The sequence below is a fragment of the Cydia pomonella genome, chromosome 2, assembly GCF_033807575.1.
Source record: "Cydia pomonella isolate Wapato2018A chromosome 2, ilCydPomo1, whole genome shotgun sequence".
NCBI lineage: Eukaryota > Metazoa > Arthropoda > Insecta > Lepidoptera > Tortricidae > Cydia > Cydia pomonella.
Window position 1 is genome coordinate 30,416,323 of NC_084704.1, and position 72,089 is coordinate 30,488,411.

Sequence of the window (72,089 nt, forward strand, 5' to 3'; positions counted from 1 at the left end):
CAAATACAAATCTGTCCAATTTCGAACATATTGTCTCTACGTGGTTTTTCCAATGCAAGTGACTATCAATATTTAAACCTAAAAATTTTATACAGTCAGTCTCTTCCACATGTTTGTCATTATATTTAATATTTAATGTCTTAGGATTAGTTTTGTGGGATCGAAATTGCATAAATTTAGTTTTTGTCAAATTAATATTAAGATAATTACTATTGGTCCATGTAAAAATGTCAGACAAAGCATTATTAATTATTAATTCATAGTCATCATTGGAGTCCCCCTTTACTAGTAGCGTAGTATCGTCTGCGAAAAGAATGCACTTTTGTGACGTTGCTTGCGGGAGGTCATTTATGTATAACAGGAATAGCAATGGCCCTAAATTACTACCCTGAGGTACACCTGAGTTATTTATGCGAAATTGTGACCTATACATTACTTTTACAGGGGATTTTTTAACTGAAACTATTCGAGCAATTTCGGTACATTGCTGCCTTTCAGACAAATAACTTCGGAACCAATCTGATGCTTTACCTCTGATACCATAACATTCCAATTTAGAAAGAAGTAAAGAATGATTTACAAAGTCGAATGCCTTGCTCATGTCTAGGAAGATGGACATGATCGGCACTTTGTCATTAATAGCTTCTGTGATGTACTTTACAAAATTAAAACATGCTAGTTCAGTGGAATGGGCCTTCCTAAAGCCGTACTGTTCAGGTTGTAATATATTGTGTTTTGTCAAATAGGCATTCAATCTAGTGTACATGGCTTTTTCAATTATTTTGGAAATTATAGGAACTATGGTAATAGGCCTATAACAGTTTGGGTCTTCACGGTCACCCGATTTAAATAAAGGTTTAATAATCGAAATTTTGAGCTGTTTTGGAAACACTCCTTGACTAAGCGATAAATTAATTATATGCGTTAGAGGGCGACTTAAATGTTTAGCATTTTTCTTCAACATTGTAGTCGTTATATTATCATAGCCACATGTATTAGTATTATTAAGCGTCATGATTAATCTATAAACTTCATTCTCATTTACAGGTTTCAAGAAGATTGTATGAGGCCAATTTTTTAAAGTTATATTACAGTTATTATTCTTTGAAATATCAGTATTAATGACATCAATAAAAAAATTATTTAAGATATTACATATATCCTGTGGGTTGTGATGTATTCTGTCATTTGATTTAATGCAAGCAATATCGCTACTGTAAGCGTCTTTATTAGTCGCTGAAGATATTACATTCCACGTAGCTTTACATTTATTATTATTAGCTAGTATATATTTACTGTTTCTTAATTTTTGTGAAGTAGCTATACATCTTCTTAAAATTTTATTATAACATTTTAGCTTATCCCTATTTCTCTTTTTATTCGTAGCATCACTCTGAATTTGCATGCACATTTTGCGTTTCACATGGCATGATTTCCGAATACCTTTAGTTAACCACTTAATACTCTTACATCTATTACTAACCTTAACTAAGATTAACGGAAAGCACAAGTTGAATAACAAACATATTAGGTCATAGAAAATGGTAAATGCTCCATTAAGGTCATCATTTTCTAAAACATCAGAGAATGATAGAGCTTCTATATACTCACTAAACTTTCTAACATTGTCACCACTAAAATCTCTCTTATATTCAAACCAAGTTGTTACAATTGGTTTTTTATTTTTCGTTTCAATGGTTAGTATTTGAGCCATGTCGTGGTCAGATAAATATAATTTATGAGTCATCGAGTCAACTTGTTTAATGTTACTGGCCATTTGGTCTAAGCATGCGTTGATCCTTGTTGGCGATCTTATATGCATAGTAAAATTGTGATTTTTTAAAGTGCTAGCAAGTTCGTTAGAGAATTGAGTCTCTTTAAGAATATCAATATTCCAATCTCCACATATTATAATTTTTTTATTCCTATATCTGTTATTTAAGCGAAAAAGGAGTTTATTCATTTTATCTATAAAAACTCCAACATGAGATTGGGTCTGTTCAGGAACTCTATAAATAACAATTATAATCAAGTTGATACCAATTATTTCGACTCCACAACATTCAAAATAATTATTGGCGGATAAATCAGACAGAAAGTAAACAGGTTTCACCTCTAATGTTTTTTGAACAAAAATAGAAGTCCCCCCTCGACTTTTCTCTCTACAGAAAGAAGCTACTTGTTTGTAATTGTGAAGTTTCATGTTTTTTTCTGAGCCGCGCTTCACGAAAGTTTCACTAAGACACAACACATGAATTTCCTGTTGATTATTGCGAAAATTCTGAAGCGCTATTTCTATAAAATCTGTTTTGTTTAATAATCCTCCTATATTCTGGTGCATAACCCTAAATTTGCTTGAATGTGTATAACGAGTATCGACATAGTCCTTAACGAAAAAAATTTCTTGGAAAATAGTCCGTTATGTATTTTTGTTTTAATGGCTTTTCCAGCTTTTTGTTACAATAGTAGTGCGGCATAGTATGCTCACGTCCTGTATTTATTTTAAGATTATTATAACCGAGATAATTATCGCTATAGTACTTACAATCTATGAGGAAATTGATTTTTGTACACATTTTTTTCATAAAGTTTACGTCAAGATAATTCAAGTCATGCAAAGGCAAAAATATACAATTTTTGAAATTTTTACAGTATAGTTGCAAGGTGTCGTTCAGTTTTTCCTCTCTTAAGTGAACACTGTTTTTTACACCTGTTACGATGATATAAGGCTTATAGTGTAATTTTAAGAAATAACTAAGTTCTATTTCCAGTTTTGTTGGATTATTATCACAATTTCCCACGTTGATAATGATTATATCCTCAGAGGTCACATTGACTGTTTCCATTGATTTTAGTATGTCTTCGCAACGTGCACCTGATTTTATAAATGAAGTAATTTTGTATTTTCCGTATGAGGTGTTCTCTCTTGAGCGAAGTAATCTAAAAGCTAATCCTTTGCATTAGGTTAAATTTGAATCACTTGGCTGAGTCAACCAGTAATTTTCTATTGTATTTGCTGACTTTCAATATGCATGGGTTGTTAAACGTTGAGTTATTCCATTTCAATTAACTATCGGCCTAGGCATCAAACTGGAATACGGCTTTTAATGAACGGCCAGACGTCTAATTAGCTAGCTAATTCAACAAAATGGCTGCAAATATATCTTCATATTTGTAAATAAGTAAAAGAAAACACATATAAGCGTTTGATAAAACCAGATTCCGCACGGATGCAAACACTTCTTTCGTAGTTGTGAATACGAGTGTAAACGATTTGTCTAGGGCCTAATCCATTTTTGAGAGGACTCTTCACAGTCATTGTGATTCAACATTATAAGGCTGAGATTGTAGGGTCATATATCGTTAGTTTTTTTTTTTCAATCTCTACCTACCTACCTATTCACAAAAGGCCACAATATTTCGCGCAACATGCATACAAAAAAAATAATGTATGTTGACGACCGGTCTGGCCTCGTGGGTAGTGACCCTGCCTATGGAGCCGATGGTCCCGGGTTCAAATCCCGGTAACGGCATTTATTCGTGTGATTAGCATGGATATTTGATCCCGAGTCATGTGTGTTTTCTATGTATTTAAGTATTAATAAATATTTATATATTATATATATCGTTGTCTAAGTGCCCTCAACACAAGCCTTATTGAGCTTACTGTGGGACTAAGTCAATTTGTGTAATAATGTACTATAATATTTATTATTTATTTATTTATTTATTTATCTTTCCATAATAAAAGAAATATGATATATACCTACACGTCTGATCGTTTATTCATTACGTAAAAGAGATCCTACAGCCTACACAATACACGTGGATAGACTAAAGATTCGTGAAAAAATAAGATTGAATACATTTCGCTGAATTTATAAATTGTATGGTTTACCCACCCACGCCCCTCCTGATGATAACACAACTTCTGATGAAGTTCAGAACAAATAAGTTTTCGAGATCAGGCTTCATTTAATATTCATAGTACGTGCCCAGATTTTGCGCCTATTAATAGAAGTTGCGGGTTCATACGGTGATGTGCGATCTACTTTAGCAAATATTCGTAGTAATTTGATTAGTATGTAAGCCGGTTCCAGACGGGTGTAACGTGTAATGGAAGATTACGTGTCATATAGCATCAACGTGTGGACGGCACTGCTAGCACCTTTGTATTCGCGCTAATAACCGACAGATACCGATGACGTATAGATAACACTTGCATTACGTGTACCATCAAAATCGTTACAGATTTATCTTGGTTGAACTGTAAATTAAAAGTTTTCGCATGTACCTTACCTCAGAATACCTCAGTTACACTCCGACGTGCCCACTAACAGTGCGAAGAAAGAAAAGCTTTTGTCCAGCAGATAAAGGAAAAATTAAGGGATTAAGTTGCAAGTGTTTGAAACATTAATAAAGTGTGTGTTATCCACTAAGTACGTTGTATTGTCGTTACGGTATTAAGTAATTACGTATAGTTGTAGCGCGAGTTACGAATAGTATAATAGGAGTCTGAAGAGTTCACGCTAAAATCGCGTCTCAAGCGAGAAAACGTATTAACCGTAAAAAATAATTGAAAATTAGTCCTTGAGACTAATGTAAAATGGCGTATTGTAAGAAAATTGCACTACGCGGCTTTTACTGTATATCAAAAACTAATTAAGCGAAAATTAATATATGCCAATATGCCCCACGTTGGGCGCCAATAAAGGAAATTGCTCATATCTCTACCGAAAAAGCAAAAGGAGTTTTTGTTTGACTTTTTACACATTTCTAAATACAGTTGATTGCATTGTGAAGGTACTGCGTTTCCAAATTTAACAAAAAAACCTACAACTACGATGAAGATGACAAATTACATATATTTTAAGCAGTTTTTAAGTTCTGGAAGCTGATTGTAATAAAAGGTTATGAATTTGATCTAGATTTTTTATGGATATGATCTGTCAGTATCAAAAGTGACATTTATTCAACCAGAAACGTCACTTTCGACACTGATATATTTTATCCATAACTAGATTAATCTAGATTTTTAGACCACACCAGAGCCCAGACCAGACAGGTTATGACCTGTTATTACAATCAGAATAAGATTCATGCTATACGTGGCGTCATTATCCTCAATCCTTATGTACGGATGCGAAGCTTGGACACTAACACAAAAGAAAGAGCACGCGCTACTGGTAGCTGAGCGGAAGATCTACCGAAAAATCCTAGGACCCACACGTAGAGAAGATAGAACCTGGAGACTCCGCAAGAACCAGGAGATTAAAGATATGGTGTCCAAGCCAAACATCATTGGAGAAACGAAAGCCGCCAGACTCCCATGGCTCGGATACGTAGTCCGGATGGGTGAAGATGTGAAGATCGTTTAGTCTGGAGGGCGTACTTTGGAGTTCCAAATGGCCGAAGATCGTCTGGACGCCCTAGGTAGGTATCGCTAGAGAGACGAAGTGCAAAAAGACCTTAGCGAACTTGGCGCCGTCGACTGGACAGAAACGGCTTTTAGACAGAGAACCATAGCGGGTTTTGGTGTCGGAGGCCAAGATCCCCTTGGGGTCACTGCGCCAAAGCAGCAGTAGTAATATTTAGTCGTATAGATGCCGTACAATGACGGTTCATTGCACGCAAGAAGTATACCTAACGTAGTTAACTTTTCCTACGGCCAATCGTGTCCAGCAGTGAATGCGTCCAAAATCATCCATTTATCGGCGACATCGATGGAGCCACATAAAAAACACAATCAGTACGTGGGTGAGGAATGCCTATTTCAATTTATCGCGACACATTATATGGGCAATAGAGCGGACTGCGTCGTAACTCCCACATTTATGTCGTATTTTACGTCCTACGTGGTAATGGGTTCACGTACTTGCGAGTATATAAAGATACATCTCCTTTATATACAAGTCCCGGGTTTAATAGATACATATCGCCACAACAACTGTATGAATATCCTCTCATGTTTCAGGGAGATTTCATTTCGTTGTTTTATGCAGGACGCGAAGGGTATTTGATATCTTGGAGTGTCGCTGGGGTTGTTCCGTAGATAGCTAGAGAGATAAGGTCGCTTGTTTGTCTAGATTTATTTGTGATGTTTATGAGAGTTCTTGTAAATGTTTGTTTTACTTGAAAATGACACAAACGCCTCCGTAAAATATAACTTAAAGTTTTAGTAGGTAAGAGTCGTTTAACGGCTTAATTTCTAAAAAATGTGTATAGTCGCCAATTTTCATAATTTTCGTTTTACAGTCAATGTTAATTACTCGTGATACCAAAATATTCGGTTACATCTCGTCCAATAGCATATCGTGCAAGAGAGGTGCATTGTGTGTCATGTTAAAATGGGGTACATTTGAAAAAGTTCCAATGCTGCACCAGATAATTGGTTTGTGATTTTTTGCATCTAACTCTAATCAGGCATTTCAAATAAACGGATTACGCAATTTACACATTACGCATATCTTGCGGGCATAAAGTGGTAAGACACGTATTTTTTACATGTTCATATCATCAACTAACGGTGTTTACACCGCGATACAATCGGCTGACTATTTATTTAATTGTTGTTCATGACGATAATTTTACTTGCACCGTCACAATAAATAAAATAAAATGTGAATGTTCACTGACATAGATGTCAAACTTAATTATATTGAACTACATATCCTACAGTATTATCCAAATAGCTTGGATACGGTAACAGCTATCATCTCATCTCCATACAATGTATACAAAATCTCGAAAAATTGTATTGAAATAACAGTACCCAAGCTATTAAAAAATACTATAGTCAGTCATCTTTCATATATGAACATCCTACAACGTGGCACTGAAATTGTGTAACAAATTAACAGTTTCATGGCACTATTCGATCCATCGAACATGTTTTTCTCTAAAAGTATAGTAAATTGGTGTGTCGTTTTGTTCCCTGCTTCGTTAGTCGGTGACCGCTCCGTCCGGGCGTTCGGCAAACCTTAATAAATTACTGCTATTCTGATCACTTGCCCAGCGCGTCTCCTTAGACGACATGATATATTCGTAAAGTCCAGTAGCAAATTTCCAGATTTAAGAAAGAAAACTAAAACATATTAACCAACACTATGATTTTTAAGAAAAAAAATGCAGATTTTTTTTTTTTTGAAAATCACTTTTTATAAATGTTGACTAGTTGACCTTTGCATATACTGAAATTAATGCAAAATTTACGCGTTGCGGTACTAAGTGAAAAACTGACCAGCGATCAACATCTGCAACACTCACAAAAATCCTTACCCCAACGCACTGGTCATTTGGTTAAAGTGACAGAGTGTTTGTTTTATGTCAATAATTTTAGTTCTTAATTTACATTTCTAATTCCCACCTTAGGCTTAGAACATACTGAGATTAATTTATTGCGGTTTCAGAACAGCAAAAAGTGTCCGGCATGCTTCATAAGCGCATGCACTTACAAGACTGAGACCGCAAGAAATTCATCGCAGTACGTGCAAAGCCGGCAGGAATAAGAAATATAAATTAAGCACTAATAAATATTCACATAAAACACCACTCTTTCATTTTCACGAAATTACCACTCTGTTGTCCGTAGTTAATATATAAGACTTTTTATTTTGACTTCTAGTGACTGTGTACTACTTGTGGTTTGTACGCAATCCGTCTCATATTATATACTTATAGAATTTATTAACGACAATTGCACTGTATGATAACATGTGATTCCTCGGCAAGCTAAGGTATTAAAACCTAGTGCACCTTGCTGGAACTAGGTCAGCTGTCGTTAACACTTGCTCTGCTTTCTTATTTATCGCCAGCACAATCGTTATGGACGAATACACGTATGGAGCCGAAAGCATCTGCAAATATACCGTTTTACGAGAACTACTTATTCCGGATATTGGAAGAAAAATTTATATAATATGTCAAGCACAGCACGTGTTGCAACATCAAATAGAACCAATGAAATATGTCTAGGACGGGCATTACATTAGTTCAGTGGTGTCACTCACAAATTAGACCCAATCGTGCAGTCTAACGCAACTAGTTGCGGCCAATCGCGCGCCCAATGCGAGCTCATCAACCAGTCGCATTGTGTCGTTAGACTAAACGATTGGCTCGAACTTGTGAGTGACACCACTGAACTAGCACCATTCTTAGTGCCCGTACGGCCCGTCCTTAGATATATGTCAATGGTTAGACCCAATTCATTTCTTGAACGATTCTGATTGTCTTATTATTATAAAAAAACCAGTCTTAATTTATATAATAACCAGTTACCTATGATCACTGTATTGAATCAATTTGAAGCGCGTTTGTATTGTGGTATAAGCATAGACGAAGGATAATTATTATTGTATCAGTAGTTGTAAAAACTGTTAAGGCCGTTCACTCTCTTCGATAGAACAAAGAATTTTATTTATAACAGGCCACTGTCAAGGCCTTGAATTACTGAGTTTGTATACCTGTATTGTATGTGTGTATGGTCATTTACACAATTGGACGTCGCGTGACCGAGCAACAGGGCGTTGCCAGAATATAATACAGCAGTTGTACTTCACCATACACGCTACCGCATTTTGGCTTGTTTTGTGATATGGCTGCTATACTGTGAAACGGAAATGTTAATGTTGTCACACTGTCAAAAGCAGCTTTTAAAAATATGCTAATTTATAGAATATGAAAAGTGGCGATCTCATCCGATTTTAGAACCTAAGTACTAAGATAAGATAAGATTTAGATTAGAATAGGTTTCGTGTATAAATGTTGCAGAAGTTCTAACTTTACTTAGTTAAGATAAACTATCTTTTAAATTCATTTAATTCACAGGTCGTTTTCTCGTGAATGCAAGAATAATGTGCAAACAAGTTTTGATTAATATATATTATAAGTATTAAATAATTATTACATACGAAGTATGAAATAATTCGATCACAGCAACAGGTCCGATGCCAATGCAGTCCTTTCCGCTTCATACAATGTTTTATTTATATAACTAACATCCCTAAAAAAATTAACTAACTAAAAAAAACTTTACTAGGGTCGGCCCGTTTAATATGCCTAAGATACTCTGTCATATTGACCTTATCAGTAGAAAACGCTACAAATTTAAAAAATGTAGGCGCAAAAAATATGTCTTTCTATAAAAAAAAAATGGAATCTAGCCGCTTTTCTACTCACAAGTTGGGTGTGTTTCACTTTATTCGCGAGTACGTTAACACGAGACCAATCAAAAAGTCATTAGTGTAAAACATGCCCCTAATGATTTCATGGCAAGTGATCAACTACAACAAGTTTTACTTGAAAACATTCAGTTACTTAAGTACTTTTTAATGATTTCTTCTTAGTTTTTCATTCGTGTTTCTCTTAAGATTAAGGATTTTTTTTCTAATTTTAAGCGCTTTTATACAAAAGCTTAGTTTTTTGCAAAAAAAGAATGATAAGATGGCAACAAAGGTCCTTCGACTTTTCTTCTTCTTCTGTGTCGTTTCGCTCTTGGCAGAGCAGTCGTGGACACGTTGAGGTTCCCGCATCGGTAGTAGAGGCGGATATAACTCTTCGCACGATCTCCCGCCATCTCTCCCTGTTGGTAGACTGTCTGGCACAATCAGATACGCGGTTTCCAACTGTTATTATTTAGTCAGTCCAGCGCATAGATGACCTGCCGCGCGAACTGGTTCCCTCCAATCTTCCCTGTACGACCAGCCGCTCTATGGAGTCGTTATATTATACTCACGTCACATATTGACCGCTGGTTGTACTAACCGAAAACATTGAAATTAAAAGTAAAAGCTGTCTTTACTACTACTGAAAGTAGTGAAGCGAGCTTAGTAGAAAAGTAGTTTAATGCATTTTTAGTTGTTTTCTCACGTTGGCTAGATGGATGGACTTTAAAGTTATAATTTTGAATAAAAAATATTCGTTATTTGGATTGTATTCTTCATGTTTGCTTCTTTTTCTTCCTCGTTTCCTCACCAATGTTTTCCATTCTGCACGAAATTAATGATTTACCGCTAAATTTTTCCTCGCTTTCCTGTTATGATTTTTTTATTTCACTCGGTATTAAACTTTGTTTAACCCCCGTACCTTGTAACCCTCGCAATGTTCAAGATTCCACGTCTTTAACTTGCTCTGTTCATGGTCCAATCTTGTTATCTTTCGCTTGCTCGGGTATCAATATTAGCACGATGGGTTAAACAAAAACTTTACCTCATTCTTCTTCTTCTTCTCCCGAGCCTATTTCCCATGTCTCTTGGGGTCGGCCCTCCTAGTCCTAAGGCGCCATTCTGGGCGTTTTTGTGCAATTTCGGGTTTTAAATCCGTCGTCTTCATGTCCTTGGAAATGGTTCCCATCCAGGTCGTCGGACGGCGACCTGGACCTCTTTTTGGTTCTTCGATTTCCATGACGACCCTTGTCATGTGCTCTTTATTTCGCCTCATGACATGACCGTACCATCGTAGGCGATTTTCCTGGAGTTTGTCAGTGATACACGCTACTTTAAAAGTTCCCCTTATGTGCTCGTTCCCGACTCTATCTTTGAGCGTTACACCGCCAGACCACCTTAGCATCTTCATTTCTGTGACATGGAGTTTTTGTTCGTCAGATTTTCGCGTGGCCCAGCATTCGGATCCATACATTAAAGCTGGTCTTACTGCTCTCTTATATATGTTTCCTTTGACTTCTATAGGCATCTTTACGTCACACAGAACTCCTGTTAAAGATCTCCACTTTAACCAAGCAGACGCTTTGCGGTTTTCGATATCTTTGTCAATGGAGGCTGTAGATGTTAGGACAGATCCTAGATATTTAAAGTGATCAACTTGCTTTAATGGAGTGTGGTCAAGGTATGGTTGCTGCATCGCATTGGTAGGTGATACTTTTCCGGAATAGTTGCAGTACATATATTCAGTTTTGCTTCGACTTACTCGTAACCCTCTGCGCTCCAGTGCTGTGCACCATACCGTTAAGTCGGTTTGGATTTCTGGCAATGTTTCTGCTATGAGAACTATGTCATCAGCATATAAAAGAGACCAGGGAGCAGGTTTTTGAAGGTCTTCAGTGACATAGTTCATGACTATGTTAAAGAGCAGCGGGCTAAGAGTAGAGCCCTGATGGACCCCGACATTCAACTCAAATTCTGGGCCAATACCAGCCGGACAGAGAGTTCTGGTCTTGATACTGTAGTACATGTCCTTAAGAATTTTGATGTAGTGTTCAGGAACTAGTTGTACTCGTAACGCTTGCCATATTAGCTCTCTTGGGACACGATCGAACGCCTTTTCGAGATCTATAAAGACTAGATGGAGGTCCTTTTTCAGCCCCTTGTATTTCTCAAGAAGGATTCGAACAGTATGGATAGCGTCTATCGTGCCTACTCCACTAGTGAAGCCGCATTGATTTGATGTAACTGTAGTTAGTTTTAATAATCGTTTAGCAATTACGCTGTCCCAGATCTTTAACACGTGTGAGGTTAGCTTGATGGCACGATAATTTCCACATTCAGCTACATCCCCCTTACCTTTATAGAATGGAACTAGATTACTTTGTCTCCAGCCATCAGGCATTTTCCCGTGAGTAAGCACAAGATTGAAAAGATTAGTTAACCATGACAAACCTGCGTTACCAGTCATTTTTAGGAGGTCTGATGGTATTTCGTCCGGGCCCGTTGCTTTGCCATTTTTCATTTTAGTGAGCGCAGCTTTCACTTCTTCTTGTGTTATCGATTCTATTGCGCCATGTACTGAAGGCACGCTTGGCATAGGTTCTTGTGGGAACTCTTCGTTTAATAAGTTGTTGTAGTATTCGTGCCATCGGTCGTTTATATCTTTATCGGAAGTCAGCAGTGATCCTGTGGAGTCTCTTATGTATTTGTTATGTTTGATATCTTTAGTTTGTTTGTTCCTAAATTTTGCAATTTTAAATATTTCTTTATCTGAGCCTGCTTTTTCCAATTTGCTGTACTCGTTCTCTTTGGCTGCAGCTCGTGAGCATGCCACCATCCTTTTGGCAAGTTTCTTAGCTTCAATGTATCTTTGGTGGTCACACTCGTCTTTTGAAGCTTGCCAGATCTTAAAACACAACTTTTTCTTCCGTAAGAATGACTTTACATCCTCGTTCCACCAGTTAGGATCTTTATTTGGTTTCAGTTTACCCATGCTAATACAAAAACTTTACCTCATTGAAACACAAATAACTAGTTTTACCCGACTGCGGCAGATCCAATTTAGAGGAAGGTCTATATTTATTGTATACTTATGTTTGTGTCGTGTGTTCCACTGTAGTGTCATTTCTCTAAGACGATAAATAAGGTGTCGTGACGACGGGTGACGGGTGAGGGGGTTCTATACGGAAAAATTCAATTACTATTACCATTGGCTTGTGTATCCAGTTCCGACCAGTAGTGATTAATTACATCCAGATTTTTCACAAAAATGTACATAGTACATTACATATTTGCCCAAGGGTAGAACAATACAACTTTCGTTTAATTTATTATTTCATACATTTAAAAATTCCTAGTCTCCAAGTCTCAATGAAGAAATTGATCTTATGTTGCGTTTTAAGAGGTTAGGCCCCGGACGGTCTTTCATACAAACGTAGACCCCATTTCCCTCTCTGTGTCTAAATTTTACGTTAATATACATATTTTGATGTATATTAACCACAGCTATGCCCATATGCTTGATTTTTTAAGATTTTTTTATTAAATATAATTTAAAATTTTTACAATTTGGACGAAAAACCGAATTCATACAAATTCTTAAATGCTCTTACAATAATTAATGATTCAAAAAAATCAAACATAGGGGCATGGCTGTGGTTGATATACCACAAACTGTGTCAAAATATTTTTAATAATATGAATACACAAAGAGGAAAATAAGGACAACGTTTGTATAGAAGCGGCCGTGGTCTATCCTCTTAATATCAAACTCAAGTACAAATAGCTCTTATATGCTTGCTCGAATACCGGAATGCATGAAACTCGTAGTAAACAATCGTAGCTGCTACGAGGGTCTGCGAAATACATTCACCGTAGAGCTATTGCTACGAATATGGCAAATATGGAGATTGGAGCAACAATTTATATAAAGCTACTCAATATAAAAAGGCCTATTTTTGTGCGCTGTATAATTTTGAAGGCCCTTTCGTTAGGCAGAAAAGTTGTTCCTTTTCCACCGGAACAATAACTTTAAAATTTAATTTCGAGGGTACTCCGCAAAAAAAACGGTATCAGTCCGCTTAGCTGTCCGAGAGATACAAAGTTGTGGGAAACAATTTTTATTTCTAATCTTGGTGTACATTTTTTGAATTAAATCTCAGGATGTACGAGTTGCTCTTTTGAGAACCGTCTCTGCCCGCGACTCCGTCTGGGTAGAAAAGGTCAACCCCATTTACTCGGCCCGATTAGAAGAATGATTAAGACACGTTTAAGATCTTGGAAAGATCTTTAAAAGATTGAAAACATATCAAAATTGACGTTTATTTCGATTCCGCTGTGATCCCAATAAGATCTATCTACGATATTTCTAACGTCAAAATGACATTGGTTGCCCGAATCGAGCTGCTTCTGTCAATTATACGACATACAAACGATATCTAAATGAGAATTTATCTAAACCAGAACTTATCGTACACTATCCGCAGTTAGTTCTAATTTTTACCACCTTATGCGCTGGAATCACTTTACTTACCAACAAAATGTTTGTTAATACATATACAAAAAATGGGACATGTTAACTATCTGTTACATGTTACAAAATCGGTTAAGTTAAGTTCCGTTATTTTTTTAATCACTCAATGAATTCGGCTAATATTTTTTTAGTGCAAGGGTTTAATTTGTGCCTTTGCCTATCTATTTAAAGGAACTGTTATACATAAGGGTATGTACATCGTTTTTGCTAGACACGGAGGTCCATTCCGATTTTTTGAGTGATATTTCTTTTACACATTCACCGTTGAGCTACGGTTGTAGCCAATAACATAGGTTTTCCGGTATGTAGAGGAAATGCTTCGTAGTGGCAAAACGAAAACGTATCGTAATAAGCGCTGAATGGGTTAACCAGAAATGACCTCGCGGTAAATAAAATAAAAAGATTTATCTGTTAATACATTATTTTTATTAACTTTGTTTATACACCGTAAGTATTAATAAAAGAAAATGTATATATCGTTTTGTATTCCCATAAAATAAATCTTTTACAGGGTTATTTTTCGTGTAATCGTAGATCTAAAGTATCTTCAGGAAGTGTAAAAAAACAATTGTCCAGAGTGCTGTAACGGACGCAATAAAGAGCATGAGCGATCTCTGCTTTACGACCGACTGCAGAACTGAAACTGTTTCCTATTTTCAACTACTATGCTTGTGAAGTAGTTAAATGGCTATAACTTTTTTTTATCTCTAATGAAGTCATTCATAACCGTAGACCGCTTTCAATCCAGAGGCGGCTCGTTTTGATATTTACCAGTCGCGTTTTGATGAAGGAAAACAGCGATCATCCTATTCAACTTACGCATTTTTAGGGTTCCGTAGCCAAATGGCAAAAAACGGAACCCTTATAGATTCGTCATGTCCGTCTGTCTGTCCGATTCTGTCACAGCCACTTTTTTCCGAAACTATAAAAGCTATACTGTTCAAACTTGGTAAGTAGATGTATTCTTTGAACCGCATTATGATGTTTACACAAAAATACAAAAAAAAAAACAATAAATTTTGGGGGTTCCCCATACTTAGAACTGAAACTCAAAAAATCTTTTTTCATCAAACCCATACGTGTGGGGTATCTATGGATAGGTCTTTAAAAATGATATTGAGGTTTCTAATATAATTTTTTTCTAAACTGAATAGTTTGCGCGAGAGACACTTCCAAAGTGGTAAAAAGTGTGTCCCCCCCCCCCACCCCGTAACTTCTAAAATAACAGAATGAAAAATCTAAAAAAAATATATTATATACATTGCCATGCAAACTTCCACCGAAAATTGGTTCGAACGAGATCTAGTAAGTAGTTTTCTTTTAATACGTCATAAAAATTAAAAAAAAAAAAAAATTCCATCAAACCCATACGTGTGGGGTATCTAGGGATAGGTCTTCAAAAATGATATTTAGGTTTCTAATATCATTTTTTTCTAAACTGAATAGTTTGCGCGAGAGACACTTCCAAAGTGAAAAAATGTGTCCCCCCCCCTGTAACTTCTAAAATAACAGAATGAAAAATCTAAAAAAAAAATATGATATACATTACCATGCAAACTTCCACTGAAAATTGGTTTGAACCAGATCTAGTAATTAGTTTTTTTTAATACGTCATAAATGGTACGGAACCCTTCATGGGCGAGTCAGACTCGCACTTGGCCGCTTTTTTATATAATAATTATACGAGGGAATTACATCAACTCTCAATTGTCTGGCGGGTGTTGCCTCTGCGTACGTCCCATGACACGGGCAAGAATAGCATCCGCTCGGTGTACCCCTAACATTTCATTAAAGTGTCAAACGGGAATCTACGTGTTGGCTTCGGTTCCGCGCAAGCCTCCCAAAGGTCCGGAACACCATTATTCCGTGATGGGAAAAACATACGAGGGAATTTTAAATATTAAAATTCGTTAAAAATCACGAATACTTCAATTTAGTTGTTTATTTATTTATTTATTTAATCTTTATTGCACAATACATGAAGGTACAAATGGCGGACTTAAGTTGTTGTAAGTTAAGTATAGTTAAAAACATAAAACCAATCTAAATCCAATCCAAATAAAGTAATTCCTTGCGAAAACCACCATTATGATAATGCAAAACAATAAAATACTCATATGCAACCAACAATGTGTATAATAATATCAGATGCTTTATTATCACATGTGAAAAGCAGCCCGTAAATTTTCATTACAAGTACTAATATCCATTTTTTGGATCGAGCAATAAAAGACCTTCTACCGTTGTGATAAGAGTCATCATCTCTTCTTATAAATTTGTGAACTTGGTGCTTCAGATTTGCTGTGCTATAAGTCATTGCCGCAAGTAGAAACACATGAATAATGGCAACCAGAACCAAATAACGACTTCTAAATACATCCAATGCTTTTATTTTAGACTTTATAATGAAGGCGCTACAGTTGATACTTCTTTAAACCTTTTTTTGGTGTAAAGTGCAAGAATTGCTAATAAATATTGGAAGCTATAAACTATCTATAGCTATATACTTATCATTTCGCTGCCTTATTTCGACAGCCAAAGGTTGGCAGGGAACTTTTATTGGTCATAAAAAGAGTGTAAATTGACTTTTGTTCTTATAAACGGTTCTCTCTCTCTCTCTCTCACTAGCAAGAACTCAATTGCAATTTTGGATTATTTAAGAATATTGGATTATTTAGGTTGACAGAGCTCAAAGAGGGTGCGGAGTGTTAGGGTCGGCAACGCGCATGTAACTCCTCTGGAGTTACAGGCGTACATAGGCTATGGATACTGCTTACCATCAGGCGGGCCTTGTTTGCCACCGACATAGTATAAAAAAATCTGCATCTAAAAAACATATAAGCTATCTAAGTAATGCGAATACATTTCATGAATACATTATTTTCTTTATAAGCAACGACGTTAAACGAATGCAAAGCTAATTAAATTATATCCGACTTCATTCAATAAAATTCATTCACAGAAGAATAATCTTATTTGTGTCTAGCCTTTTGTTTGGGATGACTCACTTTTATTAAACCAGTTTATATTCTGTTTTCATTAGAACTCTTTTGTTTCCACAGTTAACATAGTAAAAGAGAACGTGCGCGAAAATAAACTAAAGTGTCGTCGACATGACTTTGAGTGTCATTCTAGAATGACATTGAGTATCGTTCAAGAATGAGTGTGAATTGAGTGCAGTGGAGTGTAGTGATTATGGTTGACACGAGGTGACAAGCCGCTGCAAGATGGTCGTGCGTGAGAGACGGCGGGTGCTCTCTATCCTCTTCAGCACGTTGCTGCTGGGCCGGGTTATTGCAGGTGAGATGTATTTTTAATTATTTTATATCTATTACTCGTATTTACTGATTCTATGCTGTTCAGTATTGAAGAAAATTGCTACAGAAATCATGATTTATTTTATAATGTTCCATTGACACGCTCACTAATAGCAGTAGGTACTTGCTATTATCATTCATTGTGTTATTTCAAATAATTTTGCTAATTACGTAATTATGTAAGTAATGATATCTTTACGCTAGTGATTTGTAGCGACTCGAGATTCAACGATATCTCAAAGATAATAATACCTCTACATAGAGTGTATTTGTTCAGATATTAAAATATACTTTTACTAAAAATTTACAATAAAAAACATATTTATAATATTTTAAGAAGCTTCCTTCTTCTTCTTCCTCGTGTTGTCCCGGCATTTTTGGAACGGCTCTTGAGAGCCTGGGGTCCGCTTGATAATTAAACCCCAGAATTAGCGTAGGGACTAGTTTTTACGAAAGCGACTGCCATCTAACCTTCGAACCCAGGTAATCTAGGCCTTATTGGGATTAGTCCGGTTTCCTCACGATGTTTTCCTTCACCGAAAAGTGACTGGTAAATATCAAATGATATTTCGTACATAAGTTGGTTCCTAAAACCTCATTGGTACGAGCCGGGGTTTGAACCCGCGACCTCCGGATTGAAAGTCGCACGCTCTTACCGCTAGGCTACCAGCGCTTCTATAATATTTAAAAAATACTTACAGCCGCCTGTTTACATTTTTTTATTTGCAAGAAGTAAACTTCGTGTCACCAAAACAAAAAACATAGAAATTCTACAACTATCACGTTTTAATTTTCATACTTGTAATAACATCAAGTAGAAAAATTACCTTAATTTCTACAGACCAAGGTGCTATTTTGTGTTCCGCTGGCCAAGATTCGAGGTTCTAGAATTAATCAGTTACTTTAATTAAAAAGTCCAAGGGAGCACGCAAGGGTGTTCGCAACATGTTGGTTTTGTATTTCCGCTTAGCAATTTGCATAGTTATCCATGAAAAAGGCAACTAAAAACGGTAAATTTGCCGCGAGCAGCACGCAACAGTGCGCGAATTGTTTCGTGACACTTTGCTACCTGTCATGACGTGTCTTAATTAGAGCGACAAATGTAATGCGACATGGCGACACGACGTCAAGGACACGTTTCTGTCACCTCCGAATTGCTGTCTCACTGATTATTGATAAATTTAATGATTTGATGCCAAAAGTGGAAATATGATCGAACATGTATTGTGATGTAATGTAAAAATAATAAAGAGCATTGAAAAGTGGAAAGGGAATAAATAAATTAATAGATGTAAAGTCGTACAAGGAGACAGAGCTCGGAACCGGTAATGTTAAATACCTGTTAATACCGTTCCGAAACCGTTGATTGGACGTGAAAAAAAAAACGGTAAAAAGAGGAAACGGAATTTTATGGTTCGCGAGAAACGATATAATACCGGTTACTATCTTATCTCTCTGAGACTTCCAGTTAAACTCATTGTCATACGCGAAGGAAATCGGGCACTTTTATTTTGTTATAGGTGGGTAAAAAATGATTTCACAAATGAAGAAGAAGAAGACAATTGAAGAACTAACGAAGATTCTAAAAATGATGAAATGATGAAATGATGTTATAATTTTTACTTTTACCATTCGGATTATTGATGAAAATCATCCTTGAAATTGAAAATCGTGTCTTTTCACCGCGGTTTACGGTAGTTGACGATAATGTTACTTAATACCTGGCATGAATGCATTTTTCCAAAGTGTTTTCTAAATTTCAATTTCAAATAGCGAGAATGTCGATTGAGTTTTGCAACACCAAAGTCCAACTCAAAATATTCGCTTCACTAGGAACAGAATCGGAATTGGTTTACAGCGTTATGATTAAAATCTGATGTCTGAAGTAACTCCATCAGGAATTCCCGAAAGTTGGGCAAATGTCTCAATTTAACGGCCTAATCTCTCTATTTGAGGCGAAGTCATTAAAGTTTGTTTGGGTTTTGACCCGGTAGGCACGAAAGGTGAACTTGATTACGAAATATGAATGCTTTGTATTAAAATTAGGCACACTATTGACTATTTAGGTGCTTAAGGTGACGCATCGTTAAACAATAAAAATCCAAAACTGGCCGCGTAGCCAACGTGCATATCGTTCACGCTCCATGGCGAACGAAACGCAACTGTCACAGTCGCACTAATATGGAATAGTGATAGAGAGAGATAGCTACGATACGCTACGGAGCGTAAACGATTGTAACGTTGGCTACGCAGCCAGCGGCGCTTGCTTACTGTTACTCGAAACCCGCGTGCTCGTGCCGATAATTCGCGCGTAGTGAATTTGCTTTTACGTTAGCTTATTCTATAAGGTACGAGTAGTGTCCGGTACCTATATGTAAAATTTAGAAGCTTGAATCCGTCCCATTTGCCTGTACAATGCAAATGTTTGTTTAAAAAGAGGCATCTTTGATACGAACTTCTCGTGTAACGGCAAATACAAAAATGAAGTCTATACGAGTATCATGAGTTCACTAAACAATATTTTCAAGAGTTTTGTAATTGCTGAGATAAATCAAGATACCTGACACCAAAATTTACAATACGTCGTCTTAATAGATGTTGGAGGCAAAGAGTCCAGTACCCCTAGTGTAAATAAATTTGATTTTGAAACGTGACGTACGCGTTTGCGTTTAGTCTCATTTTGTATTGGATTTAGAAAGAGCGCGCCAAGCGGGACGTTTTGGAAACTCAAAATCCTATACAAAATGAGACTTAACGCAAACGCGTTCGTCACGTTATGATGTCGATAAAATGTACACTAGGGGTACAGGTCGGTCGACCCATACTCCGTATCAAGGACTCCTGTAATCCCGACAGGAATGGTTTCAACGTTTCAGTTAACTATTGGGAGGAACGCGCGGAGATGAGATCAGATTGGCGTCGTAACTTGTGGGATACCATGGCAAAGCAGGACTAAGTCTGGTTGGCAGGGATCGGAACCGGTTTTTTGCAAAAACATCGAAATAACCATATATTTCGGTTTATTTTATACTCTAAATGTAGGACTCAGTTGTGTTTTCTGATAACGACTTCGTATTATTAGATTGCCTAATTAGAAATGTAGTAATTAACAAAGAACGAAAAAATACCGTTTTCGTTCCCATACAAAAAATACCGGTGTCCGATTCCTGCTGGTTGGATCATCTCAAGCAAAAATGACTTCGCAGAGCTGCTGGATAACTCTAAGACAATAGTCGGCTATCGGAATATACAGCCAACGAATACGCTGTAGACTGATGTACAGTCGCCATCAGATATATCAGGGCGGCCAAGGTGCTCACAAATATCTGAACACGCCTCTAATTTCAAGACGCTAAAGTGCATGTCCAGATATTTTTGAGCACCTCGGCCGCTCCGATATAACTGATGACGACTCAAATACCCCTTTAATTAGGAATGACATTAAACGTAAAAAAAAAAACAGAACAATCAATATCAAAAATAATGGTTTTTATACAGAATGCCTCCTCAAAAATATTGGAACATGCACTTTAACGCCTCGACAACCGAGTCATGACTAGGTATTTGTTAGTACCTAGCTCGCTCCGATACATATCTATCAACCTCTAGTCGCGACTATACCTTCTTCTTCTTTTAAAATATGACCTCCATCAAATCTATGATGATTTTGCCAATGTCAAGTCGTTTTACGGTAGTTACTTTTAAGTGTGCACGTAGAGCATGATGTTGTTCGGTAGTTGCTTTTAGTAAAGAGACAGCTGGACTGTACTAAAAGCCACGATGGATTGCTGGGTGTTGATTAAAACATGGTTAAACGCGTTTCAAGATTAGTTTTTCATTAACTGCACACGTTTACGTTAGTTCACACTTACACTTTAAACTACGTTAATGAGCAAAATACAGAAAAAGACAACCGCGACTATACCTATACTCTTTGAAATAACTGTCCTTTGCAACTTCTCTAAATTTCATATTTTCATTATTTTAAAAACATGAGTCCATTTATTTAAAAGTGTCATACGCAATCATTGTTTGCAGTGCAAACGTTAAAATAAACTGACAAAAGAGAAATAATAAAGTGCTATCCGAGTGTAAACATGTTATTCTATTTGAATACTCCGCTCGCTTCAATCGTGAGGGCAATTTGAACTTAATGGTAACAAAATGATGTTATTTTGTTATCATTCGCACGTGCATTGCACTCATACTGGCTCGTACATGTATTGTCCTGGACGAAACGCACGAGCGAATGGTAACAAAATGATATCATTTCGTCATCGACATATCGGAGTGTACATTCGAATTGGCCTTCGTGTACCTATCCTATGGCACTCGTGTACTGTGCAATGTACCCGTGTACACTTGCACAGAATACCCGAGTCTGACCGAAATCGGAATGTTACCGAATGATATACGTTGGGTTAATTCACCGCATTACATTAAATTTTTATTACTGATGGGGGAAAGGTTGGAGAAGATTTTATAATGAATTTATTAATTATGTACTAACCTGCGTATTTAGTATCATACTGCTCTATTTGTTTTGTGTTAATTTTTAAAACTCTGACGCCAGATTCTCAGCAAGAAATTTCAGTAAAATTTTGCTGAAGCATGACCCTTTTATGCCAGCATGATGGTGGTAAACAAGCATTTGAACGCTATACACAACCAAAGTTGTAACTGTACCCTTGAGACCCACTTATGGTCGAGCGCAATGTATGAATGGACTTGATTTGCCGTACAGTTCGTGGCCTTACAAAACATTTCCTAAAGTCTAACTCATGGACCGGAGAAAATTAACAGTTTTAGTTTTTATATCCTGGGTATTACATATCATCGAATGCGTTATGTTATGACTCTTTTAGTAGTCTCTTTTACTTCTCTAATTGTTTCTTTTAGCAGATACAACTAACGAATAATGTTAACAATCCTATATTCCCGTACCCACAATTGAACGGTTACATTCACGTTTAGGAAATACTCATATTTTATAACAATCCTCAAAGTCTCTTATGAGAATACTCGGCCCATATGTGGCATTAGGACAAAAAAGATGCTCACAAAAGCAATTAAATGTAACAAGAGCCGACAGAGTGGGGTCCGACCGACTTTGATTTGTCTGATGCGAAGGCAACATCCTCCATAAACCAGTTATTTGAGGCTAATAATTAAAAGTGCGGTTGAAAGTCAAATAAGTCAATTGATATCGTGCAACTTGAGGAAGCTAAAGATTTTCATAAAAAATATATTTATTATCTGACTGAAAACTGTAATTGATTGCTTTCTTCGATTAAACTGTTAATAAAGGGGCCCACTGATTAACAGTCCGCCGGACGCTATCGGCCTGTCAGTTAGAACAAAAACTTGACAGTTCCGATCAACTGACAGGCCGATACCGTCCGGCGGACTGTTAATCAGTTTAGGATAAGACGCAAGTAAAAACTTTCATTATTCGTGAGTGAACATCAAAATATCGAAGATAAATAACTAAATACTATTAGTATTTTGTAGATAATGTTAATTATTTATCATATATACTAGGTTCATAAGTAATAAAAAAGCAGTAACTTTTTTTATTTGTTATCTTCTACTACAACATCTCAACGTTAAAAATCGTGTCATTCACGAAACGCGTACCTCGAGACCTTGACTCGTATTGTCATGTTATTAAAGGTTAGATTTGACAAATCTGCGCGTCATTGTGGATGACACGAACTATACTAATAAGTCAGTAGGGCTAAGATGGTCGGCTCTTTATCATTTGTCACCATGCCTGTCACGTTCTAACAAGTATGTAAGCGCGAAAGTGACGGGCATAGTGACAAGTGATAAAAATGGAACCATGCTGCACGCGCAGGTGACCTACGAGATTAGCGATAAACATTAACTAGCTTTCAGAGCTGTCCAAAACCCATTTTGTAGGATTAATATTGTATGCTTTTTCCGACGTCAAAATTCAACGGAAATATTTCCGTCTATACTTGCAAATGCTGCACGTCGGCAAAGCAGTTCATTTGTCAACGTTAGACAGGGAGCTTTGGAACCGCTTTGCAGCTCAGGCTTCCAAAACGATTGAAGAGCATTTTTGCACATCTCTCAATAGTTTTTATTTTGTGGAAACTGTTGCTGAAAATACGAGCAGTTTGCGGGAATTTCTGAGCTGTTGCCAATTTGAGTTCAGTGGTATTCTGTCTTCACAGTATTTTTAACTTTATGGATGCTAACTTCCAAAAGTACATTGTAGAGTAAAAATGGGATAGTTGCCCTAGAAGTACGGGATACCCGTTTTGCATAACTACCAGTTGCTAATATAATCTTAAGACTATCTTGAGGAATACGACATTCTTCATATACGTACGTTTTAAGTCTCGTTTTCTGTGCTATATAATACTTAGATATAGTATATACTCGTATTTAAATCAAATGTATTTATTTGTTAGAATTAACTTAATTTCAAATAAGCCTAATAAAATTAACCTAAATATAAACATGCTTAAGGGATAATGATACCTAAAGAAAGTAAATCCTGTAAATATTCAAGTTATTGTAAGAGTAATATCTTATAATATGGCGATTCAAAAATCATTGCGAATAAATTTGGTTAATCATTATCTGTAGAATTTATAATAATAGTAAGGTCAGGTATTAGAATAAATCGAAAACCGAGGCAAGCGAAAATTTGTATAGAATTTTCGTACTATTCAAATAGGTTCCGAATTTGAATTGCGTTTCAGTTTGAAATGCACTACCTATCAGTAGCGGCGCGTGAAAATTCTGGCTAGGCAACTCGGAACAAAATCAAACCTAATTTATCATTATGTACTTTTTTTCATGATAAAAGTGAAGCGTGCGCTAGGTGTATCCTTGGGCGCAACCTTTTGCAGTTAGTGAGTAACCACCTTTGCCATACTATTATACACAAAAAATACAAAATTTCACGGGCTTAGTAACTTTATATATAAATTTGTGCACAAAACTAAATAAAATCACATAAAAACATTTAAAACTCTAATAATAACAACAAGCCTTGGTATCAACCGCGACGGGAGTGTTCATAACATAATTCCATTTTCACCCACGAATTCTAAAACCTATTAGTACAAACCTACAAACAGTACTTTCTTTGAAGAAACATTCGTTATCAAATAATTAAACTTGAGATGAGACTACATAAGATACTTGGATTTTGTATTAAAATTTATCTTTTTTTAAAAGGTTTTTATAAAAATTGGTATTAATGATAGTAAAATACAATAAAATTTTACCCATTTATTCAATTCAATGTTTTTGTATGGCAATATTAAGCATACGCGCGGCAAACGCACCCGATTCAAAATTGTGAAACATTACACTCCAATATAAATCTTACCTGTTTGTATTTAAGGTTTAAATTCAAATGAAGCTTCATGGTAATATAACTGAAATTATCGCGGCCGTGTACAGAGGGCCTACCACGTACAACGAAGTTCGCAAATAGCGAGCATCTTTCTCTGTCACCCTAATTACGCTATTGGAGTAAAAGAGAAAGTTGCCCGCAATTTGCGTACTGCGGTGTTCGCGGTAGGCCCCCCAGTACTCGCGGACTTTATGAATATGTGCGTGCATTTTTCCAATATAAACCTTATACTCTTACGTTTAAAGTTTTTATTCAAATGAATAACTCGATATAAGACCGAGTTGCTTTGAAGCTCATTCGCAAAAATTATGAGCAAAATTTATGAGCGTGTGCGTGAGTTTTCGTATCTGTGTAGTGGCGCATGAATGAATAGTCAAGCTGAGCTTCTCTTCGCGCGCTCGCTATGATTAGTTGAAATTTAATCAATAGTGAAGCTTTAGTAAATCGTGTTAACAATTCCAAGGTAATGTATTACGTAGTGTTTTCATTATGGATATAATATTTTTAATTTTAATGATGATTTATAAGTTTGGTTTATGTAGCAATAAATTTTAGGCAAGCCGGTGGGAATCGAGTTGTATGGAGCCGCCGCCCCTGCTACCTGTCTATTCTCGTTGGTTGTGCGAGCACAGGCTGGTCGAGTTTTCTGATGAACCACTGATGCTAAACCCGGTTACAGTAATCTAAAGCAAACCTAATCGAAGAACATTCGTATGCTCGTTCATCCTGTTCGTACAGACTATAGCATAAGGAAATACTACTATTACTAACAAAACTGCAAGCTACGAGTAATATTACTAGTAGAGGACACGCCTTTGCACATCCTCGCAGAGTGCCCTTGCCTAATGCGCACTCGTATCTCAATCCTGGGCAGACACATATTACGTACGGAGGAGTTAAGGTCTCTCCAGATCCAGAAGATCCTGCAGCTGTTTGAAGTTGCAGGTTTGGATCGAGAATTGTAGTAGGTGGCGGTCACAATCAGGAATGGTCGCAGTGATACATAGGCTGTAGAGCCTTACATAGCCCCTGACAAAGAAGAAGAAGAAGAATATTACTAGTAATCGGTAAGCAGTTTTCGATATAGTAAAGGTGTACTTAGCGGCATGGCGCACTTTGCTCCCCTCACCTTACTCTTTGTCAAAATCGGTTGAGGTAGATGTAAATCCGGCAACGAATTGAGGAAACCCTGTTACTTGAGGCTTTTTTCCGTTCTGAAGGACACAGTTTAGCTGAAGAACCTATCTTAATGATGGGCCTTAAATTTCATAAGTTACATATTTTGGATGGTTTTTATGCAAAACCTGCGTTTTTAGCTTACACTTAAATGTTTTAATAAAATTATGATTATTGTTTTTTTTTGTGACAGAATCTACTTTATTTCTCACTTGCAACCCCTCTGGTGTTCTGGTGTCTGTGCCCAGCAGTGAGACGTATATAGGCTGAATTATTATTATTATTTATCATTATTGTTTTTTTAGGGTTCCGTAGCCAAATGGCAAAAAACGGAACCCTTATAGATTCGTCATGTCCGTCTGTCTGTCCGATTCTGTCACAGCCACTTTTTTCCGAAACTATAAGAGCTGTACTGTTCAAACTTAGTAAGTGGATGTATTCTATGAACCGCATTAAGATTTTCACACAAAAATAGAAAAAAAAACAATAAATTTTGGGGGTTCCCCATACTTAGAACTGAAACTCAAAAAATCTTTTTTCATCAAACCCATACGTGTGGGGTATCTATGGATAGGTCTTCAAAAATGATATTGAGGTTTCTAATATCATTTTTTTCTAAACTGAATAGTTTGCGCGAGAGACACTTCCAAAGTGGTAAAAAGTGTGTCCCCCCCCCCCGTAACTTCTAAAATAACAGAATGAAAAATCAAAAAAAAATATATGATATACATTGCCATGTAAACTTCCACCGAAAATTGGTTTGAACGAGATCTAGTAAGTAGTTTTTTTTTAAAACGTCATGAAATTAAAAAAAATTTTTTTTTTTCATCATACCCATACGTGTGGGGTATCTATGGATAGGTCTTCAAAAATGATATTTAGGTTTCTAATATCATTTTTTTCTAAACTGAATAGTTTGCGCGAGAGAACCTTCCAAAGTGAAAAAAGTGTGTCCCCCCCCCTGTAACTTCTAAAATAACAAAATGAAAAATCTAAAATAAATATATGATATACATTACCATGCAAACTTCCACCGAAAATTGGTTTGAACGAGATCTAGTGAGTAGTTTTTTTTTAATACGTCATAAAATTAAAAAAAAAAAAATTCATCAAACATATACGTGTGGGGTATCTATGGATAGGTCTTCAAAAATGATATTTAGGTTCCTAATATCATTTTTTTCTAAACTGAATAGTTTGCGCGAGAGACACTTCCAAAGTGGTAAAATGTGTGTCCAAAGTGGTAAAATGTTGAACAAGATCTAATAAGAAGATTTTTTTTTAATACGTCTTAAATTGTACGGAACCCTTCATGCGCGAGTCCGACTCGCACTTGGCCGCTTTTTTTTGTGACAGAATCTACTTTATTTCTCACTTGCAACCCCTCTGGTGTTGCAGGTGTCCATAGACTACGGTAATTGCTTACCATCAGGTGATTTGTCTATTATATTGCCTCCTATATCATAAAAAAAACCTTTAGTCCAACCAACAAAGCGCCCCTGGTCGGTAATTGTTTGGAATGTCCCCGATACCCAGCGTTCACATTTAGCCGGCGTTGAAATGAATTCATACATTAATAACGAGCAGCACTGAATCATATCAGATCGTAATTATTTATGGCAATGACCGGTGCTATCAATTATTACCACTCTTATCTACAAGACTATGTGATGGTAGGTACATGTACTCTGACTGTTTACTGACAATTTGTAAACATTATTACAAAGACATGCAGTGCACCTGTGATCAGTAAAGAGCCGAATTTGAACCTCACAATTAGTGAAGTCAAGTCACTACTCAGTCAGATGGAGATGACAACACTCGCATTACACTTGCTCAGCACTTACTCCATGCCAGAACATGATCCCAGAAACGCCCATAGCAAGACCTTGACCTGATCATTGGTACAACTTGTCGAGGGTCTTCTAGTACTGCGTCCTCCGATTGACAGTCACCTCTTAAGAACCTTATTTCCCCAAACGCTCGCGGACATTCTTATATTGTGCCACAGTTGCATAAATAAGCTAACGCAAAGGGTCTAACCTTTCGTAAATCAGTGTATAGTTATTACTGCATGACATTGACGAGCACACGCGAGGAGGTCGTAATGTGTGCGGTCACCATTAGGGAGGGGATCAGCAAGGGCTTGCCATAGACCAACAAAACAGGAAAGCTTTTACAAGTGGAATTCCTTAGGCGGTGAATCGATCAATTTGATGTTGATATAAATTGAAAGGTTATTTTGAGGTGGACCTTATGGGCATTAAGTACTTACACGTGTTTTCTATATCCACCAAACTAAAAGTTTAATCACATCTTTACGCTAGGTTACGTCAAACGAAGGAGAAGAAAGAAATGAAGTAATAGACTGGATGCGAAAATATGCAATTATACTTCGTATCCAAATCCAAGACAACAAATATAATTTACTAGCAGCAGTACACGTTATCGTGCAGTCCAAGTCACACCTTTTAGAGATTATAGTATTTAAAAAACAAGTTCGCGCTGTCCCTCTCACTCGCTACGCTGCGTTCCTGCTTCGACATCGCTCCTCCAGTACTCATTACATGTTTTTGTGTTAGTCCGAGTCACACGTATTTTCGCCAAAATAGTGTTCCTCTAAATATGTGTACCTAATTGTGTTTCGATTAATGTTTATTGTGCGCTGAATAAGAAGTATAGAATCAAAACATTATTTGAACTGCCGACCGCCGTACCCTCGAACGAAAAATTGATGTTTATTCAGCTCGGCAAGTCTAGTCTCGTTTGCCATACTTACATGGCAGTTAAACTTTCAATTTGAAATTGTAGGTATATTCGTTTAGCGTAATAAACTTATTACCTAAGAAATCAAGTAAGTAATTTTTACGTTCATACGAAATCACTTACTACAACTACTTGAATAAATAAATTACGGAAAAAATAAGTATGGGGCTACAAATAGATTACAATTTGAACTTTAAATAATTGTAATACGTACTATTATAGTATTATTTACTAATATAATATTATTTAGATTTCATTTTATGATTGCATAAAATGCAATGTTCACTCACAATTTTTTTTTTACGAGATGCTTTCGCGTACAGATTTAAATATACAAACCATATCTGAATAAAGTTAATATATACTAGGTAATCGTTTCACGAAAGCGGCTTTTACCATGTCCGATCTACCCTACCATATAATAAAACAGATAACAATGGTAATCCTTGCCGATTGGTAATAGTGCCTATGAATGATAACAAAACGCGTCTTTATGCAAATGTACATACACAGTACCAACAAGTTTAATGAGCGTCTTATGAGGATACCTATAGGTATAAATATACAGGAGTAATGTCAATCAATACACAATCTATAAGACATTGGAAGACTATTTAGTCTGACTGACAGTTTAAAGTGTTTAATGCCATTAATCGACGTATACAAACGGGACGTGCTATGCGTGCTCCGATACCGTGCGCCCCATGCCCCATATGAGGGCCATAGTGAATCTATCGTATGGATCATGACGGATTAGGTAGTAGGCTTTAACATCGCGGTATCGTCGAGTCTTGGGTCCAATCGATGTGGTCGCCTCCTAAATTTGATCATCAGTTAGTTACCCGCTTTGTTATTATTAGACAGCTTTGATTAACATAATATAATTTAAGGTTAAAATGAACTATATTATGGAAAGATATACTTGATTTGTGTAATATTGTGGACTCCGTCTAATAATAATTCTCCTTTCCGTGAGTACTTAGAAGCTTAGGTTTAATGTGCAACAAGATATTCATCAAACAGAAAATCGGTATTAACTGTGTTGATTAAAGTTTTAATGTAATTTTATAATGCACATTAATTAATAGTTCAAAATTAAAACACATATTAAATAAATATTTTCTTATAAATGAGATGTCGACATGGTACTATATTTGCCCCACTTTAATAGTGAAGAGGCTATCATTACTCCACAATCATTGTGTCGAGGGCTCCGCTTTCACAGCGTCGAGGTTATATTTGCCCCACTTTAATAGTGAAGAGGCTATCATTACTCCACAACCATTGTGTCGAGGGCTCCGCTTTCACAGCGTCGAAGCTATATTTGCCCCACTTTAATAGTGATGAGGCTATCATTACTCCACAATCATTGTGTCGAGGGCTCCGCTTTAACAGCGTTGAAGCTATATTTGCCCCACTTTAATAGTGATGAGGCTATCATTACTCCACAATCATTGTGTCGAGGGCTCCGCTTTAACAGCGTCGAAGCTATATTTGCCCCACTTTAATAGTGATGAGGCTATCATTACTCCACAACCATTGTGTCGAGGGCTCCGCTTTAACAGCGTCGAAGCTATATTTGCCCCACTTTAATAGTGAAGAGGCTATCATTTCTCCACAATCATTGTGTCGAGGGCTCCGCTTTAACAGCGTTGAAGCTATATTTGCCCCACTTTAATAGTGATGAGGCTATCATTACTCCACAACCATTGTGTCGAGGGCTCCGCTTTAACAGCGTCGAAGCTATATTTGCCCCACTTTAATAGTGATGAGGCTATCATTACTCCACAATCACTGTGTCGAGGGCTCCGCTTTAACAGCGTTGAAGCTATATTTGCCCCACTTTAATAGTGATGAGGCTATCATTACTCCACAACCATTGTGTCGAGTGCTCCGCTTTCACAGCGTCGAAGCTATATTTGCCCCACTTTAATAGTGAAGAGGCTATCATTACTCCACAGTCATTGTGTCGAGGGCTCCGCTTTCACAGCGTTGAAGCCATATTTGCCCCACTTTAATAGTGAAGAGGCTATCATTATTCCACAATATTGTGTCGAGGGCTCCGCTTTCACAGCGTCGAGGCTATATGTACCCCACTTTAATAGTGAGGAGGCTATCATTACTCCACAATCATTGTGTCGAGGGCTCTGCTGTCGTAGTGTTGAGGCTAAGTTTGCCCCACGTCATAGTGAGGATGCTATCATTACTCCACAATAATTGTGTCAAGGGGTCCGCTGTCGCAGCTGTCGCAGTGACGAAGATATATGGCGCACTTTAAGTTATATGTACTCTACAATTCCACAATAATTGTATCGAGGCCTCCATTTCCGCAGCGTCGAGGCTATATGTGCTTCATTTTAAGTGTCGAGGTTATAATGCTTCGGTCATTTGGTTCTTCGGTTGCTTTGCTCCTTTTGGTCGCTCGCTTCGCTCTTCGGTCGCTTCGCACTTCGGTCGCTACGCTCTTCGGTCACTTCGCTCTTCGGTCTACAGTCGGTCATTATACATATCTCAAAATGATATCGTCAAAGATATATAACGTTGCTCTACTATAACAGTGTTAATGCCAATGTAATGATTGAAGACTTTAATAGTATTGGAAGTAGCTTTACGCATGTAAATATAAGGGACTAAAGAGCAAAAATATTTAAGGTTGAGCTAAAGTTTACAGGACTTGTAAAAATAATGAAATATAAAGGAGGTTCTTGTTACGCTGAGGTAATTTAATAGGTGTTAATGCGGCCTAAAATACCTTAAACAAAATGTACGCAATGTCATTCATTGCCCTTACAGACAAAGAAATGCTGTATGTAAACAACATATAGGAAAAAATATATCTGTAAACCCTTTAACCCAAATTTATGATTCGTACTCATATCACGCTGTTATATACTCCTAATAACTTCAAACGTCAGCTTTGATATGCTGTCAAGAATATACCATATCAACGAGCCTAATGTAATAAATCCGGTACAATTTACTTACGGATTCTCAGCTCCAAACTTCAGGGGAACATCGCCGCATCAAACAAGAGGTGAACCGCCGTTGATGCACTATCCCGCGACGCGAAATAAGTGCTGTAAATTGTGCAACCATGCAACTAGAGTTATGCTGCCACGTGTTGCAGTCGCTTGCGCTAAGTAGCTAGATTAATAATCGCAATAAAGGGTTGAAATCCTTTAACAATAACATTATTATTGTCTGAAATGTAAATGCTCGGGTTGTCATATTGTCTTGCTGTAAAAGAAAGCTTAAATAGTTTTCATTTTTAGTCGCAATGCACACTGTACAGTTTTATTGTAGGTAACGTTAAAAAATGTTACTCCTTAAAATGAATTACAAGTTACAAGTCATGCCAGATATTTTGTTCACAAATATATCATAACTCAACACATAATCTACCTAAGTTCCTTGCCACTTGTTAGCGTAGTAGCCATCATCGTTCAGATACGCATAAGCAGATGAGATTAGTTATTTAGTTATAAATAATATCATATTACTATTTCTTGATCTGTGGTAATAACTAAAATTAGTCCATCTATATTTTCAAAGTGATAAGTTTCAAATACTTAATACCTACAGGATACTCTACTAGTAATTGTCCAGACTTAGTTTTAAAGTACTTACATATAGCCTTGATATTTATGGTAGCTTTACAATGAAGAAAATTCTCCTTTATCTACCTCACTCAAAGGCTATTTACCGAGGAAAGTATTGATTGCTGTATTCAAAATTAACTTTAAAGTGTCGTAACATAAAATTAGATTATATTTTAGGGTCAGTAACGCGCATGTAATATACCTCTGCAGTAGCGCGCATTCATAGGCTACGGTGATTGTTTACCATCAGGCGGGCCGTATGCTTGTTTGTCTCCGTTGTAATTACATCCAGAGAATGGTTGGTAAATTCTAAATTATACAAAATGGTTTGTTTATATGGTTACAGACAGAAAATGCCCATCTAAAACTTATTTAGAGCCAACTAAAGCTTGAAAACACATTTACACTTAATGGCGTCCTGGCTTGTAAATGACATAAAAATTGTTGTACCTTGTGAATATTTAGATATATACAACTTTATCAATATACTACAGTGAAATCAAAGAAAGTTTTATACTTTTTTAATATTAACGAAACGAAATGAAATACAAAGAGCAATTTCACTTCTTAATGCATGACGCTTATCAGTATAATATTTTATTATGCTATACATACATTTTACATTTATACTATGTAGATACATAAATAATTATTTAAATTGGATATAAATTAACAACTTCTAGGTGGTACGTTGTTCTCTTTCGTCAAAATCAATAATATCAGTATGTTCGTAACATACTGATTTGATATCGATATTTTATTTTATTTTCGCATTCAGGATTTGAATTTAAATACAAAGCTCTGAACATCTGCTAGTAAATTATATTTGTTGTCTTGGATTTGGATACGAAGTATAATTAATAATCAAACGAACTTACATGTGAAGTTTGATTACAATTATGCGAGTATCCAAATCCAAGACAACAAAGACCCGCCCCCCATCCCCAAAAATGAAAATAAAATAGTCTCTGTTAATAACACAAAAATAACTCTGAAATAATGAGTACTGGAGGAGCGATGTCGAAGCAGGAACGCAGCGTAGCGAGTGAGAGGGACAGCGCGAACTTGTTTTTTAAATACTATAATCTCTAAAAGGTGTGACTTGGACTGCACGATAACGTGTACTGCTGCTAGTAAATTATATTTGTTGTCTTGGATTTGGATACTCGCATAATTGTAATCAAACTTCACATGTAAGTTCGTTTGATTATTAATTATTGGGAAGGTACTTTTTTAATATGAGGCATCTGCTCCACTAGGGCATGTAACCGTGTTTCACCCAACATAAATACTGGTGAGTACACTCAGCAAACCCCTCTATATAAGTAGACAAATAATATATACGTACGTCGACTTAGGAGTACTAATTGAATCCCACGTGCAACATGACCAGATTGATACATCGATTCAAACTAATATTAAGTGACTATCATCCTTACTTCTTTCTAACACTTTCTCACTCATCATCAGTGATGTTGGCCATTTTATTTAAAGTTGTATAGCGTACACTTCACTTTTTTAAACTGGGTATTTTTGTTATATCTACTCAGGATTACGAGTTCGTTAGATCCTGACAGGAGACAAAAGCGTCCCAAGATTTTTATTTCCATTGTGTTACCATTTTTATACTTTTTATGATGGTAACGAAATGGAAAGAGCGAAAATATTTATGAAAATGTTGGAATACTATTTTCTCCTATTGGGATTGAATGAGCTCATGACTATTATTGGCAAAAAAAACATCTAAAAAACTGGTACACTACGGTTTTAATACAATGGTCCATGTAGTCCGTATAGCAGAGGTCGCTGGCGGCCATTAACACAAGTTGCCAGATTAAACGTTTAACTTGCACAATCTCTGGTGTAATCCCTGGAACGAGATGAAAGGTGGGCCGCAAACTTTGTGAGCAAAAATGTTCCTAGTTTCGTATTACTTAGTAACACTGGGGTTTAAGGCAGCTCTCTGTACACACGACAAGCGAGAAGCGAGTATTTTCTTTGCGGCCGAAGAAAGTGCCGAATAGCAATTGCAGGTGCATTATTTTTGCGGTATGTTCCTGCTTACATGCTTAAATTGTTAACCACTGATTTAACCTTTCACGATTTTCACACATTATTATTATTTTAACACGAGTTAATCGCGCAGCTAGAAGATGATGTCATCTTTTCCCAGTCTTACGGCTCGATTCGAAGAATGAGATACATATATTTCAAGTTAAATTGTACGATAAGTTCTGGATTAAATAAATTCTCATTTAGATATCGTTTGTATGTCGTATAATTGACAGAGGCAGCTCGATTCGGGCAACCAATGTCACTTTGACGTTAGAAATATCGTAGATAGATCTTATTGGGATCGGGAGCGGAATCGCACTAAACGTCAATTTTGACATGTTGCTTAGTTATCGATCTTTTCAAGATCTAAAACGTGTCTTAATCATTCTTCGAATCGAGCCGTTTGGCTTAGATCGCACTGTGATTAATTTCTTGCGGTTTCAGTCTTACAAGTGCGTGCGCTTATGAAGCATGCCGTACGCACTTTTTGCGGTTCTGAAACCGCAAGAAATTAATCGCTGCGCAGTGCGTTAAGCCTTTCTGCGACATGCCGTCCTTGTAAATTTCAAGTTGAAGTATAGGCGTTTAAGTCCTGTGGAAGTAAATAAATAATTATAAGCCTTTTGTTATCTAATGAAAACAAACCAAGCTTGTCGGTATCAAAAAGATTTGTTCGAAACAAAATTGTGATACGCTTTATTGCTGACTGTACCAAGTACTACGCGTGTATTTGAACGGACCATTATGAAATAAAATGTTCTAATAATTGTTCACTAAGGTATCTCTTGTAGTTCTATTTGTAATTTCTACCTCTCTCTACAATGTTCCACAATAACATCCAGCGCCTTAAACTTTCAAATTGTTTCCTCGCAATTTCCGCTCCGGTGTTTCGGCGAAACGGGAGAAATAAGCAATTTTTACACCGGCCAACTTAAATTGTCGTTAAATTTACATTGTTTTATAGTTGAAAGCTTTACTGTTATCTGAATTCAGGGGAATGGAAAATGCTTTTCCGCGTGGATGAGTGGAGACTCTTTGATTGGGCAATATTGTTATTTTTATCCGCCAAAAAATATCGGAGGTTGAGATTTATGCCTCAATTTAGTACAGTTATTTCAATAGTCACTTAATAAGTTTTTCCTAGCTGGGAAATCTATTTGTACACGTTATCATATAAGGTGTAACAGAAATAGTGGGGATTTGTTTAAGGGCATATTCGTTATCATAATTTGATTAGGAAAAGGTAAAAAAAAAATACGCGAAAAAAATGTTGTTTCTACTGCGCAAGTCGTCCAAGTCGGCCAACCTTCCATACAAAATTGAAAAACTTTTTGCGTTTAAAAAGTTATCTTCTGCTTTTTTCTAATCAAAACACGTTACCGAAAATGTCCTTAAAGGATCCCTACTATTTTTGTTACACATTGTATGTAGAAACTTATTTTAAATAAAACCTTTAAAAAAGCCTGGTTTGCAAGGTATTCATCAATTTCATCACAGTAGCAACAATGTGTTTCAGAACTGGATTAATGTATTATAGAAATACATTTCCTTTGCTAACGTGTAAGCCTCTCCTTTAATAAATTTTCACCAGTCATCTTACACAAATGATGTATAGCTCTCTAACGACTCCGAACCACCCTCCAACCTGCTATCTACAATTTAATTGATACAAGGTGGATCCAATTATTCCTGGCGGTGGATATCGACTCCCAGGCCTACAGGACACTTTGCATAATGTGCTCCCAATCTCACCCGGTGATCTTTAGACTACTCCCTTCCACAGGCGAGTATTTGCCGCTGTTTTGTGACTGATTACTTTATCGGACAATTATTCTTATGCATATGACTATTAGCTGAAACTAAGACTCGTATAAGTCATTACAGGATGGCCCAAGAATAAGATGATAATTTAAATTAACGTTGGCGTTTGTGTATGAAAGCTAAAGGACAATATTTTGAACATTTTGTTTTAGTTAAATGATTGTGTTTTTTTTAGCGTAAGTAAGAAATATATCTCGTAAGATTATTTGTCCACGTATTTTTGTAAGCAAGCGATGGAATTACATGCACAGAGGCATAAAATCTTAATTTAAATCCTTTGATGAACGACGGGAACAAACAGCTGAAATAGTCATTCAGCAAGAGCGAAGTATGCCACTATGAAACACTCCTAGATATACTACTTTTTTGTATTAGAACTGCTCCACTGCCTACCGCAAATGCGTCTGCTGCAAACTTGATTTAGAAAAACCTACCTAAACCGACTAACCTAAATACTATACTTGACGTGAAAGACATAAAGATATAACTTTACGAGGTATGTCTCGGTCTGTAAAATGCCAGAGTTATTCAGAATTCCCTCGGCGCCTCGACTTTTACGTTATTAATATTTCAAGACTTATTTTAGACGAAAAATATAAAAATTAGACGTGTCCGTTTGTAATTTATAACTGTCTGTTATAAGTATTTTAAACATTCACCGAGTTATGAATGATGATAGGCACTATCCAAGTGTTACTGCTAACTTTCATATTAAGAGTGTCAAATATTTATTTATTTTATTATTTCAAATTACTATTTGCACCGTATTAGATATTGCCATAAATATATTTTTCATCACACTTGCTCGAAAATGATCTTATTTCAAGCAGGTGTACTGAAGGACAAAGGCCTATATTGTTCCCGCGGGAGTTATGGATCGTGAAAAAAAGCTATAACTCCCTAGAGAGTTATAACTTTATTTTTTTTTAATTATGTCACGAATTCATAGAAACCACGTAGTGTAAATGAGTTTTACTTCAAAAATACTGCCGTTAATAATTTAATATGTTTGTTTATGTTTAAAAATATTTAATTTGATTAATTTAATAGCAGTTTAAAATATTTTTACATAATTTTCAATCGTGGCTGAATGCCGAATAGGTCTGTGCATTTGATGCCTAACCTGTCAAAGAATGACAATATGGCGGACGAATGTTTGAAATGTCACCGTATTTTAGAATTAATTCTCTTAAAATTTAGTTTTTTCTTCGCAAGTGTGATGAAAAAAATTGTTTTCGGGGTTAAGAATATTGCAACCTCGGGTCTTTAATTCCGGGAATTACCATCCTCGCTTCCAAAAATTTCACTTACCCCCCTCGTTGCACAATGTACTATTAATGCTAAAATAAATGCTATGAGAATTTAAGTTTATTATTTATAATTATGTTGTTTCTTTATGGTAGTCTGGAGGAGACCACTATTTAGCGATAAGGCCGCCTGTTGAACCTCGGTACTTACAAGTTCTATTCTCTGATAAAAAGTATTTGTATTGAAGGTACATATTGTAATTTTTTTTTGTGCAGTGAGCATCAAATAAATAAATATTCCAGTAAAAGAGTCAAATGTAATATTTACCACACTTTGTATCGAAAAAATTTGTTTAATATTCATAAAACCTGTAATGTACATAAAATATCGTTCCATAAACTTAATTATAATTGAAATTCCCCTGTTAAGTGAAAGGCTCTTGATATTCCTAAGCAAATAAAGTAATAGCGTTATTTTGTATTCATAATTCGCGAGATTATCGCTGTTATCATGATTTACGGACGCTACTAATAAAATTAAAGCGGAAATTAATGCAAAGAACCTCGAAACGACTTGTTTTAAATAAAGTGAGTAATGCTACATCATTTGGTTAATAATTGGACACTTTGTTTCGTTGAAGACAAAGGAGATTCGTAGTGGTTTAAAACAATTTTTTGCAAAGTAATTCAGTCTTTAAAGTTAAATTTGTTTAAATTCCCTGGATTCTGTTACACGGATTTTAGCAGATCAAATACTACAAAAAATGAACACCTACAAGTTTTACAAATAGAGGCAAAACTCTATAGTTCGCGTCTGCAATACTCCAATTATTAGTTAACAGCCTCATAGCCTAATCAGTAGTGAGCCTGCCTACGAAGCAGGAGGTCCCAGGATCGATTCCCGGAAAGACATTTATTTAAACTTTATTGCACAAAACACAAAAATAATGTACAAATGGCGGACTTGATATCTAATGCTTTATTCGTGTTTAATATTATCTATGTATAGAAATATGTATTTATATGTATACGTATGTATAACGGCGCCTAGTACCAATAGTACAAACTTCGCTTAATTTGGGGCTAGGTCGATCTATGTAACAGGGCTATAACCGCGAAAATTCACACTAATTACGTCTTAATAAGAGTAAAAGAGAAAGATCCCCGGAATTTCGGTTTACGCGGTATGTCCCCAGTAGCGACCCGCCCCGGCTTCACACGGGTTACACAAAGTCTTAACAAATTACTTAAACCTTCCTAAATAATCACTCTATTGATAGGTCAAAACCATATGAAAATCTGGATACATACAGACAGACGCGGCGGAACTTTGTTTTATAAAGCGTAGTGATCTTGATTGTCCCAAAGATTTATTTAGGTATTTATTTTAACACGTAGTATCATCTGCTAGTTTTGATACTAACTATTAAGTACAAAATCATACAGTCAAGTCAATATTAGCATATTTGTACATAACTAGCAAAAGCAGACCAGACTTGTGTACGAGTTGAACTGTTATTATTTACTCAAATTACACCAGTTTTTTTTTTTAATACTACGTCGGTGGCAAACAAGCATACGGCCTGCCTGATGGTAAGCAGTCTCCGTAGCCTATGTACACCTGCAACTCCAGAGGAGTTACATGCGCTTTGCCGACCCTAACCCGACCCCCCTCGTTGAGCTCTGCACACACACACAACACTGGCTAACACTGGTTAACAGCACTGGCTTCCCTATAGTGCGACTTACTCAGAAACTTACTAAACTCCGGCAATTAAATCTTTAAGTAATTAAAGATAGCCGTTAAAAGGATAAGAATTCTCTGTGTTATCGCTTAAACCAATTCCATTATTAATCCATATAATTTTGCGTTTAATCTCCAATCATTTCCGGTCGAATTGGGTCAATAAAACCTGGCATACTGTCTGATCTTTTTTTTCTTTGTCCTCTTGACTTAATAATTTAAGCAATTATCGTTAATTATACTTACATATACCCTGTTACGCTTTAGAAAGTGATGGTTCATAATTATTAACAATCTCTTGGTCTTTTTGTCAAGTTTTCTACCGCTTGATATTTATTTGTGATAGTCTTTTAAAACAAGCTGTTGAAAATACAGACGAGATCCTCACGGCGTTGTTTAGAGACTACACAAAATTCAATAATAATAAGTATTCTGTACCCCTAGTGTAAATTTATTCGATAGCGAAACGTGACGTACGCGTTTGCGTTTAGTCTCATTTAGTATGGGATTTAGAAACAACGCGCCAAGCGGAACGTTTTGGAAACTCAAAATCCCATACAAAATTAGACTTAACGCAAACGCGTACGTCAAGTTACGCCATCGAATAAATTTACACTAGGGGTACTGATACTTATTTTATTTCAGTAATAGTTGGCTACACTTGCTTGCATATAATTATAACCTCGGCGTTATTTAAGAAATTATAAAGCAGGCGTAAGCATCCAATTTATTTTGATTATTATTACCTTACTCTCGCAAAGTCCATTCAATGTAACTAACTCGTTTTATGCTTAAGAAGCTAAGCCAAGAAGAACGTTTCGGTCAAAAAGCTTTACCAGCAAAGCCGTGTACCGCGTGTAAATAATTTAGCCTCCTAAATTAGAAAATGTTACAAAGACGGGCCCCGAGCCTCGGCTTCAACGGGATTTTTGCAGCGTGTTGACATTTGCACGAGGATTGAGCTACCATATAGAAGCCGAAAGAAACTAAAGACAAAGCTGAAATAAACTACAGGAAATGCCAAAGTTAAATATATAGGTTAGCAATACTGCCCATTTATTTTTGTAACATATAAAAACAGGATAAAATCACGTATTTTTTTAAAGATAAAGTCTGACCTATCAACCATACGGCATGTGATATAGCGTAAATCTACCTAGTGACATCTTGTCCTGGGTCATATTTTAGAGTTGTGTCAACAATATTTAAACTCCGATATGTAGACAAACCTTGACATATGAAACATTTTCATTAAACATAAACGTTTATGAGTGCTGAAAGTAAGTAACTTTCATGTAAAAAAAGCCTGTATTCTTCATGTTTGCCTTTAAAAAATTAACAAAACCATGCCTTTCTATTGTTCTTCCTAATGGCATGTAGAAAAAACTGTTTCAAAATGAGCTTATTGGCGCAACCGGTAGGCACAAGGAGCCCTAGAATCGATTTCTGAATTTCGAGCACTCGATTTCGTTACTCGAAATTTAAAAATGCTACTTTTGAAATATAAACGATAGAAATTGGGAATCGAGTAGTATTGACTACATATTCAATTCTATTATTAGAGTTGAAAAGCCTTATAGTGTGATTACTCGTAGTATTGAAGAGAGCAATAGGTTACTTATTTTTTTCATTACCTTCTAAGTGGTAATAGAGTAGAGAAAGTCATGGGGGTGGTGTGGCTGTGGTCAATTCATTTCATTTCATTGAAAAAAAACCATGGTTATTAAAGGTGTTACATAAAGATTTGGTACATGGTCACCCTGCAAGGGCGTAGCACCGTCTTAAAACTAGTTTAAAGCTAAAGTACATTTATACTACAAAAAAAAAAACAAAAAAAACGGTGGTGGGGGTGGTGATGGGGTTCATACTGTATTGGTCATAGGGGCTGTCATGGAAGTATATGCATGATGACTACGGACTAACTACTCCTGCTTAGCGACAAGCACCCACATCCACAAGTCCATCTGATAGTGCGGTCTTTTGAGTGAAGTCAAAAATACGTGTTTCTAAAGTTCATGCGAAAATAATCATGAAATTAATTCGTATGCGATTATTTTCAAATACTCACTATCGATTTCGAGCGCCCTGCTTGCTCTCCTACATCCGAGTTTAACTCCAAGTGGAGATAACTTAGAAAAGGAACTTCTCTGAATTGTCTTGGCTACGGTTAAACTAAAATAGTTGTATCATAAAAACAATATTGCATGTACCCGGGCATTTTCAGAAAAAAGTGTATAGGTACTGTACTTTTTTTAAACCTTACAAATTTTGGGTTTCTTTACTCAGAATCACGAGCACTATCGATTTAAGCAAAAGGGTCCCACTTCTAACTGTCAGTTTTGTAACCCAGTTAACCATACATGTTGTATGGACCAGTACAAAACTGACTAATACATTTTTTTTGGATAATTAAGGCAAAACGGGTAAATTTTTTTCCCCATTGTATCAGTCATACTGATTATTTTACGTTTAGTGCATATAAAATTCAATTTACGCATTATAAAGACAGTTTAAGCAAAAAGAAAGTTTATCACCCACCATGATGTTACATAGAATCACAAAATGAATATACCATGTTTTGGTATATATCAATATTGCTTTTATTATCCTGTCTGTATTTCAGCGTAGTACGCATTTACCATAAAATATATTTAGGTAGCGTGGATTTCCTATTTTCCTCCCAGAATCCTTAGACAGGGGCCCCGCCCGAACCTTGTCTTCTTTACGAGCTGACTCGGCTCCAGCTCAGGCCTTTTAATTCGCACCTATTTACTTTTAATAGGAAAACATCGTAACATTAATTAGAGCGCGTCAAGTCGCCGCCACGCTTCTTAATGCATTTTTCATTTCCATTAATTTTTTATAATTAATAAATATAGTGAAGATGTCGAAGGTATGTAAATATTTTAAGTTAACTGTATATTTTATAATCGAAGTGAATAACCAGAGGCTTTATAACGAAGTCACCTACTTATTATTAAGCATCGTTTTTTTTTTAGTTTTTTTTTGTTTATTTATCAGCGTGAATTGGGTATTGTTCTACACACAATTTTGCAGTATCAACAGGACTAATTGTAAACGCACAAGCCATTTTTTTGCCCCTTACATCTCCCTACGTTCCTACACCGATTAGTTTTGCTATTATACATGTGGCTCAACCGTACCCTTGTAGATACAACCGTACCTAGTTATCTTTTCAGCGGCAGCATTTTCGTGGTTAGCATTGTAAGCATGATATCGATTCAAAAAGTAAATAACCTTGTAACTAATCGAATTTAAACTGTCGGGAGACATACTAACATTAAAATAATTCTACGGATTACACTCACGAGTGTGAAGAAGATGGACTGCAGCAACCCCGCAGTGGCAGAGCACGCTCTGGATACAGGCACGTCGCACTATCTTCGATTTGACAAGGCGAGATTACTGGTACGAGAAAAATGTTACGTACCACGTAAAATACGTGAAGCGATCGAGATTGGGCAGCGCCTTAATTTCAATCGAGACAGCGGCTGCGCTTTGCCACCAGCATGGAACCCTGTGATCCTTGAGCAGAAAGCCAGTGAGTATGGTGACAGTATAGTGGACATAGTGAGTTCGTGCCGTTTGTCGCTACAAGTGTTAGGTGACCCAAATACCACACCACTATACCCGCTACTACGACAGCGCAAGATATTCCCCAACCGGTTCTCTCAGCGCGCGCGCAGCGTGCGACGCGGCGCGGAGCAGTACACGATTCACGGCCGTCGTGAACGCTGCTCGCACTGTTAGTTCTTGAGAAAGGAGACCTAAGCTCTCCGAAACATGTCGCGTGAGTGACTAAAAATACGTGATTGTAATCCGTAGAATTATTTTAACCTTGTAACTAATTAGTTCAGATCCCTATTCTGAACATCTCTTTATTAATATTTTTAAACTAAATTTTAGTTGAGGATTTGGAAAGTAATTAGAATTATTGTCATTCATCATTCTTATGTGAACATATGTGTGTTTCTGATGTTCTTGTATTTTGAAATACAAGAACATCAGAAACAAAAACCTAATAAATCTCAATGAAACGTTTAAATACTAAGTACTTTCACATTTCCGTCAGTAAAAAACATCAAATAGTATTTTTACAAGATTTTTTTAAACTTCGCCGTATTTAAAAAACAAACCAGATAAGTAACCTTTAAGACAGCGACAAGTTAGAAACAAAACAACATCATAACTGTCGCCAATTAATATAATTATTCTAAGTACATTACTGTTAATTGACAGTTGTGAGGCAGAGTAATTACACATAGAACGTTACCGGTTTGTTATAAATAATTAATGTTGTCAGGGTAATGCGCCTCCGACACCTGCAAGCTCCTACATATACACCGGTCCCCTTTATCCCACGTTCTGACGTCACAACCCTTCATGACGTAGACATCAAGTCATAACGTCTGCTCTAAATTGGGCACATGTAAATGGAGAAGGGACAGGTGGCTTAGTCTATTTAGTCGCCTAACACCGGAACGACGTATTAGGGTCACTACGAATCTTGTGAACTGCCCTTCGGTTTAGGGATTGCTCCGGGTTGCTATGTAAATATTGTAAGTTGTAACGATTGGATTGCCTTGATTATTTAGCCGGAGATTGGGTTGGAATTGCGAGGCTCAATTACGGTTTAGGCCCGTTTGTATGTTGTTTTAACTGCGTACATAAACGTTCAATCTGGTACTTACTACAACTAGGTTTCAAGTTCTGACGAAGTTGAGGATCATTCTCTGAGTCTTTTCATACATTTTGTATAGGTCGCAACAATAAGACCGTTGAAATATTTTTTTAGAACGACCCTTAGATACATTGGTGGATGTTTTGGAGTGTCTAATGGCGCATTTACATTCGCGTGCGAATGGCGAGCCGAGCCGCGAGCCGAGCCACGTGACGCGTATGTAAACGGTGGGCTCGTGGCTTGTCTCGTGTCTCGGCCACGGCTCGTAAGCTCACACAGCAAGAGTGTGTACATTAGCTCGTGGAGCTTACGAGCTGTGCCCGAGACACGAGACACGCCGGTCCGAGCCACAAGCCGTGAATGTAAATCCGCGGTCACTTATATATAAATTGAGCATTATCTAAATTTTTAATCTACTGCCTATAAATATAAATCATAGTGCTCATTTTGACAAAGGAAGAGAACCAATTTTTTATTGAAACATAGTGTATGTTGAAGGATTAAAGGATGAAAAAAAAATCTAATAAATAAATAATTACATTTTATTTATTTATTAGATTTTTTTTAGGGTAAAAAATATTATGAATGTAATGCAACATCTTAACTCGCACGCCGTGGTTTAAACATTCATTTGATCCTACTTGCGAATTCGAGGCACATTTCCGTCGAGAGAGAACTTTGTTAACCCAGTTAACCTAACTCAACACAAAGGATATATTACTACATAGAAAAACACTCCAATCCTAGTGAATTAGAGAGTGGCGTACGTTATAGTGGCTGTATAATACTGAGTAGGCTAGATGACAAGTTTTTGGTTAATGGTATCAGTCGATCCAGTGTGTTTTGAGGATCAAATGTATATATGTGACGATCCACGGTAAAAGGTACCTTATGGCGGTTGGCGCTTACGTTGCATAGCATGGCATTAGTATTGGAGCGTCGTAAATAACAGCGTAAGCGCCAACCGCCATAAGGTACCTTTTACCGTGGATCGTCACATATGACCATTGCATGAATGCAATACAAAAGTCAGAAATGACAGTCAAAGTCTGCTAAATTTAAGAAGTCGAATGGTACCATTTTTCCATTTTGGATGTTAAAAAACACTTTGAGGTCTTGTATTTTTTTTTTCCTTTGTATATTCTATGTATTGTCTACTAAATAGTGATAAATTATTCATTTTCTATGTATTGAACTAGATTTCGTTATAAAAGTCAATATGGTAACGTTATTTAATGTACAAGTAGAATATTATTTATCTCTCCCTTAGTGCTGATGTCATATTTAGCTATGTTTCGGTTAATTTTATATATATTTATATGTATGTTTATGTATATCTATTTTTATTCCTTATATGTGTATGTTTATTCACTGTAATTGTTCGTGTGAATGTAGGCTTCATAACGGCTTAGCAACACCTACTTTTTCGATTAACTTCTCTATTTCCGCTACCCAAAGGTTGTCTGGAAGAGATCGCTTTTTAGCGATAAGACCGCCTGTTGTCTGCCTCTACATTTAATCAATTATTTATTTTTCTTGTATCTTTTTACTGAGGTGTGTCAATATTCTATCTATCTATCTATGGTGTTATCATCCCTATTAACAATTAAATCAGCACGAGAATTAATATTATAGTGATTATATTATGATTAGATATTCGTTACATAGCCACGCTTGCAAAATTCTATGAGGCACATTGCGTCAACTTTAGTTTTCAATTCAACAACTGTTTAACATTAGATCAAGAAGGTATCTTCTTTTAAATATTCTGGAATACTTGGCATTTCCTGATATGAGGTTTTTTAAGCTTAAACCCTTATCTGTTAAATAAAAGGTATTGTTTATTTTACGCATCAGTTGCTAGTGAATCCGCCTTGAGCGAAAGCGGGGAACACGCCCGTTTTATAGCAATTTTACCATCCCATTTATATAGCTCAAATGTCTAGATTTCAATATTTTTATGGGATAGTCAATTTTGTTGCTTCCAGAGTGAACAGTGCAGAATACTAATACTATTAAAGCCTGACCAGTAGGTAATATATAATCACGCGCCATATTGTGGAATTTCATTGGAACTAAATTTTTCATACTAAACTGAACTGTCACATGACAACACATGAGAATAACAGCTCCCTCTTGACAATGATCATATATTTCTGGTCGGGCTTTAGATATTGTATAACTAAGTAAGAGCTAAGACGAGATGTTAGTTGAGATCCTACTACGAAACGCTCAGAGCGATTTACATACGAGGTACACTTGGTGTTTCGGTTACTATAGACGACCGGTTTGGCCTAGTGGGTAGTGACCCTGCCCACGAAGCTGATGGTCCCGGGTTCAAATCCTGGTAAGAGCATTTATTCGTGTGATGAGCATTTATATTTGTTCCTGAGTCATGGGTGTTTTCTATGTATTTAAGTATTTATAAATATTTATATATTATATATCGTTGTCTACGTACCCTCAACACAAGCCTTATTGAGCTTACTGTGGGACTTAGTCAATTTGTGTAATAATATCCTATAATATTTATTTATATATATATATATATATATATATGTATATTCTGTAGTTTAACGCTGTCTGTCCCTAAGTCATCACAATTTATGAGTGCACGTGATCAAATTGAATGGATAAATGTAAGAATATGCACATTGTTATATAAACCTACGTAGATACTCCACCGTTCCAAGCGATATCAGCAACAACCGCTAAACCACGATGCAGTACTAAAAGCATTTTCAACCACTAATGCTCCAACCTTATACCACGCAACGCGACTCTATCAAAAACTAAATCTTCTTGTAAGTGTATAAGGTAGTTTTTACTTTGACAAAACTATTGATGTAAGAGTTTGGAGAAGTAACCTGATTTGTTATCGAACGTGGCTGGGTAGGCGTAAAATTGCACTGCCACCACAACGGTGAATATCGAAAACAGTATTTTAACTTGATTCCATTGACTGGGCTTCAAAAATGTCTTGTTGCATATTGCCAGACCAATAAATTAGATCTAAATGTATCTAAATGCTTTACTTTAACCTTCACTAGACAACAAAGTTCAATTCCAACTTCGTACAAGCTAAATGATCATGTGCTTAAATCTGTGTCATGTATGAAGGACCTGGGAGTCACCCATGATTCAAAGCTTTTATTTGATACTCATATAGATAATATAGTAACTGGTGCTACCAAGACTTTGGGATTCATAATGCGTAGTTCTTTACATTTTACCCAAATTAAAACTATAAAAGTTCTTTATTGTACATATGTCAGAAGTAAACTTGAATATGCGTCTCAGATTTGGAACCCCAGTTATAATATTTACATTAACAGAATAGAACGTATACAGAAAAAGTTTGTAAAATACCTCTGCTTTAAAATGAAAACTCCTTATAATTCATCCAATTATGAGAATATTTGTAAAAAACATCACCTTATCCCACTACATAAACGTCGACAGATTGCAGATATTACTTATATACTTAATATTTTAAATGGTAACATTGATTGTCCTGAATTGCTCGCTAAGCTCTCCTTCAATACTCCATCTAGGTCTAAAAGATACTTCCCTCCCCTCTCAATTCCTTTTTCATCACGTAATTACAGAAAGAATAGCTTTCTACTACGAGCTGGTAAAAGTCTAAATGAACTAACGAAGGAGCGGGATATAGACGTTTTTAATAGCAACATCACAACTATAAGACGGATTCTAACAGACAAATTACTTGAGTGAGCGAGTCGTATGTGTTGGCATATTATTGTATCGATTAACGTATTAAGATTACTAATAAGTTTTGGTTTCTTTGTTCAGTATATAATATAATAAGTATTAATATTTAAAAATATTAGTGGTAACACGTTGTAAAAAAAAAAAAAAAATCTAGTGCTAACCACCAATTATCTGTTAACCTGTTGCTACCGGTGGGAACCTATAATTGGCTCTTTGTTATCTATATATATAACTATTGTACAATCTATAGCTGTTGGTTCTCCGAACAATAAATAATAAATAATAATAAAATAATAATAATAATTAACATGTTAATTTGTTTGACTTTGTTTTCGGTTTGAAAATAATATGAAGTGATAAACACAGACGTAATAGTAGTACCAGATTGATAAAAAAATAAAAAATAAAATAAACATAATAGGACATTATTACACAAATTGACTAAGTCCCACAGTAAGCTCAATAAGGCTTGTGTTGAGGGTACTTAGACAACGATATATATATAATATATAAATACATAGAAAACACCCATGACTCAGGAACAAATATCCATGCTCATCACACGAATACATGCCCTTACCAGGATTTGAACCCGGGACCATCAGCTTCGTGGGCAGGGTCACTACCCACTAGGCCAAACCAGTCGTCAACATTGATACCTATTAAAAATGATAATAATAATTTAATGATGAATTGACGCCCAAGCACAACATGTACATTGGCAAACCAATTCAGATTTATTTTATTGCGCCAGAAAATGGTAAAAAAAAAGTTTTCGAATGTCACATACATATCGTTGCCATGTGTCATAGACATACACGACAGCCCAGTCATAAAACCCTCTGTTTTCAACCTAATTCGCAATAATTTATGACTAGTTTCCCGCCGCGGGTAGCAAAAAAACCTTAACAAATTATAAATTAATCCATTGATAGGTGAAAACAGCATAAAAATCCGTTAAGTAATTTTTGAGTTTCTCGCAAACATACAGACAGACAAACGCGGTGAAGGACTTTGTTTTATAAGATGTATCAACTCGCGCTGATTAGGTTAAGTTGTAATACTGTTCGCGGTACTTGAACTAGTCGCTCGCGGCGGCCGCGGTTCGATTACATCCGAATTAGCTACCTGCCCTGGATCTTCGCTTAACGTTAATAAATGGTACTCCAAATACGAGAGCGACGGTAATTGCACTAAGAGTTTCCCAGATTGTAGGTTATTTTAGTATTCGTAGCACGAAAAACATTATATAAATGTTTTGGGTAACATTAGGAATAAGTACAGTTTTTAGGCCCGTTGATCTGGCTGAGTGGCGGAATCTACTTGGCAAAACGATTTAAGCAAGTATGTAAGATGATTCAAATATCAAATGTTTTGTTATAAAAAAATGTTTCTTCTAAATCGAGAGTGTACAGTCAGCATCAAAAGTAGCTGATCAAACAACGCTTCATAAGTATCTACCATTCTGTAACAGCTTAACGAAAAGTGATGTCTTTAATATACATGATGATTTCGGGGTCGTGGAGCAAGAGAACACGACATCACACAGAATTCAAAGATGAGTTCAATGATGTTTCTCATTATTTATTATCACCAATAATTATGATTATTTTTCAGATGACAAGTAGAAAAAAACATGTTTGGATACAGTTTGGTCACCCTGCTCAATGTAAAGTCTTGTCGCTTTCCATACAGCGTATGTCAAAAGTCATAGGGTGACCATGATTACTTCGTACAAGATTAATTTTACTTGAAAAATAATAAAAATCAAACTAATTATCTTTAAATCAAATACTACCGTATGATAATGTAAATCATTTATAGATTCAGAAAAAGTGGTTCTGGATCACGACCCAGAAATCAACAACTAAGACTGTAAGAGATATACTTTTGACCGTGAATTTTAGAAATGTTATGTTATTTGGAAAAGTTATCCGGGATGTCAGATACTTTAGGCGCGTTGTTTCATCCGCTACTATTGATTCTGACTGTACAAAACAAATTTTGAGTATGTTTAATTTAAAAAACGCTTTAATATAAAGCGTTATGTACAATAACCGTATGCTGGTTACGGTTGTTATGTATTGGGATACATTACTCAAACACCAGTAGACTGATTTATTGAAATCCAGGAATACCTTATCACACCAACAGACGGATATCGAGGTGATCTGATGCATAAAAGTCCGGTTTTAATTAATTTTGTAATTCGCGCCCTTAATAGAAAAATATAGCTGAAAACCTGACTCGTGGAGCCCTAACTTTTCCCCCACCCGCCCTATAAAACACGGTTACGCGGTATTTTAGGCAATCTTAACAAAGAGAAAAAGGAGCCACTGTAGAACAATGGAGGGTACCTCTAATTCAGTCCATTATCACACATAGCTGCCTATTGTTACCCAAGTGTCGGATTTTAGCCACAAGAGGGAAAAACTGGGTCAACCGCCTTCGATTTTTGTATTAATGGGATTTCTAAAATTACAGTAATTACGCCTAACTTTTTAATGCTTGTACAAAATTACGAGGTAAACCAAATTATGTAGGTCAGTAACTATTGGTAGGTAAGTTAAAATTATGAGAGTAAAGAAAAATAGTAAAATTCTATAAAGTATCAGATACTTAAATCTAAGATTGACTCTAATGATTAAAGTAGCATTGAATAATAATCTGTCATTTTGATTTTTAAAGCTATTATAAATTTTTTTGTCATGCTCTGAAAGAGTGTCATTGTGGTTTTAAAAAGTGTGCAGAAAATGATCCATTTCTGTAGTAGAGCATTTTACTTTCCTAGTACGATCTTTTTTTTACTATAAGCAATTGAAATTCGACTCACTTCACTGAGTTCGAGCGCTGAACTACCTCTACAGAAATGAGTGCCTTTCATCCCTTGGTTAACAATCTACTAATAAAAATAACATAACAGTACTGTCTTACGTCATAGTTTTATCAACATTGACTTATAGTAAATTTCGCTTGTTTCCGCACTTTTAAACGTTAAACGAAATTGCACCCGTCAATATATGATAATAACATTCATAGGAAATATCTAAGGAATTAAATATTTAGTACTTACTTACGATAAATCAGTTTTAATCTTCTCACTCGCAGCCTAACAATAAGCAGCGAAATAAGCATAGAACGAACAAAATGTCTGACATAATTTAAGCCCCGTGAGCACAATGCGAAGTTATTCTGCTTTTTATTCTGCAGGTAATGATTATGTCCTTTAGGTCTGATTTTTCAAATATCAGGTAAAGTTATCTGTCAGTGAAATATGACACTCTCTTTTTCTTCTTGCATGTAAGACCTTAGTGATTAATGTGATTCAATATATATGTGGATTCAAACGGATAAGACGTAGTTGCTCAGGAGTACACCACAGGCTTAAAGTATGGAAACAAGCTTATATTATGAACATTTTAAAAGTAAATAACTCAAATTCTGATAACGATTATTGCCAGTTCAACATATTTTTTCTTTTTACAATCTATTAGAATGTTTAAAGTTTTGGGTGTATTTTGAATTGTTTGCATTACATTAGGCTTTTTACTTTGCGATATTTTTGGTTATTACTATTGGGACCGTGCGAAGTGCATGGCGGGGGTAAGTAAAGCGATCCCAGCGCATAAGGTGGTAAAAATTAGAACTAACTGCGGATGGCGTCTTTAACATTTCGTACAAGTTATTCGCTATGTGCACGACTGTCACGCAACCTATAAAACTCAATTCACTACATCTTATAAAACTACTCGAAAAGTAAAAACTACTTATGTTAGTTTAGTTGTATTAATATTAAATACACAAATGTCACATAATTAAAATATACATTTCAGCTTACATTACTATTTGTATAATGATCGTTAATTTTGTATTTACAATAACAATGTACAAAATGGAGGTGATTACTATAACTAGCTTATATCTAAAATAGGCCCTTGAGGCATTGTACCAAGATGCTGGCGGTATTTCCTCGTTGTATCGCAATGCTGATACGTTGTGCGAGGAAGCCGCCAGCTCTTCGATCGCCAGTTACGTCAACTACACGTTTCGCGATTTCTCGAAAAAAAAAGCTACCGTACAAAAAAAAATACCATTTATTATACCATTATACCAATTAAAATAAAATGTTAAAATAAAAATAAAATTACAATTCAATTAAACAACACACAAGCAAATAAAAATAAATTTAAAGGCAAAATATCACAATAGTAAAAGTAAAACGAATGAATCCAATTTCGGTACTAGATAGAAAGTACAAATCAAAACAATGAGAGTAAAAATTAAATAATATAAAAAAAGGTATGTTTCAAATTCATGTCAATTACGTCCTTTTGAAAGAAGAAGTCTCCTCTCTTTGTTTTACTCGTGTGTGTAATTTCTTTCATCATTCGTCTCTCCCTAAATTGCTAGACCTTACATAACCCACAACCGTACTAGAAAATATCCTTTGCAATAAAGTTTCACCGACGCCTCCGTTTCTCGGTACATGTGTTACCTAACACAATTTTTGCCTGACACTTTCGAAGAATTGAAACAGAAGTGTCCCCCCGAGGAAGTAGGGTTGCGACCTCCGGGTTACGGTCACTTGCACTTCACTTAATGTTTACGAGTATTGGTATTATGTTTATGGAATGCGTTGTTTGGATTGTTATCGGGGTCCAATTCTCGAAGTTAGATAGCTTTTCGGCTGAGTTTGTAAGACAAAAATTCGAATGGTTGTGAGTACTTTTTTGCACATACATGGTGTAACACGAGGAACCAGAAAGAATTTAACCACGCATTTTTGAGGCCAAAAGAAGGAAAAAATGTTAAGTAGATTTCACAAAAAAAAAATGTAATTTTTGAATGCATTTGTACATGAAAAGTTAATGTTATGGTAAAACTGGCACTGAAAATGATTTCTGTAAAACCTAGTTTTTGCAAAGGTTAATTGTTACTTTTGACATCTATCAATAAAGATATTTAGACTACGCGCCATAATGGTATCATCGCCATCAAAAAGGCATTTTGCACTAAGTTACAATAAGAAGTTTTTGTTTTAATTAGTATTAACTCTGAAACTAGGCGAAATCCAGAAAAGTATAAGTATATGACATTTTAGTCTCTAAATGTGATCAGGAATACACTGGTAAAATCTTTTGGTTTCATGTTACACCGTGTATAATATTCCATTGTCCTAGTCCTAACCAACCCGTAGGCATAGTGTCGCACGTATAGTTACGCAATATTTATTTAGGCTCGAGTTTCCTTAGCTAAGCTAGGCTAAAACTTAATTTGGTCAACCTACTAGTATTTTATTATTCCACATTTTATCCTATTTTATAAAATCGTATTAATCGTCATTATCATCAACCTTTAACGAACTTTTTTAATTCGCTTTCTAATTAATGGTGGCCATGTAACGTCAACAAATTTTATAAGAAGCCTTAATGAAAATGGCTAATCATAAAGCAGATTTATGATCGAAGCTGATAACAAAAATATCCAACCGGTAAACTTATTAGAAAGCAGCTTGATATGAATAACCGTCACTTTTTAACATTGAGCGATTGTCTAGAGCACGCTGTCAGTTAGACATTGTCTACTAGACAACGATGAGAATCATATTCAATCATATACTTTACACACATCGATAAGAAACAGTACTGTACCCGTACCATGAGTCACTATTGTCAAAACTGACATATACGCTATCGAGAACGTAATTTATTTTCTTTACATCTCGCTCGACATATATGCAAGTATGAGCGAGACGCATAGAAAGTAAGTTCCGTTCTCGATAGCGTTTATGTCAGTACCGACCTGGTGGTAGTCACACTGCTGGTAACAGGCGGTTCTTTCACTGGAGAGGGACCCAGACCACTTACTCCTACAAATGAATATAACTCAATAATACTTCACTAGATTGGCGACATTCCTAGCTGTCACAAAACAACGTTTAATTGCGCCCCTGAAAGCATTTTTAAGGCAATTTCATTAGGCCGGCCGTGCGATAACATCTCATTTCAAGATGTCGACGCCCACAACTTAAACCGACTATTTCTTTCAACAAACTCTGACTAAACTTAATCAAAACATACAAAAATCAACCTAGTCTCATTTAAAATAAAATTTAAGTTGGTGTGGCTGGGTAATGAAGATGCGATGCTAAATAAGTTAATAGGTAGTTTAGGCCGCAAAAGGGTCTTATCGATAGACTCGGTTATTTTATTGGTGTTTTATCATTATGTTTTTTTTACTGTTGGCCTTCTGAATATATAATGCACCTTACCTACACGTATTCATATACTTAGAATTAGAGAAATATCGAATTCATATCTTCAAACACGCATACAAGTGCACACTTCTTTTTCCTCCATGTAAATATGCATATACTTATTAAGTATTTGCATATTTACATGGAGGAAAAAGCATTGCGTATGGATGGCTAGTGAAATGAGATTTCAAGTTGCCAAGTTTGCTATAGAGGGCTCGTTTGGATTAAGGATGCTTGGAATGCTACAGCTTTTCCTTGGTTTTTCAAAGTAGTGTCAAATGAGAGCCTGCGGCAGAAATCAAAAATCAAAATATATCAATTTGTCATAAAAGGCAATTTAACAAAAGCACGTTGCAGTGAATCCCGCACTAGGTATGGTCTACCGATATTTTTACAGCTGATAGTTTTTTTTTTTATACTACGTCGGTGGCAAACAAGCATACGGCCCGCCTGATGGTAAGCAGTATCCGTAGCCTATGTACGCCTGCGCGTTGCCGACCCTAACCCCCTCCCACCCCTCGTTACTTAGCTCCTGGAGTAAATTTAAGTATGAAACAACAACAAACACAAGGTTTTATAATGTTTTATGGAGAAAATTTGAAATTATTCTAAATAATAATAATAATAATTCAGCCTATATACGTCCCACTGCTGGGCACAGGCCTCCTCTCCTGTGCGAGAGGGCTCGGGCTATAGTCCCCACGCTAGCCCAATGCGGATTGGGGACTTCACATACACCTTTGAATTCCTTCGCAGATGTATGCAGGTTTCCTCACGATGTTTTCCTTCACCGACAAGCCAGTGGTAAATATCAAATGATATAAAACTATTCTGTTACATAAAAATGTCCTGTTAATTAGATACTCAAACGAGACCATTTCCATAAAGCTTCATAATTAAATCAACCTAATCAATAACCGACAATTTGGTACCTTTTAGTTTAAAACGTCACAATTGTTAACATGACAGAAAGTGTGTTCGTTAATTGTTAGAGTTAAAGTGTAAAGTGAATTGTTTTAATGTAAAGTACCATCCCTTAAAATATCGGTAACTTATTTGTTAGCACCTTATATTTATATTATATAAGCCCCATAAACCTTATATTTATATTATATATCCCATTTCACTAGCCATCCATACGCAATGCTTCGATTGCGGATATCTTGTACCAGCTGTAGTCCCTTGCGTGACCTGATAGCCTCTCCGACCCTGGATGTTATTCCATTTGTATACCAAACGTCGACGAATAGATTGTTTATATAAAACCAGTATACGAACGCTCTCCCAAGTTGTTACAGACGTTGCTTGTTACGCTTTTACCACAACACGGCAACCACGAGTTGGCATTTGACATTTATGTTAGCGACTGCGTGAATTCGATCGCATTCCCTCTCTATCGCACCAATAAATCTGTGCGAGCGAGATGGACTCCGATCGAGTTTATGCAGTCGCTAACGTAAACGTCAAGTGTCAACTCGTGGTACGGCTACAGGTCTAGAATTAACAAGATTGTCCGTCAAATATCAAAAGAGGACGAAACCATAAAATAAATAATAGTACTTACTACCAGAAAAGAAACTTCCTACAAAACCAAAGTTTGACAACAATTCAGGGACGAATCATGCTGTCCATATCTAATGTATGGCGCTATCCCTTTCGACCATTTAGGGTTGTCAAAATTCAAGTCATTATCTTATCTGTGGTTGCGCACGCAAAGGGACGTCAAGTTGTGCCAACCATAATAATTGCTCGTAGCATGCCCGGAGCCGAGTATGCCCGAAAGGATCAGTTTCGCCCCCGTTACTAAACTTGGAATGATGTCAATTATTATTGGAAATATTAAAATTAGAAATAATATATAATTGCGTAATTTATTTGCTTTTGTAACATTATAATCCAAGATATAACCCACCGTATCTTCTGAATACAGCCTTCCTTATTTACCAGTCACCTTACCTTTTAGCTTAAAAGCTCAAAAGTGGTCCATTAAGTTATTATTACCATAGAGAAGCCATACCAAACAATGACATTATCGCAATGGCAACCTGTACCACGCGACCCAAACGTAATAAGCCTCGGAAAATTCGCTCTGCTTCTATGGGTTGTTGTCAAAACAACAATAACTCATGGCGCCAAATACTGGTTCTCTGTGCCGGCTGGTCACATTTTTTTTCATTTGTAGTCCTGTAGCTTCCTTCGCACTTATGAAATGTTTGCACACTTTAATTACCTTTAAGCGTCAGCGTCAATCTAGATAAATGGCTGTAACAGAATTCGCAGTCAAAGTTGCATTGTTCGCTCTGCTTCTATGGGTTGTTGTCAAAACAACAATAACTCATGGCGCCAAATACTGGTTCTCTGTGCCGGTTGGTCACATTTTTTTTCATTTGTAGTCCTGTAGCTTCCTTCGCACTTATGAAATGTTTGCACACTTTAATTACCTTTAAGCGTCAACGTCATTCTAGATAAATGGCTGTAACAGAATTCGCAGTCAAAGTTGCATTGTTTTGGCGAGAACACAGAGAACACAAGTAGTCCGTGGTCATGGAGGCATTGAGAATTTGTGGCCCTGCAACACTTGCGTTTACGACTACCTCATAAAACAATCATCATTCAAGGCTCTGTAGATTGCGGGTGGATCCGATTCTATAAATAGGTGCCGTAAAACGAAACTTTCCGATCCTTTCGCTTTTCTTTATAGTGTGTTGCATAAAAATTACTTATTTCTTGCTTCGGGCCTTCGCGCTATTGGCTTTGTACAAAGCGCTTGGTTGGGGCAAAGAAAATTGAGTATAGAGGCGTATTGTCAAAGAAAATTTTGTAGTCAACTAAATTTACTGCCATCTTTCGATACATGACTAAAACTCAGAATGACTTACGGCTCGATTCGAACTTTAAGATACGTCAAAAATTTCCTAAAGATACTATATGGTTTGGATATGTCAGTGTCAAAAGAGACGTTTTGTTTGAAAAACGTCACTTTTTAACTTTAAGATAAGTCAAACATTTTCTAAAGATACGATATGGATTAGATATGTCAGTGTCAATGTTATCTTAAAGTTCCAATCATGCCGATAGGCTATTTGACCCATGTCTAATACCAAACGGCATCCCCATTTACTCGAGTATAGGCCAAAGGTAATTTTTCTTGATTTTTCTGGGCCCGTTTTTTCGTAGACTTTTAGTATCCTATACGGAGTTATACATATATATGTTTGGTTGGGGGACAGAAAAGCTATGACCGCGCTCGTCTGTGAATTCCACACATTATTTGTTATTTTTTAATAATCACATGGACCCATTTCAGTGTATACTTTACTGAATCTATAAACTCATTCGTATTTTTAAGCGTTTCGTACTGAAATTTGTAAAAGTGACATTTGGATGACAAGTGCAGCTGCGTTACTGCTGCGGCGTCGATGGTTTTCCTTGAAAAAATGAGTGACGGATTGATGAAATTGACGTTATAGTCGCGGTAGCAACAACGCCGCAACCGCAAATGCAGTAAATTGACATCCGGATAGTGTATTTCTGTCGTTAATATAATTATTTCACTCGTACAGTCTCTATAGCAATTATATCATAGTGATAACATCGGCGTGGGCTTTAAACGAGAGGCTTAATTCTAGCTGGTGCTCTTCGAAAGTTAAAAAAAGTTATGTTAATATAAAAACCCGGCCAAGTGCGAGTCGGACTAGCCCTCCGAGGATTCTGAACTTTTTTTTACAAATTTATAGTATTCACATTTTTCCCATTTAGTTTAAGACGGGTTACTTGCCAAATGTCATAGTTTTAGGTCAATGGGAAGTACCCTATATATTTTGATTCCCTTGAGAATGTCGAAATATACGTTTTTTTGTGGCATAAATGAAATGAAATGAAATGAAATGAAATGAAATGAAATGAAATGAAATGAAATGAAATGAAATGAAATGAAATGAAATGAAATCGTTTATTTCGGACATAATTATCCATAGTTTTGCTTAAATATAATGAATAATTTATAATCTAATAATTAAACGGCCGTATCTTTTTTTACGTTATCTAAAAAGTTTGATTTTTTTCAGAGCTTCAAGGGGCTGTACACCTGAGTATATGGTTTTAAGAGACAGACAGACGGACGGACAGCAATGTGATTCTATAAGGGTTCCGTTTTTTCCTTTTGAGGCACGGAACCATAAAAGTGTTAAAACTCTTAGTCCATTTTTATAGTTGTTCATAATTGTTGATACCATTTTTATATGCAGTTAAAAGCAAACTTCCAAGAATTCCTTCCTAAAATATTTTTCTAATCGACTTATTAATAAAATTCTCATAAAAACTTTCTTAATCTGGTTACCTTAATTCATTAGTTGTTTTTTCATCGCCCTCACGCGACCACCACAAGTAGGGTTACCACACATACTAATTAATTTTTAGTAAAAGTTTTTTGACGTTGGTAGGTAAGTCTTACAAAAAAATTGCAGGATACCGAAATGTATAGTTTTATTTTCGGTACAGGTTTTTTGAAGACAATACATGCTTAAGGGTCCCCAGCAAGCTCGGTTCCATACAAACGTAGTTACGCTCTCATTTTAAAACGACTAGCTAGATTGTTCTGGAACTTTGTACTTATAATAGGATAAAGTATACCGAGTCCTGTAATTAGTTTATGTAGCTTCAGATACCATAGTTAAAAAAAAATACAGCAAATTTAGGTTTTTCATATAAAACTTGTTTTTGCTCTATTTCGTTTGTTTTATAAACTAGAGCTAAATAAACTAAATACAGAACTAGATATACCGCATGTCATTACGAGTATATATATACAAAGTTTCTTTACAATCCAACATGTAGTTTTAAAATGAGAACGAAACTCCATTTGTATGGGAAGGTGAAATTCGACCGTTCTTGGCGGGGACTCCGAAATCTTAAATTACTACGGCCCGATTCTAAGAATGATTAAGACACGTTTAAGATCTTGGTAAGATCTTTAAAAGATCAATAACTAAACGACATGTCAAAATGACGTTAATTTCGATTCCGCTGTGATCCCAATAAGATCTTTCTAACGTCAAAGTGACATTGGTTGCCCGAATCGAGCAGCTTCTGTCAATTATACGATATACAAACGATATCTAAATGAGAACTTATCTAAACCAGAACTTATCGTTATCGTATCTCATTCTTCGAATCGGGCCGTTAAATTCGCAAAATAAGATTATTTCAGAATAAGAGTTTGAGCTACAGGGCATATGTCGATGAAAATCCGTAGATGAGTTATCGAATTCTGGGGAAACATATATGAGACTAAAGACATGCTTAGGTTTTGATATATGTTTGTTATGAAATGAAAACATACTATTTTTTTTCGGAAAATTCGAAACGGAACAATCCATTGAAAACGTCTAACATCCATGGCCACCCTACTGCGGAAGGCATTCATCTAACAATTAACCCAAAACGTAATAAACGGTTACCTACATCATACCCGACTTAATGAACACACACCGGTATACTACTCCTGTTTGAAATAAAGCAAACAGTGCTTAATGTGTAGTAAGAGCTGTATTCTGATTTAACAATAAGGAGTATTACTGTAATGTTCTGCCGCCAGGGTGCAGCACTAGCACAAACCGTAAACCATAAAGTAACTTATATATGCTATGTCATTAACAGTTTTTTGACAAATTTTCACAGATTATTTGTTACGCATATACGAGTATGTGACATTGATACCTCAAGGAAGTTTGTTTACTGTTGCCATGCCCTCCAGAGTGTCCACAGGATTTCCGCAGCGACTGCAAACGCTTATTATGAATCAAAATTCAAAAAACAACCAACGGTGAGGTGGTGGTTAATTTCTGTAAGCTCCATACACACACACTGAGACTAAGTATTCGAGTTAAAAATTAATCTTATAATTGAATCAACTCAACGAAATAAAAAATAAAAAATATTTTTTTTTGTTATTTTATGGTTTCTGGACTTTTTTAAAAGATTGAAATGCCCTACCATAAATGACCTAATGTACTTCGTGCGCTGAGATTGGTTGAGCGTTAAACAACCAGTGAGTGGAAAGTAAAACTATAGTATAACGTAACAGCTGCATTATTACTCTATTATATTTACTAGAACATTTTTGGACTGTTAGTAAAGGTATACAACTACATGCTACTTCTATATATGTACTCTCCCGGCCGGTTTCGACCACGGCGACTGTTTCAGCTCCGTCGAATACGTTCGTGTGCTCGCAAGTGGCTCGTGTAGCCGATTTTATTTGCGAAGACCCGTGCACACGACGGGCAAGAAAGTACACCATTCACGTAATTGTACGTAATAGCCGCTGGTGGGCGGGCTTTCAGCTCATCCCGTCTGACATCGAGTTCCACAAGTCGACAGGATTCAAAATCACTTGTTTGCTTAACTACGAAAGATCTCCAGACTCGCTCCAGTTACGTAGGTTGCTCTCTTTAGCAAAATTCTCAATCGGTGTGATTAGAAACACAATTGATAGCGTAGCCCTTGTCGAGGCCTTCATGCGATTATTTGTTCCTAACCAGTACACTCGCGCGCGGCGTCACCCGCTGTTAGCGGAACACGGCGCGCGCACGCGGGCGCACGCACAGGCGCCGGTCGCGCGCGCGCACGCTCTACTCAACTCCGTGCTCGAGGCACACCCGGAGTGTGACTTGTTTGCGAGTGCAATCGGACGACTGATGACTGAGTGTAAGAGAGTGATAGAGCGAGAGATGCCTGTAAGTAGTATTTTATAATGTGATTATGTAGATACTTTTGTACTCAATTACTGTCTCCCAATTTGTGCCGCTGTGGCTTTAGCTGCTAAGGTGCAATTGTAAACTGATTAAATAAATAAACAATAAACAATCTCCGCACAGCCCGGCGGTCGGCCGCCTGCTTCTCCCACAGAAACGGGTCAATGTTGCAGCTCTTCATGTGGCGCTTAAGCACATCTTTATACCTGAGTAGTATGCTACTTCTAGTCAAGATTTAGATTAACTATTGGCACATTTCCGGGAAATGGTGTGAAAAATAATGTAGTAGAAAAAGGTAGCATTTTACATCTCAGCACTGAAGATGCAAACCGCTCCTGAAAGAAATACAAACGTAAGGGCGCCTACACATTAACATTTCATGAATTCATAAAGTTGTACGGGTTTCCTCAGTCCCCTGCCCCTTGTTAAAACATGGCCGACACAAAGGGGAATGCCATAAAATATATGTATATACATTTTTGCAGATACCTTATTACTTTCGGTGTTTTCTGTTCTCTTCATTTTTCCTTGTTCCAATTCAAAATGATTCCCTTCTCGAACATTTGAGAAATATTGCTTATTTTACATACGGGGTTTTCATTTGAGTGAGATAACCTCCATATTGAAGGGTATTTTATCATGTTTTCAAAATAATTGAATTTTGAATTGAAATATTGGTAAAGTCAACTAAGCGCAGTGGATTAAAACCCTTATTGCTAAAACATAGCAATCTGTTTAATTTGATTTATTTAAAATTCATTGCACAAATACAAAAATAAAGTTCAAATGTCGGAATGAATGCCTAATGGCATTCTCTACTAGTCAATCATCGGGCCTAATAAAGACATGTAAAAATGGTGTTAGGAGAAACGGAGAAACTAATTACAGGACAAGATGTACCATATTTTCTTATAAGTACAAAGTTTCAGACCAATCTAACTAGTCGTTTTAAAATGAGAGCGTAACTACTTTTGTATGGAGAACCGAGCTTGCTGGGGACCTTTAAGCATTAAGTCCGCCTTAATACTTCAAAATCTTCTATAGCGCCATAAAGGTTAATAAATAAATAGGAATGGCCTTTACTGCTCCTCTGGAGAACATTCCGAAAACGTTGATTCGTAATGAGGTTAAAATTTATATTCACGGACATTGCTATATTATTCTTATTGTGGTTCTTGTTAATTATGTTATCTGCTGTTTCGCCGCTTCCTAATTAGATTATTAATTAATTAATGCACGAATCGCTAAGTACCGACTGAACTCTAACCCCCTTATTCATAAACGTGTACTAAAGGTACGATGCCGCTAATAATCGTTTGTCCCTCTCCATCATACCAATACGTCGGAAAGGGACAAACGATTATTAGCGGCATCGTAACTTTAGTACACGTTTATGAATAAGGGGGTAAAGGTATATAATATGTTATTATGTCCTAATTTCAATAAAACCCAAATTGTGTTGCTCTGAAAAGAGCACAGAGAGTCGCAAACAAACAGAGAACCATAGACAAATTAATGAAGGAGAAGGCTTCATTTATAGATATACATAGATTATGTAGGTAGGAGCAGCGATTGATAATAAACATAGATGACGAACTAGCTCTGCAAAATGACCCCACACATATTATTATTGTGCCGAAGCGGGCGGGGCGTCAACTTTGTGCCGATGAGCTATTTAGTTCGCAAATGGCGGCCCATTGTCACAGTCGTAGTAAGAAGTATTAAAATTATATCTTAAATAAAAGACATATGCCTTATTGTGCGGATAAATGATGTGCTAGTCGTTCTAACAAACACTGGAAAAAATATGGGATTACCATTCACGTATAGTTTAGCTAGGATAATATTATTTTCATTTCTCTTGATCAAAACAGATTTTCTATGGGGATGATGTTATGCATTTTAAGCAATCGTTGATATTAAGAAACTTTCATTTTAAATTTGTGCAGGTTGTAGTTTTGATAATTTAGATTCGTGATAGTAAATACGAATCGTCGTTGTAGGTGGCGCTTTTTATGTGTACATTTTTAGTAAGTCCTGGTATCTCGCTGCTATTTATAACTTTTCGTTAAATTCGCGAACGGCTGGACCGATTTGGCTAATTTTGATATTAGAATATTTCTAGGTCCAGGGACGGTTTGAACGGTGAAAAAATATGGAAAGAATGCGAGGAAAATAGTAAAAACAATAATGATATTTTCCCATACAAACTGTTCCTACGACGTTTTCAATACGATTTCTGCATGTTTGCTCTGATCAAGATTAAAATTCAAATCCAAGATGGCGGGGCGTTTTTTTTCTCATGTTTGATCTAAAATTCGTTATAAAGGTCCTCTCCGATCCTCAGATATCGGTTTTCATCTTGATCAGAGCAAAATTTAAAAATCCCAAATGCCAGCTGTTTTTTTCCGATTTTGACCTATCAAATTTACATTAATTTCTATCAGACATATTTCTGTGCCACTTATAAACTAAATATCACAGGTGCCCTATAAGATGAACGATACAATGTATTAATTGGTTCGGAGGCCTAAATGCCTTTAAACACGTGCGACAAACGAACAAATAACAAGCCTGTATATTAATACACTTTAAAATAAAATAATAAATTATCATACAAAAATATTGCATTTAAAACGTTCTATATCGCATGAAACCGTCTACTTCGAGTTGGTTTCCATTGTCATGTATTTTCAAGTGTCAACGCTACAGCCAATCACAGCGCCTTATTTTATAATGCACCAATCGTAGTTTGGGTGGTTTAAATTGACTAATCATGGTCAAACGAAGTTACGTCGAAGAAAACAAGACCCGAGTTGCAATTGGTCCGTTATGAGTACTGCGTGTTTTAATAGTGGGGCCACTTTTACGCTGATATTTTGTTTGACGTAAGTCTTCCATGTTTTTTTCGTTCGCTGGGTAGGAGTAGGTATCAAATCTTTGGGTACAATATTTAGATCCTATATCAGCCTATTGCAATCCTCTCTAGAAGCATATAATAATAATAATTCAGCCTATATACGTCCCACTGCTGGGCACAGGCCTCCTCTCATGCGCGAGAGGGCTCGGGCTATAGTCCCCACGCTAGCCCAATGCGGATTGGGGACTTAACATACACCTTTGAATTTCTTCGCAGATGTATGCAGGTTTCCTCACGATGTTTTCCTTCACCGAAAAGCTAGTGGTAAATATCAAATGATATACAAGCATATACTAGAAGCATATACTTATGCGTAAAAAGGTCCTAATATAAAAGCACTCCTATTGACCATACTATAATGGAATGTAAGAAATCGAATACAGGTACAGCTCCGACAATAAGTACCGGCCCTGAGGTCATATTTCCCGGAAAAATCTTAACACCGCGAACTAGGATTTTTCACGCACGTTACAGCAACATCTAGCGGGTAATTCGACAACTGAAATTAACTCCTTGCAAATAAAATTAGGAAAAACATACAGAGGCTAGACAATATGTGTAGACATATAGCAGCCTTAAGAGGGGCTAACGCAGAATTGTAGTTATATATTAAATTTTTACACGTTTTATTCAAATGACATGTAAAAATTCACACTGAAACTATACTATATTTTCATAGGCAGACTCTACGCAAAACGTTAAAAGCTTAAAGTTGGCTTGATAGAAAAAATTACGACATCATGTGTAATTTTCATTTATATTCAATTGTATATCGTTACCCTGCATACGATAAAATAGCTAATTATATAGCCAAAAGATTTAATTTGAACAGAAGTATACTTTCAGAGATTTTGGCGAAAATGTCAAAACCCGTGCGACCGCGAAATCTTCCACGTATCTTGCAAATATTACACGGCACGCCTAATCTTTTGTTCCATTCTCCCGGCTTTACGCCCCTTCTTAAGCGCCCATCTTCGCACATATGCCTCATCTATATTTTCGCTGCCTGTAGATTGATTGCTATCTGCATCCAGCTCGTTGCCGTGTCATGTCTTTCCATCTCATGGGTGTTAGCGGACTTCCTCTAGAGAGTTCGTCTCGCCCACCGACTTTTGTCAATCCTGGCAATGTGCCCTGCCCATCTCAACTTTTTGCGTCCGATTTATTTTACTCCATCCACAGACCACTTAAACAGCTCACTTCAATTGCAAGATAAAGCTTATAAAACAAATCGCGATCACACAGACCAAATTTAAGGTGCGACCGCTTATTTCACGTGCGTGTCTACGTTTACGACCATGACTTTTTAAGAATATGTCTACAAAAATTTAGATTTGGGCTATTGTATTGCTGTGAGATGCTATACTCAGTACTGTTGCTTGCGGTGGAGCATTTTACAAGTAAAAATGCACGCTCTTTGTAAGAGTTCATTACTGTTGCGACATTACTTCACTGGCCTCGATGCGGGCGCTGTAAATATCCATTTTCTTGATAAAATGAGTGACGTTCGTAACCGCGTTACTGCCGCGATTAGAATGTTCAATTCAGTACTCATTTTATTATGGAAATTGACAGTGACAGCGCCCGCGGCGTAGTCACCAAAGTAATACTAATAATAATGCAGCTGCAGTTGCGATCCGAATGTCAGCTCTATACACAACGTCTTACATACTTGATTGGCGTGATGACCCAAAATGAGTCTTAGCCTCCAATTCAAGAGCACGCCATTTTACCCTGTCCTGCGCGGATTCACGCCAGATTTCACTGACGCTGAGCTCACGGGATCTACCTCTACTAAATATATCCGCCGTCCAGTAATTAGGATGCCCTACAGGACGGCGCCCAGTCGGTCGACCCAAATATTACTTAGTATGTTATTATTTAAAAAAGTACACGCTATTTTCTTGATATTTATTTTAGTTTGTAAACACCAACATACAAATATTTGCCTTCAAATTCACAGCAAGATGCAAATGTTGGAATTAATTGAGATAGGAGTTTGCCCTCGTCGAGAGTTGAAGCGTTGCAGCAACGTATTTATTGTTGCTCAACTTTGCCCGCGACCGCCAACCGCCCAGCTAAAACAACTTGATTCAGCCACTTACTCAGAAACTAACAAGTGAAATAAACGAGGAAGTGGACGAAAACCTCATGAACCCCAATTAAATTTACCTAATAAACATTTAAATATTTTTTTTGGTAAAAACATTCCTACGCAACAAAAAAGAGAGAAATCCGATTCTAAATTAGCGTCGACCATGTCAAACACTGACGTTAAGAGTAGTTATAATGCTCTAAGAGCTGGCCCGGGAAAAAAGTATACTTACACTTTATTGAGCAACTAAAAGCCTCTATTCGTTTGACATACTGTTTGACATTGTAGTTGTCTAGATACACACTTTTTATCGCCTTTGTGGCGAAAAATGTTTTGTGGGAGTGTCACTCCTCCCGTATGGTCAGGTACCAGAAGCATGTGTTTAATCATAAAGATAGTATGGAAAACTAGAGGGGCCAGATAGCTCTAAAAGTTGTATGGGTTTTGCCGGGCTAGCTGGAGAGTGAATACGGATAATATAGAAGGAGGTCTATAATTGCAAACAACAGACCGCTCTTAGTAATTCCCTGTATCAAGCCTTTAAAGCACAATGAAAGTCTGGGTACTAAGGAGTAGAGCAAATAGGGTATATTAAATATTATTTATTTCGACGACCGGTTTGGCCTAGTTGGTAGTGACACTAGTGACCCTGCCTATGAAGCCGATGGTCGTGGGTTCTAATCCCGGTAAGGGCATGTATTTTGTGATGAGCACAGGTATTTGTTCCTGACTCATGGATGTTTTTTATGTATTTAAGTAATTGTATATTACATATATCGTTGTCTGAGTACCCACAACAAAAGCCTTCTTGAGCTTACCGTGGGACTTAGTCAATTTGTGTAAGAATTTTCCTATAATGTATAGAGGATTTTGTCAGAATCAGATTAAAATAAAGACAGGATTCAAACTACACCAGCTTTACTGTGGCAGAATTGCAGCGCGACATTGCTGCCGACTGCATGGTGACCGCAAATGTCAAAATTCTGGGGAGCAACATCGGTTTTGATATTTGCGGCAGTAATGCAGTCGGCAGTTATGTCGCGCTGCAATACTGCTGCAGTAATGCTGCTGGTAGCTAAATGGTATCTTAGGGGATTGCATAAGTCTTGCCTGAGTAATAGACTAGTATTTTTTTTATTACTAATATTTTGTAAGTAAATAAACAGCAACACAGAGTTACAGGTTGAGTATCGATAATTTATAAAAAAAATCGAGCCTAAGTTATAGATTTTTCCTGTCAATCTCTCCAGAGGCGTAGTATAAATTATTAGATTGCGGATATGTGAGAAGAATGACTTGGTGGCCATGGCGGGCGCCAGTTAGCTTAATTGGTTAAAAGCATTGGGTCCGGTGATTCCATCTATTATTGCTGGTTCAAGTCCCACTCGAGCCATATTATATACCTATTACCTTTCACTTTTTTCACTTTAATTGAAAATAAACGTTTGGCATATATTTTCCTTCTAGAGTATCATATAATTGGCGTTTCTTATATATCAAATTCTCCTATTTTGAGTGCAAATAGTTCAACCGAGAAAGACGATTTTCTACGAACTTCCCTTTTTAAGATGATTGAAAAGAATATGTACAACTGAGAGCCTAGCCAAGATGGCAATCGTTGATAGAAAACGCCAATCGAAACTTAAGGAACGTATGTCACGTGATTTTTCATAGTATCATGTCATGTCATCGCGATATATTTTTCGTTCAATTGCAGGATACGCACCAAGGGTCCGACATCCCTTGTATTCCTTGTGTTTGTCTTCAATTCCGGCCCAGCTGAGGATCTAGATGCCTTGACATCGGACTGGCTTAACAACCTTAAAGCAGTTCTCTGATTGCCTAACCATGCGTACCATACGATTAAATAGTATTTTTTTCGTTTAGCGTTTGTTGATGTACGATTGTGATCTTGGCTAGCCCCTCACCGAATAATTTAGTTGCAAAATGCCAACAATTTGCGAATTCTATGAAACATTTATCAGGCAAATACAAGTTATTGCCAATTAAATTTTCACACTTGCCGGATGCTTGGTTCGGGACGTCGGGGTTTATAAACTTTATAGTCGGAACGATCAGCCATTTTCAAATATAGATGGGTGAATTTCGGTCGTTTTGTTCATAATTAAGGCTAGCCAAGGCACTCATTTCTGTCGAGGTAGTTTGGCGCCAATTGCCCGATACTGACTGACTGACTTTGACGCGAGTTAAAAACTCTACTTTTCATTTAGAATATGAGGAAAGTAAAATACATGCGTATTACAAAAAATCGCGGCAAGTATAGACTTAGGTAGTATTTGTTGAGGGTATTTTCAATTAACAATTTAGGTAAAAATATCTTTATTTATGGAATGGGGATATCAGAATGCAAATTGTACATTGTTGTGTTGTGGGACTTAGTCAATTTGTGTAATAATAATGTCCTATAATATTTACTTATTTACATCAAATCCATTTAAAACCAATTTTTTTATTGCTTAACTTAAAAAAAGAGAAAAGCGTACTTAGAAAGTACTATGCTCTGGAGCAGAAACGTATCATTTTCTGCGCACTTTTTAGAACAACAACGATCCACTTTCAGAGCATGAGAAATGAAAAATAATTAGCCGAACTCATTGCGTAATTCAAAAACTGACTAAACATCTATCTATACATCTATCTATCTATACATATAATAAAGCTGAAGGGGGTCGAAAGTCTGTACATGGAAGATATTCGAAAAAAAATAGGCTGGGGATACTTAGAATCGTTAACAGAACACGTTCCAACAGTTTTTAGAATTTTTGTCTGTTTGTCTGTTTCTCTGTTTGTCTGTTTATTTGACCTCGCATCACGTGAAAACGGCTGAACGGATTTTGATGCAAACTTTACTAATCTGTCGAGAAAATGCCCGGCCAAGTTATAGGCTATAAAAATTCAACCCCTAGAAGGGGGGGTAGCCACTACACTCGATTGAGTTAAGTTTGCACCTGAATCTTATGGCGCTACTTAGGAAGGAGGTGCAAACTTTTACAACAAATATGTGCTACGAGTATCGAGTACCCTGCTAAACTAACAGATATGGAGTGCTGAAATTAAGCCACCGAGGAAGGATTTTGCCAAATTAACTCTAAAGTTAGAAGAGGGGGGTACGGATATCAATTCAATTTCAATTGTGTTGATGTAATAATACAACGAAATTAAACGACAGTAAATTAATTACTAATTACCATACATTGCACAGTGCCATTGCCATCTTTTGGGAAACTGAGTAAAAATGTAGTAATCAAGTAAACTAATAATTTTTAAGAAAAAAAAACCGACTTCAATGAGGTAGACCGGTGAAAGAACGATTATTGTTGATTTTTGATTTCATACAATTAAATTAAAAAGACAGCGTCCTACGCCTAATTATGTATAAAAGGAGGTAACATGTTTTTTTTTGTCACTGCACCCGTACCTTGACACATTTCAGATTTCCCCTATGGTTGACTGGTAAGATACCCGCAATAGGGTATTTGACTGTATTTAAGATAAATTATTTCACACCATGCATGAAATAAAGCACCAGATAATTATTAAAAAAACTAAATAGGATAGAAATATAAAAATGTGTCTTGAAAACCTAACTACTTGACAAACATGCACAGAGAACAAATTGCCAAACGTGAACTATGCATCGTTGAAGAGTTCCATTCTGTTCATCATGAACAGCTCCACTTCATCAAATGTCACTTCTACAAATGTAAATACTTGATTTGTTGATGAAAATACAAAAATCACTATATGTATGCCTTTCACATTTGAAGAGTTCCCTCGATTCCTCATGGACTCCATCGTCAGAACTCGAACTTGACAAAAATTTGTCTTGAAAATTTAATTTACTTAACAAACACAGCGAAGAGGACAAATCGCCAAACGTGTACTGTGTATCGTTGAAGAGTTCCATTCTGATCATCATCAGCAGTTCCTCTTCATCAAATGTCACTTTTTTAAATGTAAATGCTAGATTTGTTAAAGAAAATACAAAAATCATTATATGTATGACTTTCATATTTGAAGAGTTCCCTCGATTCTCCTCCTTTTGAAATCTTGAAGTCGGTTGATAATGAGTTTACTTACATAGTTAAGTAGTGGCAAAATCAACACACATATCAACACGCATATAACTGCATAATTATCAAAAAAAATATTTTCTCCGTCATGAATTATACCTAATCGTAATTTTATCGTATCCATATTCATACGTATCGCCTCTTTTAAGCACTTAATAATGGCTAAGAAGGTGGGTACTATGAAAAAAAAACTGAAAATGCCTTATGAAGAATGCCGAGTATAGTTTTATTAAATGGTACCTAATTGTAAAATATTTTATCTAGACTACAGTCCTCTAGCGTATCCATCTGTCAACTTTACTTCAAGTTCCACCTCCAGGGGAGAGGCAGAGAAATTAGCCGTGAATGAGCCGGTTACTGACACAGACCGAATACCACGCGAGCGGAGCCGCGGGCACAGCTAGTAAGTAATAAAGATAATCAATATCCGAAAACCGCTTTTGTTAATACAAACCAAGCTGTTTGCTGGTGTGACATAGTTTGAAAGTCCCAATTTTTGTGTAAAAGTAGTAACAATATATTTAATAATACTGTTGTGCAAACATTTCTTTCAGTACAAGCGAGTTACCAATCAATAAAATTTTACTCATGAATTCATTCCGTATAGGGTAAAGGCACCTATTACCGTGGTAGTTAAGGAACTTTTCAAAAGAGATCCAAAAATTAAGGGTATCAATGCTGTCTAACAGCCAGGATTTTTTTTTTGATCAGAGCCTTTAATGATCTTTCCGTTTCACACGTTTTTGGATTCATTTTGGGTTATTATATGTATTAAAATATTTTTTGAAGCCAAAATGACCAAATCTTCTATTACCGTGGCAAGGGACAGGCTGTGATTCTATTATCGCGAATTGAGCTTTCATTACCGAGGGTACAATTGGCATGATATTTTTGCACTCGTTAATAGAAACCAAACTCAAAATTCGAAACCTAATACCGAGGGTTAAAACAATAATAACGACGTGAGTTCTGTATATTATTTTTGTGTCATTAAGTTTAATAATGACACAAAAATAAAAAATAAAACTATAGGAGTATGTTTAAGAATAAGAGATATATTCGAAGAGATTATAATTACACTTTGGCACAATCAAATACTATTAAATAGTTAACTTACCAAGTACCCACGAGTACCTGTATAACAAGTTATAAGTTGAATGTTCTACATGTAAAACAACAAAAATTATTGTTAGTAAAGTTTAACTAAGGACGTATATGACAAATAGGCCTGCCTGTTATTAAATAAAGTAATTTTTAAATGCTATAAAGATTGATAAGAATTTGTCTTACTGACATAATTAGCTGCACAAAAAAACAAGTAAGTAACATTTTCTCATAAGGCACAGCGTAAATTATAGTCGAAATTTTATAAGCTGGACGTTTACCACCTGAGTGAAAGTTTACAACAGTTCGACTATATATAAAAACATGATTTTTTTTAATTCTAATATTTTTGATAAGGTAATTAAGTTAAATAAAGTCTCTCACATATTATGTGTTATACTTTACCCGTTTATAATTAACAAATCACAGTACTTTTCTTATTGCTGATTCTTATAGCTAAAAAAAGATCATGTTGAGATTTTGGACTACTGTGTAAATAAAATTATATAAAAAAAAAATCTAATCGGAATTGTCCGGCAGTTGGGTACCCTTCCTTGTCAGAGTAATAACTGAATCAGAAAACAGAAGAATTTAAATCTGATAATGATAACTGAAGTCTAAATTTTATCAACGAAATCTGTACTTGCGGTACCCTAAATGCGATATTTCAATACAATACCAAATAGTCACTCGGTAATAGATAACTCTTTAAGAGCCTATTACCGACCCATTCGATATTTCTCTGGGTCGGTAATAGATTTCTATACATTCTATTACCGAGGGTAATCTGATCATACCATCGGTAATAGGCTTAATTTGGAGTTTAATTCAACCTAATTCCGACCCATAAAAAGAATAAAATACAGATGGTTTTTCAAATCAAATCAAACACGTATATTACAAGCTTCTTGTAAGGACAAAATCACATAACTGGCAAGTAAATTTTAAGTTTTAACTCAAAATAAAAAAAAGTTGACAGATTAAGGGTTCCCATAGAAACAAGGAAATCGGTGCTGAAGTTTTTGTTAAAAATTAAGGGTTAGTTGAATACTTTCCATACCACGGAAATAGCTCTTTAATAGCGTGAATAGATCAAGATTGGAATAAATAAAAGAAATTATAAAATTGATAATTTGTAGCAAAACTAAAGAGTAAATAACAAAACTACCACTTTTTCTATTACCGTGGCATACCACGGAATTACTTAACACAGAAGTAATTGGCGCCTATCACCGCTGTATTTTATTTTCAATTTTAAACGTATTTCCCGGTCAAAAACTAAGTTAAAAGTAATTCAAAATCGTGTAGAAAACAATACACAACCTCTTAAAAGGCATTGCACTAGTTTATTTGCCATAACTATTACGTAAAACACTAAGTAAGATTGGAGTGCACTTACCTGTGGTGTCACGCGTCTGTATGGAACAACCGGTTCTTGCACCGCCGTCGCACAAACTGACGAATCGCGAGTTTTTTGTTATACTCACACAAATGCATACTAATGGGCACGATAGACCAATGAATGAGCTTGTTTTGTGTAAGCTTTATTTCTTAGGGAATAGATCAGTTTGCTTGCAAAATGCGTATTTGTAAACACCGCGGTGTTAGACGTCGATTT